The sequence below is a fragment of the Trachypithecus francoisi genome, unplaced genomic scaffold, assembly GCF_009764315.1.
Source record: "Trachypithecus francoisi isolate TF-2019V2 unplaced genomic scaffold, Tfra_2.0 Contig00652, whole genome shotgun sequence".
Taxonomy (NCBI): Eukaryota; Metazoa; Chordata; class Mammalia; order Primates; family Cercopithecidae; genus Trachypithecus; species Trachypithecus francoisi.
In genome coordinates, this window is record NW_022680797.1 from 7,382 (window position 1) to 72,819 (window position 65,438).

Here is a 65,438-nt window from a genome sequence, read left to right on the forward strand (position 1 = left end):
TAAGGGATGTGGAGTTTCCAGGTGATGTGTAGGAGGGCTGCCACTTGTTGGGCTACCTTAGAGATGAATGCTGGACCATTGTCGGATTGAAGAGTGACCAGGAGGCCAAACCTAGGAATAATATGTTCAGTGAGTATGGAGGCAACAATGTTAGCGGTTTCTCCTGTGGTAGGATAGGCCTCGATCCACCTTGAAAAGGTGTCCACAAGGGTTAAGAGGTATTTGAATTTTTTATGTCTTGACATATGTGTGAAATCAATTTGCCAATCTTCACCTGGTTGGTGTCCTCTGAGTTGATGGCTGGGATAGGGATTACGCAATGCGCCTTGAGGATTTGCCTTTAGGCAGGTAGAGCACTGCTGGTTGATTGTAAGTAAGTGTTTTTGTAGTGTTGGACAGTGGAGGAGGGGATTTAGGAAATCATATAAGGCTTTGGGTCCTATATGTAAAGAATTATGTATGTTTGTTAGAATGGTATGGAGTTGTGTTTCAGGAATAACTAGTTTGTTATCAATATATATCCAGTCACCTGTAGTTAGTTTGGCTGTTGGATTTTGTAATAGCTTAGCCTTTTCTTCCTGAGTGTAATTAGGGGCATACTGGGGGAAGAGAAAACAGGCAGAAGGAGGCTTAGGGGTGGAAAATCCGGCGGCTGACTTGGCAGTGACATCAGCGAAATTGTTGCCAGCTGCTACCGGGTTAGATGAAGTTTGGTGGCCTTTACAATGTATAATGGCTACCTTGGAAGGTGCCGACAGTGCATCTAGTAGTTTGAGTATTTGGTTTTTGTTAATAATAGGGGTACCGCCGGTGGTTAAAAACCCTCTCTCTTTCCAGATGACTGAATGGGTGTGTGCGATTAGAAAAGCATATTTAGAATCTGTGTATATGTTTACTGTTTTTCCTTTTGATAGTAGGAGTGCCTTGGTTAGTGCAGTGAGTTCTGCCTGCTGTGATGTGGTCCCTTGTGGTAGGGGTTTTGCCTCTAAAACTGTGGAAGAGGTAACTACTGCATATCCTGCCTGTCTGTTTCCTTGAGGGTTGATAAAGGAGCTGCCATCCACAAATAGGGTTAGTTGTGCATTCTGAAGGGGCTGGTCATGCAAGTGTAGGTGGCTGGGGGGTTGAGCCTCCAGAACCTCAGGACAAGAATGTTTAGTATGGGGTGGTTTAAGAGAGTCTGGCAGTAAAGTGGCTGGATTTAGAGAGGAGCAAACTTCTAAAGTAACAGTGGGGTCTTCTATGAATAAGAGATGGAAAAGTTGGAGCCAGGATGGAGTTAAGTGGCTAATACTTTTATGAGAGATGAGATCCTGAAGACGGTGTGTGGAGAGGACTGTTAGATTACTGCCTCTAATGAGCTTTTTTGCTTCCTGGGTCAGGCAGGCTGCCGCTGCTAACGCACGCAAACAGGGTTGCCAGCCTTGTACAGTTGGGTCTAGCTGTTTGGATAGATAGGCCACAGGACGGTGGGTGATACCGACAGGCTGGGCTAAGAGACCAACTGCCACTTTCTGCCTTTCATCTGTAAAGAGTTGGAAGGGACGCTGGAAATCAGGCAGTGAGAGAGTGGGTTGTGAGAGAAGGCAAGCTTTTAAGCGGGTGAAATGAGTCGAGATTAACTTGGGGTTGGACAAAGGCCCATGTGGGGTTTCTTTAACTGCGGCGTATAAAGGTTTGGCTAGGATTCCAAAATTGGGGATCCAATGTCTGAAGAAACCTATTAGACCTAGGAAGGATTGAATTTCTTTTGCATCTTGAGGGGGAAGAAGGTTACGTATTAGGGCCATGCGGTCGGTAGTTAGTGACCGGGTTGTTGGGGTGATTTCAATTCCTAAGTATATGACGGTTTGGCAAGAAATTTGGGCCTTGTGTTTAGATACCCTATAACCTAATGAGCCTAAATGGTTGAGGAGAGTTGCAGTGTCTAGAAGAGAGTCTTGTTTGGTAGGGCTACAGATTAGGAGATCATCTACATACTGCAGAACTTTGCTATTAGTGAGAGGGCAGGAGGCAAGGTCTTTCGCTAAGGCCTGACCAAAGAAATGGGGACTGTCCCGGAACCCTTGTGGGAGGACTGTCCACGTCAGTTGAGTGGAGGTATGTGTGTCTGGGTCCTCACATGTGAAAGCAAAAAGGAACTTGCAGTCCGTGTGTAGGCGTGTGGTAAAGAAAGCATCCTTAAGGTCTAGCACAGTAAAATAAGTAGAATTGGTGGGGATATGGGACAGAAGGGTGTAAGGGTTGGGAACTACAGGGTGCGTGGGACGGGTGGCTTCATTGACTAGCCGAAGATCCTGTACTAACCTATCCGTTCCATCTGCCTTTTTAACTGGAAGTATTGGAGTGTTACAGGGGGAATGTGTGGGGACAAGAATATGTTGGCTAAGTAGTCGCATGATAATTGGCTTTAAACCTTGTAGATGTGTCGGAGAGAGAGAGAATTGGGGGCGGTTTGGGAAACGAGTGGGATCTTTGAGCTTGACGAGAACTGGTGGGTGGTGGGCAGCTATGACCGGGGTGGAAGTGTCCCACACTTGAGGGTGTACAGAAATAGGGAAGATGGGGGTGGGGGTGACATAGGAGGAGCGTGTGCGCTTGCACAAAGCATGAGCAACAGGTCATGAGGGGGTTGAAGGGGAGTGGATGGGTTGGTGGGAATGTATATAGAGGCCTTTAAGGTGCTCAGGATGTCTCGGCCTAGTAAGGGGGTAGGGCATGAGGGTATAATGAGGAATGAGTGCGCAAAGTAGTTGTTGGCCAGGCAGCAATTAAGGAGTGGAGTTTTTTGTGGGGTGGCTGGCTTTCCGTCTACTCCTACTACAGAGATATTGGATGGAAGGCTAGGTCCAGAGAAGGCTAGGCCCCGCTATCTATTAAAAAATTGTCTTACCCGCTACCAGGAGAGTTACCCGCGGCTCGGCGAGGGTGATGGGGATCCCCGAGTCTCGGCACCTTCAGTTGTAGTTGTCGTCCAGATGTAGGAGCTGGAAGGAGCTCCCAGGATCCTGGGAAAGTGGGTCACGTGGAGACGCAGCACCTGTTCTCAGGGTGGGGCAATCAGACTTCCAGTGTCCTCCCTGCTGGCAAGCAGGGCAGGGGGCTGCTGGTGGACGAGGGTTAGGACATTCACTGGCCCCATGTCCTGACGCCTTGCACTTATAGCAAGGCTGCGTTGGGACTCGGGGACCCTGCGGACACCTGTTGGCATAGTGTCCTGCCTTGCCGCACTTATAGCAGGCTCCTTTCGTGGCCTTGGAGTCTGTGGGGTGTGTGCTCTCTGGTCTGGGGTTACAACTGGGCTGTAAAGCCGCTGCTAGGAGCTGGGCCTTCTGTTTGAGGCATGCCTGTCGCACTGCCTCAGCCATCTCCCCTCTGGGGTTATAGACCTTAAAGGCTAATTTAACCAGGTCTTGTATTGGTGCCTGAGGACCATCCTCTACCTTTTGAAGTTTTTACGAATGTCCGGAGCTGACTGAGAAACGAAATAAGACGCCAAAATGGTGGCCCTGTGGGGGAGGCTGGATCTAAACGGGTATATTGGGTTAGAACCTCAGTCAGCCTATTTAAGAATGCAGCTGGATTTTCTTCTGGATTTTGAATAATTTCTTTTTATTTGTTAAAATTTACAGTTTTGTTTGAGGCTGCTTGCATACCAGCCAACAAACACTGAACCATTATGTCTCGCCTACAGCGCCCAGGCTGGTTTGCTTGGTAGTTCCAGTCTGGGTCTGCCGAGGGGACTGCTTGCTCCCTAGTGGGATGGCAGTGTCAGTTAAATGTAGTTGGTTGGCGTGCTGCCTGGCGGCTGCTAGGATGCGCTCTTGCTCCTCAGGGTTTAGGGTGGAAGTTAGGATAACCTGGAGGTCATGCCAAGTTAAGTCATAGGCCTGACAAAGGTATCTAAATTCCTTTATGTAAATGATGGGATTAGCTGAGAAATCCCCTAAACGCTTCTCAATTTTGGAAAGATCGGCCAATGAAAAAGGGACATGTACTCTGACTACCCCCTCCGCCCCAGCCACCTCTCGCAAAGGCGCTAACACTGTAGGAGGGTGTGGGGCAGGAGTGGAGGCATCAGCAGGGCACTTAGAGCGGGTGTGTGCAGAGACAGGAGACTCAAGACAGCCAGTTGGGGGCCCCAAAGGAGGCACGGGACTGAGTGGGTTACTAGTAGGTAAGGAAGAGGAAGGAGAAGTCTGGACGGAGGGAGAAGAAGTATAGGGCGGAAGTGAGGGAAACCCTAGATCCTCCGGCTGAACAGAAAGGAATGAAGACTCCTCTTTTTCGGGTTCCTGTGAGCCGGCGTCCTTGGCTAGCATAACTTGGGCCGAAGAGCACTGGCTACACAGGTCGGGACGAGAGCGTAAGGCCCAAAAGCCTTGTATGTAATTAATTTCAGACCACTTGCCTGGCCACTGGCAGAAATTGCTGAGGTCGATCATGCCACAGTGGAAAGGAAAATTAACCACTTCCTCCTAAGGTCTTGTTCGACCTGTAAGGTTTTTAAATTGGCTAGGAGGCACCCTAAGGGGGTGCTCTTTGGAAATTTGGACTGGGGGTTTCCCATTTGTTTCCTCTTTACCGACACAATGGACACAACGGAAATGGAAGTGGAACTCTGCCTGGCTTCAAAGCGTCCTTTGGAACCAGCAGAGACAGACTGGAGGCTCATGGAGCCAAAGTGGAGATTACCTTCAGGCAGACGTCTCCGTCCTGAACGGGTCTCCCGAGCCACATGGTGGCTCAAAATGTACCTCGGACTTGCACAGGATTTTGGCCGAGGGAGGTAAAGAGGAGACAAGGGCACTTACCCCAGAGAGGCCGTGAGAGTGAGGGAAGCGGGTCTCAGGTCCTGGTCCGTCTGCCGTGTGGGAGCAGGAGGAGGTTCCTCAACCCTTAGAGGCCTGAGGAGGGGTCTCCTCCTGGGTTTCGGCACCAAGCGATTTGTTTTTCTAAGACCACCAGAGCGGACACAAAAGAACCAGCGAGTAGGCAAGTGTAGGAGCAAAACTGCAAGTTTATTTTGGTCACCTAAGGTGTGGGGAAGAGGTCTGTCGGCCTCCGGCAAAGAAGGCCGACAGAGTCCCCCGGTGGGGCTCTCGGATGGAGTTCCTGCAGTCCTGACATCCCGACAGGAGTGGAGGACTGAGGAAGGCCGCGCGTGGCGTCCGTCTGGAGCGGCTTTTCTAGGAGTAGGAGGGCAATAGGTGGGGCATGGGCGTGTCGGGGGGTGTTCCGCAGGTGCAACCAGGTAAATCTTGGTCTCTTCCGGTTGACATCACCTGGCGCATGCCTAGCTGGTCTGCACCTTCCTGGGTCGCCGGCTGCATTTTCGCGTGCCCGGGAAAAGTTGGGGGATGAAGAACCCGGAAGTGCACCATCTTGCCTCCGTTCATCCAAACAGGCGACAGAGCGAGACTCCGTCTCAAAAAAAAAAAAAAGTGAGATAGAAATAATTTTTTAAAACTTACTTTTCAAAATTTGCAAAACTATGTAAGTGTAAAAGAAATTTACATTTTGTCCCTGGATTGATATAAGACAAAACATTGTGTGGGAAAGCTAGAGTTGAGGACGAATGAGATTCTGAGAATAAAAATCCCTGGTACATAGCCAAAATTTCAGGGTCAACTTCAGATTTTCAAGGGCCATAAAATAGGTAACCTGAAGCTACCCTCTCCAACAGATAAAAGGAACCAGGTAATATCTGTGTTCCAGGGAGAAAATACAGAAAATTGGCTGAGTTCTATCACTGACAAAACTTAGTGGGAAGGAGGGATCTGGAAGGTGGGAGGGAGGAGGGATCCCCGGCTTGGAGGGTGGGGAAGGGCTGTGCTTCAGCCTCCCCATCCCACTGCCCCTACCCCTCTCGCTGTCCCTCCCCATCCCACTGCCCCTACCCCTCTCGCTGCCCCTCCCCCTCCCACTGCCCCTCCCCCTCCCGCTGCCCCTTCCCAACAAAGGAGCCCTTTGTGATGTGAAGGCCCCAGCTCTGTGATGCAGGCCTGGGCCCCAGTCCCTAGTCTCCACGGGGATGCCCAGAGCTCAGTTGCTTGAAAGCAACTCATCTATTCACATGGAGAATCTTCCCTTTCCTCTAAAACTACTTAGTGCCTCATCGCTAAACGCCCCCAGCTCCACACCATGGGTGTTGGATATCTTCCTCACCTTGGTGTTTGCCTTGGGGTGGTTCTTCCTATTACTCCCCTACTTCTCTTACCTCCATTGTGATGACCCACCCTCACCATCGCCGGGGAAGAGAAAGGTAAGGAGCCCTCAGTCCGGACCCACAGAGCTTGATTTTCCTTTCTTTTTATTATTAGTTCCACTTTTCCAAATCCAGTGGAGAGACTTCTGCCATTGGAAGTCTCAGGAGAGACCAGAACATCATCTTTCCAGGGAGAGGCAGGGCAGCCAGGGTTGGTAGGGGTAGATCATGTACTGGGATTTCCATCCCAAACTCTGAGTCCGTTTGTGGGGGAGCGCAGGAGGCCTCAAAACAAAATCAAACCTGTGGGCTCAGCGCCAGGACCGGTCATGAGACGGGGGAGGTCTCTGTCCGAGGCCAGACCCTGATCCCTGGCTCATCAGCTCCTGGGGCAGGTGGCTCGGGGCCCAGTCTCCTCTGTATGGGGTGATCTGGGGGCTGTGCTGAGCCCCCGAGGGCCTCCCACCGGGGCCTGGCGTCTCCTCTGGTTTCCTGGGAAGCAAAATGCTACCTGACAGCTCAGCAGTGCCTGCGGGCCTGAGCCTGGGTGTTCCTCGAGCAGAGGAACAGGGATTGATGGTCTCATATTGAAAATCCCTTGTGTGTGTGTGTGTGTGTGTGTGTGTGTGTGTTTTGAGACTTAGTCTTGCTCTGCCGCACAGGCTGCAGTGAAATGGAGCGATACCGGCTCACTGCAACCCCTGCTTCCCGAGTTCAAGCTATTCTCCTGTCTTAGCCTCCTGAGTAGCTGGGGATTACAGGCACCCGCCAAGACGCCAGGCTAATTTTTGTATTTTTAGTAGAGACGAGGTTTCGCCATGGCCAGGCTGGTCTCAAACTCCTGACCTCGGGTGATCCACCCGCCTCGGCTTCCCAAAGTGCTCGGATTACAGGCGTGAGCCACCGCGCCCAGCCCCCCTTCCTGTTTTTCTAAGAAGAAAAGCAGTTTGTCATCCATTTAAACATGAGTGGGAGGAAGCACACAGAGCTCCCTGAACGAGACAGAGCCATGTGGTTCGTGAGGGCACCGTGCGGCGGCTGGGCTGGGGGCGGAGATTGAGAGCCGGTCCTAGCTCCTCTCTCTTTCTTGTCTCCCAGTGTCATCTTGTCTCCCCGCATCATCTTGTCTCCCCGTGTCATCTTGTCTCCCAGTGTCCAGTAGGGCGGAGAGGGAGGCCCAGAGGCAGGATGAAAAACCACAGTCTGAGAGGTAAGGTTCTGCCAGGGCACACCAGAGTTAATTTGATGGCACACCAGTTAATTTGATCTCGTCTGCCCCAGAGGGAACTGACTCCCAAGAAGTCAGTTGAAGAAGCCTGAGGCGGGGGCTCATAGGAAGGAAATCAGAACCCCCAGTCCTTCTCAGATTCCGTGCCGGAATGAAGCCTTGGTGGGCCAGGGACTGGGCCTTACCCAGCAGTGGGCAGTGTGTGTAGTGGGGAGAACAATGCCTGCCTGGATGGGAGGGTGGTGAGGGGGCCTCCTGGTTCCTGGGAACAGCTGTTCAACTCCGCTAAGGCTGATTCCTCTTTGAGACCACCCCAGTCCTTTCTCCCCACAGGGCAGTTGTGAGGACTGTGGGGGTGGGAGGGTCCATGTATGGAAGCCCTTTGTGAATGACAAAGCCCTGCCCGCCATGCCTTGCTATTACCCTTGGGGCCATGTGGCTCTGGACACAGATGTGCGGGTTCCAGGGTCTAATTCCCCATGGTCTTCCCTAAAGAAACATGTACTCATCCTCCTGTGAGATCCCAAGCCCCTCCTGCACTGCCCTCACCCGGTCTCCTGATTTCTAGCTTGTAGAGCTTGCCCAAGAGGCCTGGAGGAGACTTGGGACCTGTTTTCACAACTGCAGAGGTGAGGCACTTCCCATTCCCTTCATCCTTCCTACCAGGGCTGGGATGTGACCCCAGGGCCATAGGCAGCCTGGAGCTGACCTGGGATGGGGAGACCAGGGGGACAGAGGATGGGAGTAAAACCCTGGGGCAAGGGGTAGCAGGAAAATTGGGCAGTCAGGATGTGGGGTGGTGGAGGGGCTGTGACCCGAGCTCCCACTCTGTCCCTGGCCCTACCTGCTCCTGGCTGCAGCTAGTGCCTCCTGTCTCCTGCAGCCTCCTGGGGCCACATCCTGACAAAGGTGACTTTGGTCAGCTCTCCGGTCCAGACCCCCCAGGTGAGGTGGGCAAAAGAGCACCTGATGGAGCCTCCGGGTCCTCTCATGAGCCTGTGGAAGATGCTGCTCCCATGCTTTCCCCGTTAGCTTCCCCGGATTCTTGAACCAAGCATCCTCAGGATCTGGCCTCCGCCCCATCACCAGGCCCAATGACCACCTCAGTCTCCTCCCTAAGTGCCTCCCAGGCACCAGAACCTTCCCTTCCCCTAGAACGCCCCTCACCCAAGCCACCTGCACTTTTCCCTCACCCACCACACACCCCTGATTGTCTGTCTCCTCCAAAAGCTTTCCCTGCTCCTCCCCTGTGGGACTCCACTCTGATAATTCCATCTCACTGTGACCCAGTGGCACTTCCACTGGGCACCGTCCCTCAAAGCTTGTCTCCATGTAAGGATTTGGTGGCTTCCGTCCCAGCCATCTCAGGCCTTGGCGGCTCAAACAGTCAAGTTTCTGCCTTCTCCTGATGGCAGGAGACTACCAGAACCTGGTGCATCTTCAACTCGTCAGTCCAGCAAGATCATCTTTCCCGCCACCCACCAGAGACCTGTCAGATGGAAGCTGGTAGCCCAGTTTTACTCAACTCTAATGGCCAGAATGTCATGGGTATACAAGTCATAGAAAGAGCCAAGGTCAACATTTCGGAGGAAAAAGAAAACGGTGGATCATTTCCAAAACAAATGAGCCCAGAAAAGCACTTGAATTCTTTGGGGAATTTGGTTTAATCACTGGGTGCTGAGCAGGACCCCACAACCCCAAAACCCTTCTGGAACATGGGCGAGAACTCCAAACAGCTGCCCAGTCCTCAGAAACTCTCAGATCCTAGGATCTTGCAGGAAAGTTTTCAGAAGAATTATAGCCAGCTTTTCTGGGGCCTCCCCTCTCTGCACAGCGAATCCTTGGTGGCTAATGCCTGGGTCACTGAAAGGTCTTACACTTTACAGTCTCCTCCTTTCTTGTTCAATGGAATTTCCAATGTCTGCCCAATTCAAAGGGAGACTACAATGTCCCCACTGCTTTTCCAGGCCCAGCCCCTGCCCCATCTGGGGCCCGAGTCCCAACCCTTTATTTCATCCAGACCCCAATTCCGGTCCATACCTATGGCTCAGGCCGAGGCTCAGGCCCATCTTCAGTCCTCTTTCCCAGTCCTATCTCCTGCTTTTCCATCCCCGATTAATAACTCTGGAGTAGCTTGCCCTGCATCACAGAATAAACTGCAAGCTCTCTGCCTACCTGAAACTCAGCACCCTGAATGGCCTTTGTTGAGGAAACAACTAGAAGATGGGTTGGCTTTACCCTCTAGGGTCCAAAAATCTCAGGATGTGTTTAGTGTCTCCACTCCTAACCTTCCCCAGGAAAGCTTGCCATCCATTCTGCCTGAGAACTTTCCAATCAGTCCTGAACTCTGGAGACAACTGGAGCAACACATTCAAAAGTGGTTCATTCAACACCAGGGCAACCTGGGAAGGATCCAAGAGTCTCTGGATACAGCTTCAGGACGAATCGTCAGGGACAAGTCAGGCCAAGGGCAAACCCAGGCCCTGGCAGTCCTCCACATCCACAGGTGAAAGCAGCAAGGAGGCACAGAAGGTGAAGTTCCAGCTGGAGAGGGACCTGTGCCCACATATGGGGCAAATTCTGGGGCAGACCCCGCAAAATCTATCCAGGGGCATGGAAAGCTTCCCAGGGAAGGTTCTGGGGGCGACCTCTGAGGAGTCGGAAAGGGACTTGAGGAAGCCCTTGAGGAGTGACTCGGGAAGTGATTTATTAAGACGCACAGAGAGGAATCGTATAGAAAACGTCCTGAAAGCCCACGTGGGCAGGAATTTGGGCCAGATGAATGAGGGCTTGCTCCCTGTGAGTGTGCGTCGATCCTGGCTTGCTGTCAACCAGGCTTTTCCCGTGTCCAACACCCACGTGAAAACCAGCAATCTAACACCCCTGAAAAGTGGAAAAGCCTGTGTGAACACAGCCCAGGTGCTTCCCTTCCTTGAGCCGTGTACTCAGCAGGTGCTGGGAGCCCATATTGGGAGGTTATGGGCCAAACACAGGTGGGGTCTACCCCTCAGGGTCCTCAAACCCATTCATTGCTTTAAACTGGAAAAGGTTTCGTCCTTGTCCCTTACACAGCTTGCCGGTCCCTCCTCAGCCACCTGTGAATCTGGGGCTGGCTCAAAAGTTGAGGTGGCCACGTTCCTTAGAGAGCCACCAACGGCAAGTCTGAGAAAGCAGGTGCTGACCAAAGCATCTGACGTGCCAGAGAGTCTTCTGGCCTCTTCCCCTGTATGTAAGCAGTTCCAGAGGGCCCCGCCAGGGATCCCATCTTGGAATGATCATGGGTCCTTGAAGCCTCCTCCAGCTGCACAGGAGGGCAGGTGGCCATCTAAGCCTCTCACATACAGCCTCACAGGCAGCACCCAGCAGAGCAGGAGCTTAGGAGCACAGTCTTCAAGGGCTGTAGAGACCAGGGAGGCAGTGCCACAACCCAGAGTCCCCTCGGGAACCCGTATGCTGGCAAACCTCCAAGCCACAAGGGAGGATGTGTGTGGTTTCGAGGCTCCAGGGACCAGCAAAAGTTCTCTACTCCCTAAAATGTCTGTCTCCCAAGATCCAAGACAGCTGTGTCTTATGGAGGAGGTTATTAGTGAATTTGAGCCTGGAATGGCCATGAAGTCAGAGACCCAGCCTCAAGTTTGTGCTGCTGTTGTGCTCCTTCCAGATGGGCAAGCACCTGTTCTGCCCCTTGCTGCAGAGAATTTGGCTCCTTAAGTGCCCCAGGGCCATCTCCAGAGCATGCCTGCTGGGAACATGCAGGCTTCCCAGGAGCTATGTGACCTCATGGCAGCCAGAAAGAGCAACCTGGGGCACAGGGAGCCCAAGAACCCAAACTGTCAAGTCTCATGCAAGAGACAAAGTCTGGTATTTCCCCCTACTCACAAGAGTGAGAACTCTAGGAAGCCCAACTTAGAAAGACATGAAGAAAGGCTTGAAGGATTGAGGACTCCTCAACTTACCCTGGTCAGAAAAACAGAAGACACTCATCAGGATGAAGGTGTCCGGCCATTGCCATCAAAGAAACAGCCTCCTTCAATAAGCCACTTTGGAGAACACATCAAGCAATTTTTTCAGCGGGTTTTCTCAAAGAAAAAAAGCAAGCCAGCACCAGTCACTGCTGAGAACCAAAAAACAGGAAAAAACAGGTCCTGTGTGTACAGCAGCAGTGCTGAAGCTCAGGGGCTCATGACAGCAGTCGGACAGATGCTGGAGGAGAAAATGTCACTTTGCCATGCACGCCAGGCCTCGAAGGTAAATCAGCACAAACAGGAGTTTCAAGCTCCAGTCTGTGGGTTTCCCTGCAACCACTGGCACCCCTTCTACTCAGAACACAGCAGAATGCTGAGCTATGCCGCCAGCAGTCAATGAGCCACTCTCAAGAGCCAGAGTTGTCCCAACACAGAGAGACAAATCAGAGATCAACAGCCCCTGAAAAGTGTCCGGTGCAACAATGAGCAATGGGGCCTGCAACATCCCCAGCTCTTGCTCCCCAAGAAAGCTGTATCCCCAGTCAGTCCCCCTCAGCACTGGCCGAAGACACCCGGTGCCTCCAGCTACCATCACCACTGTCCCAGGCACTGTCTTCTTCGGGGAGGTATCTAATTTGGTCAGTCACAAATTCTTTTTTAGCCTTCCTTAGAGAAAAACAAGTCCCCAAGAAAAAATTCACTCTTGTAGAGAAAAAACATTTTCTCTCATGTTAGTACACGCAGAACATTTAATATTCCACAATATATATGGTTTTTTTATTCACGAGAGGGTGATGGCTTTGATTTGTGCCATGCTTGGTGTGGGCTTGGTTTCTAGAAGCAACAGGACATGGATGGGTGCTGACAGTGATGCTGCAAGCCCACCTTCATCGTGAGTTCCTTCACTGAACCTTAGTAAGTTTCGGTAACACTGTCTTTACACAAACAACAAAAAATTCTAAAAACAAGATGAGAAAAACCTATGAAGAGCCCACTCTGAAATACCGTTCAACCCATCTTTCCACTACTTACTGTCTACCTCAAAGTTTATGCAGCTCTAGGGAGAAGGTTTGCAGAGATGTCACAGGGCTGAACATCGCCATGCAGGCTCCAGGAAGTGCCACAGCCCAGTAGCTTCATGTGTCACAAAATAGTGGAAGTTTGGGTGGGAGAGTGCTGGGCCCTGAGTTCAGAAGTGGGAGAAGCCTTGACCCTGGGTATCCTGGTGGAGAATAGATAATGCCTGCCCCTGGGAAGCCCCTTCTCTCCCTGACACAGGCTGGGATGGAGATGGGCCCTCTTAGCTCAGCCAATGTGTGAAGCACAGAGTCCCCATCCCACTGCCTCTCCCTTTCTCGCACTCTGGAGTGGCGGTGGGGACAGACCTTCCAGCTCTGTGCATGTGTAGCTGGGGGGTGGGGAGCCAGGGGGGTAGCCTTCATGGAGGCTGCTGAGGGCCCTGAACTCCCGTGCTCCAAATGAGTGAATGACCCTGCTCCTGGGTCACCTGCCTTTGTCTATCTCACCTATGTGTCTCTCAGCTTCAAAGTAGTTCTGGGTGAATGGAGCAGGGTATGCCTGTGTGTGCAGAGGCTTCTGATGGTGGGACTCTGTAGAGCTACAGGGGATGCAGACAGAGAACTGAAAAGGGGGTGAAGTGTGTGTGAGGGAGCCATAAGTGGTGCCGTGACCCAGGAGACTCTGACATTCCAACCCCTTCGAGAGGCCTAGAGGGGCCTAGTGGCTCATCCTGGCCCCACCCCAGGGTCCGGCCCTGCTCCAGCTCCCAGATCACAGACCTAGAAAACCCACATTTACCCCCAACACAGAGGGCCATATTAGCGAGATGGCAAAGTGGCAAAGTGAATAAGGAAGACGAATTTCTTAACATCTTTGATAAGCTTGCACAAATAACCTACTGAACTTTTTTTTGAGACGGAATTTTGCTCTTTTGCTCAGGCTGGAGTGAAGTAGCGTGATCTCGGCTCACTGCAACCTCCGGCCCCTGGGTTCAAGTGATTCTTCTGCCTCAGCCTCCCAAGTAGCTGAGATAATAGGCACCCACCACCACACCCGACTAATTTTTGTATTTTTGTAATTTTGTCCCGCTTTTCCAGGGTCAGCCAGGAGGGAGATTCCATCCTCCCCTCCTTATGTGTCTCCTGGGCTGAAACTTGCGGTGGACTGGGACAGGGATGGTGCTTCCCTCAGGCCCATTTAGGGAGGGGACTGGCTCCCAGCCTGGCACAGATCCTCAGCTTTGCCTTGGTTGCCTTAGAGTGAGATGGGTCAGTCAGTGCCCTGAAGGTAAAGGTAAGAGACTGTCCATGCTGTGTGGGAGGCTGGTCTAGGGATGGAGGACTTAACAGGTCCCCCCAGTCTGTCAGGCCTGGACAGCAGTGTCCTGTCAAAATCTCTGAGCAGGATCTCCCAGGTCCATCCAAATACCTGCTTTGTCCACTTTCGACTGGGCCTATGGGCACCACTGGGCATCCCAGCTGTCCACAAGGCCCTTGATAATGTGCATTGCACCTGACATCTCCCAGCAGTGCTCAGTAGCCCCTGCTGACCAGGTCCCTGCTGACCAGATCCTGCACATCAGGTCCTCCCTGACCACATCCTCACTGATTAGAACCCCATGACCAGCCCGACTAACCAGGGCCCCAGTGACCAGGACTTTACTGACCAGGGACTCACTGACAAAGCCTCACTGACCCAGTAATCAGGTCCTTTCTGACGAGGCCTCACTGACCAGGTTCTTACTGACCAAGTCCTTACTGACAAGACCTCACTGACCAGGTCCTTACTGACAAGGCCTCACTAATCAGGTTCCACCGATCATGACCCCATTGCCTGGCCCCACAGATGAGGCCCCACTGACCAGGCCTCCAGGGAACAGGCTACCACTGACCAGACCCCTACTAACCAGGCCTGAGGTGACCAGATGCCCCTGACTGTGACCCTAGTGAGTAGGACCCACTGAATAGGCAACCACTGCTCAGATCCCCGCTGACCAGGTCACCCCATAAACCAGTGCTACAAAAGCCACCACTGACCACGCTCTCTCTGAACAGGCCACCACTGATTAGGTTCCACTGACCAGGCTGCCCTGACCAGGGCCCCACTGACAAGAACCTCACTGATGAGGACATGCCCTGCTGACTAGGTCCCATGTGACCAGCCTCCACGGAATAGCACCCCTTGACCTGGTCACCAGTGACCCAGCCCATGCTGACTAGGTCTCCAATGACAAAGTCCCACAGCCCAGTTTTACACTGAGCAGACACCAAACAAGTGGCTGCCACTAGGTCCCCACTCACCAAGACCCCATTACTAGATCCCCCTAATGAGACCCTCTCTAAGCAGACCCCTGCTGACCACGCCCCCAATAAACAGGCCTCACTGTCCAAGTCCCAACTGACTAGTCCACTGACCAGGCCCACTCTGATCAGAGGCCTTCTAACCACACCAGAAGGCCAAGCGGCAATGAGATATTTCATCCGGCAGGAGTAGGAGCAAGACAGAGAGAGGAAGGAGGTACCACATCCTGTTATACAATCAGATCCCATGAGAACTCACTAGCAGGAGATCAGCATCAAGAAGATTAGCCACTGGTGAAGGAACCACCACCCACACCACTGCCCACTGTTTCCAGGCAGAAGCCTCCTGCAGAGGCAGAGCCTCTTGGGAAACTTCCACTATGGCAGTGCAGAAGGAAAATAATGGGCTTGGAGGCCCTGAAAGAACACATTCCTCCATATATCACAGCCTTGAGCCCGACACATCACATCCCCCCATATGCCTCCACTTCCTGGGCCCGACACAAACACATTCCTCCATACATCACAGCCTTGAGCCCGACACATCACATCCCCCCCATATGCCTCCACTTCCTGGGCCCAACACAAACACATTCCTCCATATATCTCAACTTTAGAAGAAAAACAACACCTGGAGAAGCTCCGATAAGGTTACAACCGTTTGTAAAAGCGCAGGAACCAATAAGAAGGCTGCTAAAAGTATAACTTAAAATGTAAACCAATTGTAATGCTGTAACCTAGAGAAATGCCTTGTTCCTCTGTAACCTGACAAGTCCTGTTTACCTCGAGCTATAAAAAGCAAGCGCACGCATTGTTCGGGGCCCTCTTGTATGTCGTAGAACGGAGGGACCAAGTTCGAACTTGCATTAAAGATCCTTGCCGCTTGGCTTTGACTCTGGTGGTCTTCTTCAGGGAATAAACGGTCTGGGCATAACAGCCCCACACAGGAGGCCACCATCCTCCAGACCCCAGATTCATAAGCCCACCAACAGCTCACACCCTCAGTATAGAAAACCTACAGACACTCAATTCCAGCCCAGCCCATAAGAGCAGACATGGGGGCTAAAGCCTGAAAAGCCACAGTGCACTACCCTAGTAGAGGTTTTCCATGAGCCTCTGCCTCTGCAGCAGGTTACTCCTCCTTCCTACCACCCACCACCCTCCCACCACCCTACTGCCAACCTACTCCCCACCCTACCCACCCCTTTTCCTTCCTACCCCAACCCCCTCCTGCCATGATTAAATCACCTCCCACCAGGTCCCACCTCGAACATTAAGGATTACAAGTTTTGGTAAAGAAACACAGTCAAACCATATTATTTGACCCTGATACCCCAGAATCTCATGTCCTTCTCACAGAGCAAACTACATTCAGGCCTTTTCAAAAGTTCCAAAAGTCTTAACTCATTCCAGCATTAACGCAAATGTAAAAAGTTCAACATCTCATCTGAGACAAGTCCCTTTTGCTTATGAGTCCCTGAATTAAAAAGGATGTTCTTTTCTTTCAGGGTGTAATGATGGTACAGGCATTCGGTAAACTTTCTCAATCCAAAGGGAAGAAATGTCCCAGGAAAAAAACACAAATAGGACCACAGGCCAAATGCAAGTCCAAAACCCAGGAAGCCAGTATCCATTCAATCTCAGAGCTCCAAAATCATGAAGAGAACTCACTGTCATAAGCGCAGCAATAAGGAGGTGGTGTTTAATCATTTGTGCAGGATCCATCCCCCACCACCACTTTTCACCCCTCACCCCCACCATAATCCCCTCATTCTCCCTACCCCCCACCTTCCAACCCCCACTCTCCACCATGATTAAATCACCCTCCTCCAGGCCCCACCTTTAACATTCCCCATTACAATTCCACATGAGTTTTGGTAGGGACACAGAGCTAAATTTTATTATTCTGTCTCTGGCTCCCAAATCTCATGTCCTTCTCACATTGCAAAATACAATGCCTTCCCTACAGCCCCCTCAAATCTTGTATCATTCCAGCACTTATACAAATGTCCAAAGCTTAAAGTCTTATCTGACACAAGGCTACAGTCCCTTAGGCCCATGAGCCTCTGAACTATAAAGCAAATTACTTCCAAGGTACAGTGCTAGTGCAGGCAATGGGCAAGCTTTCTCAGCTGAAAGGAAGAATTTTGCCAGAAAGAACAAAACACAGGACTTACAGGTCCCATGAAACTCCAAACCGAGGAGGATAGCCATTCAATCCTACAGCTCCCAAATCATCCTTTTTGAAACCTTGTCCCACATCCAGGGCACAGGGATGTGAAGGCTGGGCTCTGAAGGCCTTGGGCAGCTCTGCCCCTGTGGCTTTGCAGGGTTTATGCCCCATGGCTGCCCTCATGGGCTGGGTGGGTGTTGAGTGCCTATAGCTTTTCCTGACTGATGGTACAAGCTGCTGGTGGGTCTATGAATCTGGGGTCTGCATGATGGTGGCCTCCAGTGTGGGGGCTCCAAACCCATATTTTCCTTCTGCACTGCCCTAGTAGAGATTTCTTATGAGGTTCTGCCTTTTTGGGATGCTTTTGTCTGGTCACCCAAGCATTTCCATACATCTTCCAAAATCTATAGAGAGGCTCCCAAGTCTCTAGTCTCATAATCCATCCACCCAGTGACTTAACACTATGAGGAAGTTACCAAGGCTTCTAGCCTGCACCCTCTGAAGCAGTGACCCAAGATGCATCTGTGCATTTTCAGCCATGGCTGGAGCTGGAGCTGCAGGGCTGCAGGCAGCAGTGTCCTGAGGCTGCACATAGAGGGGAGTCATAGGACTGGCCCAGGAAACCATTCTTCTTCCTAGGCCCAGGGCCTGTGACAGCAAGGGCTGCTGCAAAGGTCTCTGAAATGTCTTCAAGGGCTTTTCCTATTGTCTTGGCTATTAGCACTGGGCTTCTTTTTATGCAAATTTCTGAAGCCTTCCTGAATTTTCTCCCTGAAAATCAGCTTTTCTTTTTGACCACTTGACCAGGCTGCAAATTTTCCAAACTTTTGAGTTCTGTTTTTCATTTAATATAAGAGTTGGGACTTGTTACAATGTAAGTCCCATCCAGAGGTCATTTTCTCAGTCACACATTAGAGCACAGGCTGTTTGATGCAGACAGGACATCTCTTAAGCTTTGCTTCCTAGAAATTCATTCCACCAGATATGCACTAAGTCAAAACCCTCAAGGTTAAAGTTTCACAGATCTCCAGGGCAGGGTCACGGTGCAGTCACATTCTTTGCTACAGCAAAATGAAAGTAACCTTGGTTTCTGTTCCCAGTGAGTTCCTCATTTTTATCTGAGACCTTCTAAGTCTGGCTTTCACTGACCATTTTCTTGTCAGCCTTCTGATCACAAGTATTTAACAATTCTTTACAAAGATCCAAACTTTTCCTCATTTTCCTGTCTTCAAAGCCCTTCAAACTCTCCCGATCTCTGCCTGCTACCCACTTCTGAACCTACTTCTACATTATCAGCTATCTTTGTCACAGCCTGGCAATGTGATAAAGGAAGACAAGTCCATTTTCAGGGGGAAAATTCAAGAAGGCCTCAGATACTTGAATGAAAAGAAGCTGAGTGCTGATTGCCAAGACATTAAGGAAAAGGCCTTGAAGACATTTCATACATCCACTTCCCAGTACTAATTTTCTCTATGATCATAAAGAAAACAGGTTTAATGGCTCAGAATTCTTCAGGCTGTAAGGAGACATAGTGGCTTCTGAATCTGGGAGGACCCAGGAAGCTGCCCAATCTTACCAGAATGTCAGGGGGCAATAAGATGATTCATGTGGCAGGATTAGGAGCAAGACAGAGAGAGGAAAGAGGAGCCATGCCCTATTATACAAGCAGATCTCATGAGAACTCACAAGGTCAGCATCAAAAAGATGGTGCTTACCAGGTCAGGAGATCAAGACCATCCTGGCTAACACGGTGAAACCCCGTCTCTACTAAAAATACAAAAAATTAGCCGGACGTGGTGGCAGGCACCTGTAGTCCCAGCTACTCAGGAGGCTGAGGCAGGAGAATGGTGTGAACCCGGGAGGTGGAGGTGCAGTGAGCTGAGATCACGCCACCGCACTCCAGTCTGGGAGACGCAGCGAGACTCCGTCTCAAAAAAAAAAAAAAAAGATGGTGCTTAACCACTGGTGAAGGATTCGCCCCCAACCCCAACTCCCACTGTTTCCAGGCAGAAGCCTGATGCAGAGGCAGAGCCTCTGGAAAACCTCTACTAGGGAAGTATGGAAGGAAAGTATGGGCTTGGAGCCCCCACACAGATGACCACCAACCTCCAGACCACAGATTCATAGACCCACCAACAGCTCCCATCCTCAGTGTGGAAAAGCTATAGGTAGTCAGCATCAGCCCATCCATGAGAGCAGCCACAGGGGCTAAACCATGCAAAGCCACAGGTGCACTGCCCTAGTAGAGGTTTTCCATGAACCACTGCCTCTGCAGCAGGCTACTCCCCCTTCCTACTACCCGCCACCCTCCCACCACCCTACTGCCAACCCATTCCTCCCCAGCTTACCCACCCTTTTCCCTTCCACTCCAACCCCCTCCCATCCATTATGAAATCACCCCCCCAGGCCCCACCTTCAACATTTGGGATTACAATTCCACGTGAGTTTCACAGGGATACACAGCCAAACCATATTATTCTGACCCTGATACCCCAGAATCTCATGTTTTTCTCACAGAGCAAAATAGAATCACGCCTTTTCAAAATTTTCCAAAAGTCTTAACTCATTCCAAATGTAAGAAGTTCAAAGTCTCATCTGAGACAAGGCTACATTCTCTTCTGCCTATGAGTCCCTGAATTCAAAAGGGATTTCTTTTCTTTCAAGGTACAGTGATGGTACAGGCATTGGGTAAGCTTTCTCAATCCAAAGGGAAGAAATTTCCCAGAAAAATAACACAAATGCAAGTCCAAAATCCAGCAGGACAGTATTCACTCAATATTAAAGCTCCATAATCATCAAGAGAACTCACTATCATGTAGACAGCATTAAGGAGATAGTGTTTAACCTTTTGAAAAGGATCCATCCCCTATTCTCATCTTTCAACCCCACCCCCAAAATAATCTTCACCCACACCCTTACCTCCAAAATCCATGCTTCACTATGATTAAATCACCTTCCACCAGGTCCCCACTTTCACATTCCCCATTACAATTCCACATAAGTATCAGTAGGGACACAGAACCAAATCATATTATTCTGACCCTGGTTCCCCCAAATCTCATATCCTTGTCACACTGCAAAATACAACGATGCCTTCTTTACAGTCTCCCAAAGTCTTAACTCTTTCCAGCATTTACTGAAGTGTCCAAAGCCCAAAGTCTCATCTGAGACAAGGCTGTAGTCCCTTCTGCCCCCGAGCCTCTGAAATACAAAGTAAGTTAACTACTTTTAAAGTACAATGATTGTACGGACATTGGGTAAAAAAAAAAAAAAAAAAAAAACTTTTTCTAGCCAAAAGAAAAAACTTTGCCAGAAAAAAGCATAAAACACAGATCAGACTTACAGACCCCATGCAAGTCAAACACCCAGCAGGCCAGTCATTCCATTGTACAGCTCCAAATCATCTCTTTTCAATCTAAATCCCACATCCAGAGCACAGGGGTGTGATGGCTGGGCTCCCAAGGCCTTGGGCAGCTCTGCACTTGTGGCTTTGCAGCGTCTTTCCCCACAGCTGCCCTCATCGGCTGGGGTAGTGTTGAGTACCTGTAGCTTTTCCACACCAAGGGTGCAAGCTGTTGGTAGGTCTATGAATCTGGGGTTTGCAGAATGGTGCCTCCATGTGTGGGGGTTCCAATCCTGTATGTTCCTTCTGTACTGCCCTAGTAAAGGTGTCCCATGAGGGTCTGTCTCTTGGAAAAGCTTCTGCCTTGAAACCCAGGTTTTTCTGTACATGCTCTGGAGTCTAGAGAAAGGTTCCCAAGGTCCTAGTCTTTTGCTCTGTGCACCTGTTGGCTTAACACTATGTAGAAGCCACCAAGGCTTGCAGCTCGCACCCCTGAAGCAGTGACCCAAGCCGTACCTGTGTATCTTTCAGTCATGGCTGGAGCGGGAGCTACAGGGATGCAGGCAGCAGTGTGCTGTGACTGAGACCAGCAGTGGGGCCTTGCGGTTGGCCCAGGAAAACATTTTTCTGTCCTAGGCTTCAGGACCTGTGACAGCAAGGGCTGCTGCAAAGGTCTCTGAAATGCTTTCAAGGCCTTTTTCCCATTGTCTTGGCTATTAGCACTGCACTCCATTTTATACAAGTTTCTGAAGCTTTCTTGAATTTTCCCACTGAAAATCAGCTTTTCTTTTTGACCACTGGGCCAGGTTGCAAATTTCCCAAACTTTTAAGCTGTGCTTCTCTTTTAAATATGTTTCTACTTGAGGTTATTTATTTGGTCACACAGAAGACCATGGGCTGTTGGACACAGACAGGACACCTGCTGAGCTTTGCTGCCAAAAGTTCATGCAACCAGACACACCCTACATCATCACCCTCAAGTTCAAAGTTTCACAGGTCTCCAAGTTAGGGGCATCATGCAGCGATGTTTTTTGCTAAGGCAAAACAAATGTAACCTTGGCTCCTGTTTTCAGTAAATTCCTCATTTTCATCTGAGACCTTGTAAGCCTGGCCTTCACTGTCCATCCTTCTGTCACCCTTTTAATTATAACTATTTAACAAGTCTCAACGATGGTCAAAACTTTCCTTCATCTTCCTGTCTTCTTCCAAGGCCTCCAAACTTTCCAACCTCTGGCTGTTACCCTCTTCTGAACCTGCTTTTACATTTTCATCCATCCTTGTTGCAGTCTGTCAATGTGGTGAAAAGAAGAAATGTCCATTTTCAGGGGAAAAATTCACAAAGGGATTGGATATTTGCATGAAAAGAAGCTGAGTGCTGATTGCCAAGACAATAAGGAAAGGCCTTTAGGCATTTCACAGCTCCACTTCAGAGCACTAATTTTCTGTAAGATCATAAAGAAAAGAGCTTGAACTGGCTCATGGTTCTGCAGGTTTTAAAGGAATCATAGAGGCTTCGGCTTCTGGGAGGAATCAGGAAACCTCCCAATCATACCAGAAGACCAAGCGGCAACAGGATGTTTCATATGGTAGAAGTAGGAGCAAGACAGAGAGAGGAAAGAGGTGCCACACTCTGTTATACAACTAGATCTGCTGATAATTCACTATGACAAAATCAGCATCAAGAAGATGACACTTAATCATTTGTGAAAGATCTGTCCCCACCAACACCCCCACCCCACCACGGTTTCCAGGTAGAAGCCAGTTGCAGAGGCAGAGCCTCTTGGACAACCTCTACTAGGGCAGTGCAGAAGGAAAATATGGGCTTGGAGCCCCCACACAGGAGGCCACCATCCTCCAGACCCCACATTCATAGACCTACCAACAGCTTGCACCCTCAGTATGGAAAAGCTACAGGCACTCAAGACCAGCCCAGCCCATGAGAGCTGCCATGGGAGCTAAACCCTGAAAAGTCATAGGTACACTGCCCTAGTAGAGGTTTTCCATGAGGCTCTGCCTGTGCAGGAAGCTACTCCCATGTCCTACTACCCACCACCATCTCACCACTTTACTGCCAACCTACTCCTCCCCACCCTACCCACTTCTTTTTCCTTCTACTCCCAACCCCCTCCCATCCATGATTCAATCACCTCCCACAACCCCACCTCCAATATTCAGGAATACAATTTCCCATGAACTTTTGTAGGGAAACACTGCCAAACCATATTATTCTGACCCTGACATCCCTGAATCTCATGTCCTTCTCACAGAGTAAAATACAAACAAGCCTTTTCAAAAGTTTCCAAAAGTCTTAACTCATTCCAACAGTAACTCAAAAGTAAAAAGTTTAAAGTCTCATCCAACATGAGGCTGAAGTCCCTTCTGCCTATGAGTCCCTGAATGTAAAAGGGAGTGCTTCTCTTTCAAGATACAATGATGGTACAGGCATTGGGTAAGCTTTCTCAGTCCAATGGGAAGAACGTTTCCAGAAAAATAACACACTTGGGACACAGGCCCAACGCAAGCCCAAAAGCCAGGAGAGTATGCATTCATCACGAGGACTGACTTTCACATAGACAGCATTAAAGAGATACTGTTTAACCGTATGTAAAAGATCTGCCCCCCAGCCCCATCTTTCACCCCCACCCCCAACGTAAACCCCCCAAACTCACCGCGTCCTCACTTCTAATTTTCACTGTCCACCATGATTAAACCACCTTTTACCAAGCACCACTTTTAACATTCCCCATCACAATTCTGCATGAGTTTTGGTTGAGATGCAGAACCAAATCATATTGTTCTGCCTCTGGCCTTCCAAATCTCATGTCACTCTCACTTTGCAAAATACAATGATGCCTTCTCTACAGTCCCCCAAAGTCTTAACTCATTCCAGAATTTACTCAGATGTCCGAAGCCCAAAGTCTCATCTGAGACAAGGCTGCAGTCCCTTCTGCCCCTGAGCCTCTGAAATACAAAGCAAGTTAATTACTTGCATGGTACGATGTTTGTACAGGCATTGGGTAAGCATTCCCAGCCAAAAAGAAGAAATTTGCTAGAAAGAAGTGCAAAACACAGACGGGACTTACAGATGCCATGCAAGTCAAAAACCCAACAGGCCAGTCATTCCATCCTACAGATCCAAATCATTTTTTTTGAATCTACGTCCCACATCCAGAGCAGAGGGTGCTTTGATGGCTGGTCTCCCAGAGTCTTGGGCAGCTCAGTGCCTGTGGCATGGTAGGGTCTTTCCCCAAAGTTGCCCTCATGGGCTGAGCTGGTGTTGAGTGCCAGCAGCTTTTCAACACTAAGGGTGCAGGCTGTTGGTGGGTCTATGAATCTGGGGCCTGGAGAATGGTGGCTCCCTGTGTGGGGGCTCCCACCCTGTATGTTCCTTCTGTATTGTCCTAGTAGAGGTTTACCATGAGGCTCTGCCTGTTGGAAAAGCTTCTGCCTTGAAACCCAGGACTTTCCCTACATACTCTGAGTCTAGATGAAGACTCCGAAGTTTCTCATCTTGTGCTTATGCACCTGCTGGCTTAACACTACGTGGAAGCCACCAAGGCTTGGAGCTTGCACCCCTGAAGCAATGACCCAAGCTGTACCTGTGCATCTTCCAGCCATGGCTGGAGCGGGAGCTACAGGGATGCAGGCAGCAGTATCCTGAGGCTGCACACAGAAGGGGACAATGGGGCTGGGCCAGGAACCATTACGGCCTAGAAAACCATTCTTCTGTCCTAGGCTTCAGGGCCTATGACAGCAAGGGCTGCTGCAAAGGTCTCTGAAATGCCTTCAAGGCCTTTTCCCCATTATCTTGGCTATTAGCACTGGACTCCATTTTATACAAATTTCTGAAGCTGTCTTGAATTTTCTCACTGAAAATCAGCTTTTCTTTTTGACCACTTGGCCAGGTTGCAAATTTCCCAAACTTTTAAGCTCTGCTTCTCTTTTAAATATAAATTTCTACTTGAGGTTATTTCTTTGGTCACACAGAAGACCAGGACACAGACAGGACACCTGTTGAGCTTTGCTGCCAAAGGTCATTCCGCCAGACACACCCAAAACCATCACCCTCAAGTTCAAAGTTTCACAGGTCTCCAAGTTAGGGGCATCATGCAGCGATGTTCTTTGCTAAGGCAAAACAAATGTAACCTTGGCTCCTGTTCCCAGTAAACTCCTCGTTTTCATCTGAGACCTTAAAGCTTGGCCTTCACTGTTCATCCTTCTGTCACCCTTTTAATTATAACTATTTAACAAGTCTCTACAATGGTCCAAACTTTCCCTCATCTTTCTGTCATCTTCCAAGCTCTCCAAACTTTCCAACCTCTGGCCGTTATACACTTCTCCAGCTGCTTCTACATTTTCAGCTCTCTTTGTTGCAGCTGCTCAATGTCGTAAAAGAAGTCCATTTTCAGGGGGGAAATTCATGCAGGCTACAGATATTTGCATGAAAAGAAACTGAGTGCTGATTGCCAAGAAAAGAAGGAAAAGATCTTGAAGGCATTTCACAGCTCCACTTCAGAACACTAATTTTCTGTATGATCATAAAAAAAGAGGTTGAACTGGCTCATGGTTCTGCAGGCTTTAAAGGAATCTAGAGGCTTCTGCTCCTGGGAGGAATCAGGAAGCCTCCCAATCATACCAGAAGACCAAGCGGCAGTGGGATATTTTATATGGCAGAAGTAGGAGCAAGACAGAGAGAGGAGAAGGTGCCACACTGTTATACAACCAGATCTCATGACAACTCAGTATCACAAGGTCAGCATCAAGAAGATGGTGCTTAACCGTTGGTGAAAGATCCACCCCCACCACATAACCACCCCCCACTGATTCTAGGCAGAAGCCTGTTGCAGAGGCAGAGCCTCTTGGAAAACTTTACGAGGGCAGTGCAGAAGGAAAATATGGACTTGGAGCCCCCATGTCAGGGGGTCACCATCCTCCAGACCCCAGATTCATAGACCCACCACCAGCTCACATTCTCCGTGTGGAAAAGCTACAGGCACTCAAGATCAACTCAGCCCATGAGAGCAGCCATGGGGCTAAAGCCTGCAAAGCCAACAGGTGCACTGCCCTAGTACAGGTTGTCCTTGAGGCTGTGCCTCTGAAGCAGGCTACTCCCCCTTCCTACTGCCCACCACCCTCCCACCACCCTACTGCCAGCCTGCACCTCCCCACCCTACACACGTTTTTCCTTCTACCCCCACCAGCCTCCCGTTTATGATAAATCACCTCCCACCAGGCCCCACCTCCAACATTCAGAAACACAATTCCCCATAAGTTTTTGTAGGTAGACACAGCCAAACCATATTATTCTAATTCTGACACCCCCAAATCTCATGTCCTTCTCACAGAGGAAAATACAAACATGTCTTTTGAAAAGTTTCCAAAAGTCTTAACTCATTCCAGCAGTAAATCAGATGTAATAAGTTCAAGTCTCATCCAACACGAGGCTGCAGTTCCCTTCTGCTTACAAGTCCCTGAATGTAAAAGGAAGTTCTTTTCCTTCAATTTACAGTGATGGTACAGGCACTGCGTAAGCTTTCTCAATCCAAAGGGAAGATTTTCCCAGAAAAATAACACAACTGGGACACAGGCCCAATGCAAGCCCAAAAGCCAGCAGGAAAGTGTTCATTTATCACGAGAACTCACTATCACACAGACAGCATTAAGGAGATAGTGTTTAATCATTTGTGAAGGATCTGCCCGTCTCCATGTTTCACAACCACCCCCACCATGAACCCCCATTCTTCCCACACCCACATTTCCAACCCCCACTGTCCACCATGATTAAATCACCTTCCACCAAGCCCCACCTTTAACATTCCCCCATTACAATTACACATGAGGTTTGGTAGGGGACACAGAGCCAGATCATACTATTCTGTCCCTGGCCCCCGAAATCTCATGTCCTTCTCACACTGCAAAATACAATGATGTCTTCTCTACAGTCCCCCAAAGTCTTAACTCATTCCAGCATTTACTCAAATGTCTAAAGCCCAAAGTCTCATCTGAGACAAGGCTGCAGGCCCTTCTGGCCCTGAGCCTCTGAAATACAAAACAAAGTAACTACTTCCAAGGTACAATGCTTGTACAGGCATTGGGTAACCATCCCCAGCCAAAAAGAAGAAATTGCCAGAAAGCAGCACAAAACACAGATAGGACTTACAGACTCCATGCAAGTCAAAAATCCAGCAGACCAGTCATTCCATCCTACAGCTCCAAATCATCATTTTTTGAATCTACGTCCCACATCCAGAGCACAGTGTGGTGTGACGGCTGGGTTCCCAAGGTCTTGGGCAGCTCTGCACCTGTGGCATGGCAGGGTCTTTCCCCACAGCTGCCCTCATGGGCTGGGCTGCTGTTGAGTGCCAGTAGCTTTTCAACACTAAGGGTGCAAGCTGTTGGTGGGTCTATGAATCTGGGGTCTGGAAAATGGTGCCTCCCTGTGTGGGGGCTCCCACCCTCTATGCTTGTTCTGCAATGCCCGAGTAGAGGTTTACCATGAGGCTCTGCCTCTTGGAAAAGGTTCTGCCTGGACACACAGGCTTTCCCATACATCCTCTAGAGTCTAGACAAAGGCTCCAAAGCCTCTAGTTTTGTGCTGTGTGTACCTGCTGGCTTAACACTATGTGGAAGCCACCGAGGCTTGGAGCTTGCACCCCTGACGCAGTGACCCTGAGATAGAAAGCCCCTAAGGGAAAAATTCTAAACATACATACATGTGACCACCCCCCAGGCTTACACAAATAACTTATCTGGAAAACTCCCAGCCGTTTGAGGTTGCGAAAAAGGCGGGAACCAGCCAGAAACTGCCGAATGTTCAACTTTAAATGTTAACCAATAATAAGCTTGTAACTACTGTTTCTCTGTGACTTGTTTGTACCTCGCTACAAAAGAAACCCTAAAACAGCAGCCAGGGCCTCTCTCTTTACCTGCCATTGTATAAAGCGGAGAGGTCCGGGTTCGAACTCATAATAAAGCGACCCCGGCTATTTGGCTTTGACTCTGGACTCTGGTGGTCACTTACTGGGGTCTCGCAACTTCGGGCACAACAACCCAAGCTATACCTGTGCATCTTTCAGTCAGGGCTGGAGCTGGGGGTGCAGGCAGCAGTGTCCTGAGGCTGCACACAGCATTGGGGCCGTGGGGCTGGCCCAAAAAACATTCTTTTTTCCTAAGTCCCAGGGCTAGTGAAAACAAGGACTGCTTGTTTTACAAAAGTCTCTGAAATGCCTTCAAGGCCTTTTTCCCAATGCCTTGAATTATTAGCACTGGGCTCCTTTTTTATGGAAATACCCAAAGCCTTCTTGAATTTTTCCCCTGAACATCAGCTTTTCTTTTTGACCACTTGGCTAGGTTGTAAATTTTACAAAGGATTAAGCTCTGCTTCTCATTTAAATGTAAGTTCCAACTTAAGGTCTATTTCTTTGGTCACACATAATACCCACAAGGCTGTTCAACGCCGGCAGGTCAACTCTTGAGCTTTGCTGCTTAGAAGTTCATTCCACCAGATACACCCTAAATCTTCAACCTCAAGTTCAAAGTTTCAGAGCTCTCCAGAGCAAGGACACTGTGCAGACAAATTCTTTGCTAAGGCAAAACAAAAAAACCTTCGCTCCTGTTCCCACTAAGTTCCTCATTTTCATCTGAGACCTTCTAAGCCTGGCATTCACTGTCCATCCTTCTGTCAGCCTTTTAATCACAACTATTTAACAAGTCATTACAATGGTCCAAACTTTCCCTCACCTTCCTGTCGTCTTCCAAGCTCTCCAAACTCTCTAACCTCTGACCATTACCCAATTCTGAAGCTGCTTCTACATTTTCAGCTATCTTTGTCACAGCCTGGCAATGTGGTAAAAGGAGAAAAGTCCATTATTGGGGGAACTTCAAGAAGGTTTTAGATATTTGCATTAAAAAAGCCCAGCGCTAACAACCAAGAGATTGGGGAAGGCCTTGAAGGCATTTCATAGCTTCACTTTGCAGCATTTTCTGTTTGTACAGAAAGAAAAGAGGTTTAATTGACTTACAATTCTGCAGGCTGTAAGGAAAGCATAGTGGTTTCTGCTTTTAGGAGGACTCCGGAAGCCTCCCATTTATACCAGAAGGCCCAGTGGCAATGAAATGTTTCATATTCCAGGAGTAGAAGCAAGACAGAGAGAGGAAAGAGGTGCCACATCCTCTTACACAACAAGATCTCCTGAGAACTCAGTATCAGGAGATCAGCATCAAGAAGGTGGTGCTTAACTATTGGTGAAGGATCCACCCAATACCCCTCATCCACCCCCCACTGTTTCCAAACAGAAGCCTAAGGCAGAGGCAGAGCCTCTTGGAAAACCTCTACTAGGGCAGTACAGAAGGAAAATAAGGGCCTGGAGCCCCCACATAGGATACCACCATCCTCCAGACTCCAGAGTCATAGACCCACCAACAGCTCCCACACTCAGTGTGGAAAAAGCTACAGGCACTCAACACCAGCCCAGCCCATGAAAACAGCCATGGGGGCTAAAGCCTGCAAAGCCACAGGTGCACTGCCCTAGTAGAGGTTTTCCATGAGCCCCTACTTCTGTAGCAGGTTACTCCCCATTCCTACTACCCACCGCCCTTGCACCACTGTACTGCCAGCCTACTCCTCCCCACCTTACCCACCTCTTCTTACTTCCAACCCCACCCCTCTCAAGTACATGAATAAATCACCTTCTACCAGGCCCCACCTGCTACATTTGGAATTACAATTTCCCATGTGTTTTGGTAGGGACACAGAGCCAAACCATATTATTCTGACCTTGAGTCCCCGAATATCATATCCTTCTCACTGAGTAAAATACATTCATGCCTTTTCAAAAGGTGCCAAAAGTCAACTCATTCCAGCATTAACACAAATGTAAAAGGTTCAGCATCTCATCTGAGAAAAGGCTACAGTCCCTTTTGCCTGTGAGTCCCTGAATTTAAAAGGGAGTTCTTTTCTTTCAAGGTACAACGATGGTACAGGCATTGGATAAGTTTTGTCAATCCAAAGGGAAGAGATTTGTCAGGAAAACAACACAAATGGGATCACAGGCCCCGTGCAAGTTCAAAACCCAGCAGGATGGTATCCGTTTAATCTTACAGCTCCAGAATCATCACGAGAACTCACCATCATGAGGAAAGCATTAAGGAGATGGTATTTAACCATTTGTGAGAGATCCTCCCTCAATACCCACCTTTCACCCCTCACCCCTACCATAATCCCCCCATTCTCCCCAGTTCCCACCTTCCAACACCCACTGCCCTCCATGATTAAATCACCTTCCACCTGTCCCACTTCTAACGTTTCCGATTACAATTCCACCTACGTTTCTGTAGGCACACACAGCCAAATCTTATTCTGTCCCTGCCTCCCCCAATCTCATATCCTTCTCAATTTGCAAAATACAATAATGCCTTACCTACAGTCCCCCAAGGTCTTAACTCATTCCAGCATTTACTCAGATGTCCGAAGCCCAAAGTTGTATCTGAGACAAGGCTGTCTCTTCTGCCCCTGAGCCTCTGAAACACAAACAAGTTAACTACTTCCAAGGTACAATGATTGTCCAGGCATTGAGTAAGAATTCGCAGCCAAAAGGAACATTTTTGCCAGAGAGAACAAAACAAAAATGGGACTTACAGGTCCCATTAAAGTCCAAAACCCAGCAGGCCAGTTATTCAAACCCACAGCTCCAAAGTCACCCTTTTTAAATCCTTGTCCCACATCCAGGGCACAAGGGTGTGAGGGCTGGACTCCCAAGGCCTTGGGAAGCTCTGCACCTGTGGCTTTGCAGTGTTCAGCCCCCGCAGCTGCCCTCATGGGCTGTGCTGTTGTTGAGTGTCTGTAGTTTTTACCCATAAAGGGTACAAAAAACTTGGTGGGTCTCTGAATCTGGGGTCTGCATGATGGTGGCCTCCAGTGTGGGGGCTCTAGCACCATATTTTCCTTCTGCACTGCTCTAGTAGAGGTTTCTCATGAGGCTCTGCCTTTTTGGCAGCCTTCTGACTGGACACCCAGGCACTTTCATACATCTTCTGAAATCTATGTGGAGGATCTCAAGCCTCTGGACTAGTGCTCTGTGCACCCACTGGCTTAACACTATGTGGAAGCCACCAAGGCTCATAGCTTGCACCCTCTGAAGCAGTGACCCAAGCTGTACCTGTGCATCTTTGAGACAAGGCCAGAGCAGGAGCTGGAGCTGCAGGGAGCTACAGTGCTGCCTGCATCCCTGCTGCACACAGCAGCAGGACCATGAGGCTGGCCCAGGAAACCATTCTTTTCTCCTAGGTCCCAGGGCCTGTGACAGCAAGGGCTGCTACAAACATCTCTGAAATGCCTCCAAGGCTTTCTCCCCCATTGTTTTGGCTATTAGCACTGGCCTTCATTTTATGCAAATTTTTGAAGCCATCATGAATTTTCCCTCTGAGAATCAGCTTTTGTTTTGACCACTTGGCCAGGCTGCAAATGTTCCAAACTTTTGAACTCTGCTTGTCATTTAAATATAAGTTCCAACTTGAGGTCATTTCCTCCGTCACACAAAAGAGCACAGGCTGTTTGACACAGGACACCTCTTGAGATTTGCTGCCTAGAAGTTCATTCCACCAGATACACACTGAATCATCACCCTCAAGTTCCAAGTTTCACAGATCTCTAGGGCAAGGTCACCCTGCAGTCACATTCTTTGCTACAGCAAAACAAAAGTAACATCGCCTGTAAGCCTGGCCTTCACTGTCCCTCCTTCTGTCAGCATTTTAATCACAACGATTTAACAAGTCTCTATAATGGTCCAAACTTTCCCTCATCTTCCTGTCTTCTTTCAAGTCCTCCAAACTCTCCAACCTCTGGCTGTTAGCCACTTTGAAACTGCTTTTACATTTTCAGCTATCTTTTTCATAGCCTGGCAATGTAGAAGGAAAAAAAAGTCAATTTTCAGGGGCAAACTTCAAGAAGGCTTCAGATCTTTTCATTAAAAAGACCTGTGCTAATAGCCAATACAATGGGGAAAAGGGAAAAGTCATTGAAGGTATTTCATAGCTTCACTTTGCAGTACTAAATTTCTGTATGATCACAACGAAAAGGGGCTCACGGTTCTGTAGGCTGTAAAGAAAGCATAGTAACTTCTGCTTCTGGGAGGACTCAGGAAGCCTCTCAATTATATCAGAAGGACAAGCAGCAATAAAATGTTGCATATGGCAGGAGTAGGAGCAACACAGAGAGGAAAGAGGTGTCACACCCTGTTATACAACCAGATCTCATGAGAACTCAGTATCACAAGGTCAGCATCAAGAAGATGGTGCTTAACAACTGGTGATGGATCTACCCTGCAACACACCTCCACCCCCTACTGTTTCCAGGCAGAAGCCTGATGCAGAGGCAGAGCCTCTTGGAAAACCTCTACTAGGGCAGTGCAGAAGGAAAATATGGGCTTGGAGCCCCTATGCAGGAGGCCTCCATCCTCCAGACCCCAGATTCATAGACCAACCAACAGCCCACACCCTCAATATGGAAAAGCTACAGGTACTCAACACCAGCCCAGCCCATGAGAGCAGCCATGGGGCTAAAGCCTGCAAAGCCACAGGTGCACTGCCTTAGTAGTTTTTCATGAGCCTCTGCCTCTGCAGCAGGCTACTCCCCCCTCCTACTACCCACCACCCTCCCACCACCCTATGGCCAGTCTACTCCTCCCCACCCTCCCCACCCCTTTTTCCTTATTCCCCCACCCTCCTCCCATCCATGATTAAATCACCTCCCACCAGCCTTCACCTCCAAAATTTGGGATTACAGTTCCACATGAGTTTTTGTAGGGAAACACAGCCAAACCATATTATTCCGACCTTGACCCTTCCAAATCTCATGTCCTTCTCACAGGGTAAAATACAATCATGCCTTTTCAAAAGTTTCCAAAAGCCTTAACTCATTCTAGCATTAACTCAAATATAAAAAGTTCAAAGTCTCATCCAAGACAAGGCTACAGTCTCTTCTGCCTATGAGCCCCTGAAGTTAAAACAGAGTGCTTTTCTTTAAAGGTACAATGATGATACAGGTATTGGGTAAGCCTTCTCAATCCAAAGGGAAGAAATTTCCCAGAAAAATATCACAAATGGGACCACAGGCCCAATGCACATCCAAAACCCAGCAGAACAATATTCATTCAAACTAATAGCTACAAAACCATGAAGAGAACTATCAGAAGGACAGCATTAAGGAAATGGTGTTTAACTATTTGTGAAGGATCTGCCCCCAACCCCTGCCGTTCCCCCCCAATCCCACCATAACTCCCCCCAATTCTCCCCACCACCCCTACCTTCCAACCTCCACTCTCCACCATGATCAAATCACCTTCCACCAGCCCCCACCTTTAACATCTCCCATTACAATTCCACATCAGTGGGACACTGGGCCAAATCATATTATTCTGTCCCTGCCCCCACCAATCTCATGTCTTTCTCACAATGCAAAATACAATGATGCCTTCCCTACAGTCCCCCAAATCTTAACTCATTCCAGCATTTACTCAAATGTGTAAAGCCCAAAGTTTCATCTGAGACAAAGATATAGTCCCTTCTGCCCATGAGCCTCTGAATTATAAAACAAGTTAACTATTTCCAAGGTACAATGATTGTACAGGCAACAGGTAAGCATTCCCAGCCAATAGAAGATAAATTGTCAGAAAGAAAAGCAAAACACCGATGGGATTCACAGGATACATGAACCTCCAAAACCCAGCAGGCCAGTCATTTAATCCTACAGCTCCAAAATCATCCTTTTGGAATCCTTGTCCCACATCCATGGCACAGGGGTGTGAGGGCTGGGCTCCCAAGGCTTTGGGCAGATCTCTACCTGTGGGTTTGCAGTGATCAGCCCCTGTGGCTGCCCTCATGGACAGGGCTGGTGTTGAGTGCCTGTAGCTTTTCCACACTGAGGGGGCAAGCTGTTGGTGGGTCTATGAATCTGGGGTTTGAAGGATGGTGCTCCCTGTGTGAGGGCTTCAACCTGATATGTCCCTTCTTTCTTGCCCTAGTAAAGGTTTCCCATGAGGCTCTGCCTCTTGGAAAGGCTTCTCCCTGGACACCCAGGCTTTTCTGTACATCCTCTGGACTACAGACGGAGGCTCCCAAGCCTCTAGTCTCTTGCTCTGTGCACCTCCTGGCTTAACACTACGTGGAAGCCATCAAGGCTTGGAGCCACTGCTGAAGTAGTGACCCAAGCTGTACCTGTGTATCTTTCAGCCATGGCTGGAGCTGGAGCTGCAGGGATGCAGGCAGCAGTGTCCTGAGGATGCACACAGCAGCGAGGCCACAGGAGCTGGCCCAGGAAACCATTCTCTCCTAGGCCCCAGGGCCTGTGACAGCAAGGGCTGTTGCAAAGGTCTCTGAAATGCCATCAAGGCCTTTTCCCCATAGTCTTGGCTATTTGCACTAGGCTCTTTTTTACGCAAATATTCTTAAGTGTTCTTGAATTTTCCCCCTGAAAATCAGCTTTTCTTTGTGACCACTTGGCTAGGCTGCAAATTCTTCAAATTTTTGAGCTCCACTTCCCATTTAAATAGAAGTTGCAACTTGAGGTCATTTCTTAGGTTGCACATAAGAACACAGGCTGTTGAACGTAGAGGACACCTCTTGAGCTATGCTGCCAAGATGTTCATTCCACCAGATACATCCTAAATCATCACCCCCATGTTTGTAGTTACACAGATCTCCAGGCTAAGGCCAATCAAATGTAACCTTGGCTCCTGTTCACAGGAAATTCCTCATTTTCATCTGAGACCTTTTAAGTCTGGCCTTCGCTGTCCATCCTTCTGTCAGCCTTCTCATCACAAGTATTTAACAATTCTTTTCAGTGGTCCAAACTTTTCCTCATCTTGCTGTCTTCTACACGTTCCCAACTCTCCCGACCTCTGTCTTTTACCCACTTCTGAACCTGCTTCTACATTCTCAGTTATCTTTGTCACAGCTTGGTAATGTAGTAAAAGAAGAAAAGTCCATTTCCAGGGGAAAATTCACAAAGGCTTTCAGATATTTTCATGAAAAGAACGTGGGTGCTGGTTGCCAAGACAGTGGGGAAAAGGCCTTGAAGGCATTTCATAGCTCCACTTCACAGCACTAACTTTCTGTATAATCATAAAGAAAAGAGGTTTAGGCTGGGCGCGGTGGCTCAAGCCTGTAATCCCAGCACTTTGGGAGGCCGAGATGGGCGGATCACGAGGTCAGGAGATTGAGACCATCCTGGCTAACACGGTGAAACCCCGTCTCTACTAAAAATACAAAAAACTAGCCGGGCGAGGTGGCGGGCGCCTGTAGTCCCAGCTACTCCGGAGGAGAATGGCGTAAACCCGGGAGGCGGAGCTTGCAGTGAGCCAGCCCAGGCGACAGAGCGAGACTCCGTCTCCAAAAAAAAAAAAAAAAAAAAAAAGAGGTTTAATTGGCTCACGGTTCTGCAGGCTGTAAAGGAAGCATAGTGGCTTCTGCTTCTAGGAGGACTCACGAAGCCTCCCAATCATACCAGAAGGCAAGGGGCACAGAGATGCTTCATATGGCAGGAGTAGGGGCAAGACTGAGAGAGGAAAGAGGTGCCACACCCTATTATACAACCAGATCTCATGAGAACTCCATATCACAAGGTCAGCATCAATAAGATGGTGCATAACCACTGGTGAAGGATCCGCCCCTCCCCACCTCCACCTCCACCTCCCACTGTTTCCAGGCAGAAGCCTGCTGCACAGGCACAGTCAGATTCATAGACCCAACAACAGCTTGCACCCTCAGTGTGGAAAAGCTGCAGGCACTCAACACTAGCCCAGTCCATGAGAGCAGCCGCGGGGGCTAAAACTTGCAAAGCCACAGGTGCACTGCCCTAGTAGAGGTTGTCCATGAGGCTGTGCCTCTGCAGTAGGTGACTCCCTACTCCCACTACACCCCACCCTTCCACCACCCTGCAGCCAGCCTACTCCTCCTCACCCTACTCACCCCTTTTTCCTTCCACCCGACCCGCCTCCCATCCATGATTAAATCACTCTCACCAGGCCCTCTTCCTTCTGTCATTCTCCAATCCCTCCAAACCCTCTCAGTCTTTGTTTGTTACCCACTTGGAACCTGCTTCTCCTTTTTCAGGTATCTCTAGAGTGGGGATGGCTATGTAGTAATAACACAAAACCTGATTTAAGGGGGGAAAATTCAAGAAGACTTCAGAAACTTGCATATACAGAAGCCCTGTGCAAATTAGCCAAGACAAATGGAAAAAGGCCTTCAAGACATTTCACAGCTCCTCTCTGCAGTTCTAATTTTCTGTATTATCGTAAATAAAAGAGGTTTAACTGACTCGGGATTCTGCAGGCTGTGAAGGAAGCATAGTGTCTTTCGATTCAGGGAGGAGTCAGAAAGCCTCCTAATTATACCAGAAGGCCAAGGGACAATGAGCTGTCTCCCATGGCAGGAGTAGGAGCAAGACAGAGTGAGGAAAGAGGTTCCACAGCCTGTTGAACAACCAGATAACATGAGAACTCACTATCAGGACAGCATCAAGGGGATGGTCCTGCATCGTTCGTGAAGGATCTACCCGCACCATTTTATGACTAAATCTTTTTCCACTTAGGCCCCACCTCTAACATTAGGGAGTATAATTCCACATGAGTTTTGAAAGGGACATAGAGACAAACCATATTATTCTGTCCCTGACCCTACGAACTTCATGTCCTTCTCACATTGCAAAATACAATCATGCCTTGCCAGCATGAGTCTTAACTCATTTCAGCATTAACTCATTTCAGCATGAACTCAAAGTTACAAAGTCCAAAGTCTCATCTAAGTTAAGGCTCCAGTCTCTTTTTTCCTATGAGCCTCTGATATAAAAAGCAAGTTCACTGCTTCTAAGGTACAATGATGGTACAGGCATTGTGTAAGCTTTCCATATCCAAAAGGAAGACATTTCCCAGAAAGCTTCTTATTTCTATCTGAGGCCTCCTCAGCCTAGCCTTCACTGTCCATGTTTCTGTTAGGATTTTTGTCACAACCATTGAACCAGTCTCTAAGATGGTCCAAACATTTTCTCATCTATCTGTCTTCTTTTGAGCCCTCCAAACTCCTACAATGTCTGTCCATTACCTAGTTCCAAAGCTGCTTCCACATTTTCAGGTATCTTTATAGCAATGCTCCAGTCCTCATTTGCCATTTTCTGTATGATTCATTTTGAAAAAGAGGTTTAATTGGGTTATGGTTCTGCAGGGTGGACAGGAAGCACACTGGCTTCTGCTTCTGGGAGGCCTCAGAAATCTTTCAATCTTCGTGCAAGGCGAAGAAAGAGAATTGCCTCACATGGCAAGAGCAAAACATGCAGAGTAGGGAGGTGACACAGAGTTTTCAATGACCAGGTCTCATGAGAAGTCACTCATGATTGTGAGGACAGTAGCAAGAGGATGCTGCTAAACCATTCATGAGAAATTTGCCTTCAGGATTCAATCACCTTAGACCAGGATCTACCTTCAACATTAGGAAATATAATTCAACATGAGATTTGGTGGGGACACATATTTGAATTGCATCATCAGTCTTTGAGTATAAAGACATCCACAGCAGGCTTTATACAGCCAGCTTCTTTGAGACTCTTCACACGGTTTGAAGTCTACAGCATATACACTAAAATATTCATACTTTAAAAGGCAATAAAGTAAGTGGTATCTTTCTTCCAAAAGTTACACTGGTAGTGTAGGCATTCATAGCCTGATTTAGTTCATGTTTGCTACTCTTTCTATTCTATCACCATATTAACTGTTTCCTACACAATTCTATATTCAGCTGAGTTTCAACTGAGAACAAAAGCATCCTTGTCCTACCACCAATAGCTGGCACTAGCTCTTTTTTAGTGTTACTATTCTGCTGTAGAAAGTATCCTTGAACTGGAAACAGTCCACAAAGGAGTATCTAGTCATTTAACACTATCAATTCCTGGGTGACTTTTTGAAAAAATAGTATCTCTTGTTGCAAGAAATGCTGCATCTGTGAGTCCATGTTTCTCACTCAAATTGGATGAAAATGGTGAATTTCAGCCACAGTGTCCCAAGAAATCCTGTTCCTGTGATTCTGATGTCATCAGCCTCTGCACCTCTGTCTTCCCTTCTGCCTCGCATTGCCTGCTTTTCGTGACATTGGTAAAAGCTTCCTTGTGTATGTGGATGATGTCTAGGATGTTGGCCTGGTGTCCCTGAGACAGCCCCAACAGGTCCATGACTGGGTCCAGGTCCTGCCTGGGTTGATTGGCAAAGAGCTCACTGATGGTGTGGAAGGCATCTCTGGTGAAATGACGGCCTGTTCCAGCTCCAAGACCTGGCCGAGGCTGAAGAACTGGCTGCCTTCTGATGCTCCTTCTTAAAGCCTGTCACCGTCATCTGCTTGCATGTCAACTCACTGGCTGTGAAGTTGAGCCGAGTGTCCTGCTGTCCATCTTTTTGGTGAATCACTCGAAGCTGTCAATTTTGCTCTCCCACTCCTAAAGGTTGAGGGTCATCCTGGGGGTGGGCTCAGGGTCAGGAAGAAGCTGGAATTCACCATCTCATCCTTCTCAGCCTTCCTCTTGCCCTGTCTCCAGGCTGTCTCTTCAGCACTGCTGGGGCACATCAGGAAGTGATGGAAGATGTGGCACTGTGCCCGCAGCCAGAAGCTGGCCGTGTGGTTCATCCACCAGATTGGGCCCTTTCTGTACTTGAGCATAGAGTTGTCCTCAAGATGGCCTGTGGTCTGCCTCTTGGCACCCAAGAAGCCCACAGTGCTGTAGGAGCCCTGAAGCATGGACTGGGGCCCCAAGGGCAGCGCACACCCTGCTCCTGAGCCTGCTGCTCATTTTCTCTATGTGGCTCCATTTGTAGCACAGTTGTTGCACTGAGGCCTGTGCATGCCAGGCAAGGCCAAGGTGGCTCAAAGAGCAACCAGCCACCTCTGCAAGGGTGTGCCAGGTTGGTGGACCAGCCACCAACCTCACTCGCTGCCAGTCAGGGTAAATCAGTAATTCTGCCCTGGAGGTAGGGCCCCAGTGCCATCTGCTTTTCCTCAGGCCTCCGCTCCATCAGCCATCAGGGGACAGCTACTCAGTCTGTGGAAACCTGGCCACCCCTGCTTCCTTGAGTGGGTGAGGTTGGTGGCTGGTCTACCTGCTCCAGACACACCCTTGCAGAGGTGGCTGGTTGCTCTTTGAGTCAGCTTGGCCTTGCCTGGCATGCGCAGGCCCTGGGTATTAACAAGCTGCGCTGAGTGAGCTTGTCCTATCTTGTGCCAAATTCTAAGTCTGGCCAGGGCCACAGAAGGCTGAGTCCCCTGGGTGGTAATCCTGGCTGCTGCTGGGGGCCCACAGTGCCTCTCCCGTCCCAGGGCCCAGGATGAGGCCCGACTGGGTCAAGACCCTTTAGATATGGATCTTGTTCCCCAGGAGGGGGCCTCTGTCCCACAGGTTGGGTGAGAAGATGTATGGCATGCTGCTGGCTGCTAGGGTTGTTGGGAGGCCACGTTTACCCTTCCCTCCAGGGACATCAAAGTTTCCAGCTTCCCCTTTGAGAATGACGTCCCAAGGGCCAGGTGCCATCTGGGGCTGCAGGGCAGCTGTTCGCATGCTGCCCTGGCTTCTTCCATGTTTGCTCATCACTACCCACCAAGGGGGGTCAGATGCAGGCACCATGCAGGGCGGTTGTCTCTGGACCTGTGTCTTGGTATCATGAAGCCAGACTGGACCTGGTGACAGCGCCCTGATGGGGTTGTCCTGGTGGTCCTGGGGTGTCCAGAGCAGATGCAGAATGGAATTGCTGTGAGGATGAATGAGATGACTCTCAGCACAGAACAGGCACCTGGTGAATGCTCAGGGATTACCCTCTGCAGCTGCCCAGAGGCCAAAACCACACACCTGATAGCGACTGTCCCTAAGCCAGGAAGAAGAGAAGAGAGCAGGTTCCACTCACCTGAGTCTGATTAGTCAGCTGTGTTGAGATGTGCCTCTCACCTAGAAAACAGTCCTTCACGCAGAGCCACTCACAGACTCTGCTGTGTGTCTCTTACTGTTCCACAACACAGAGGCGATGGGGACTCAGCAACAGCGACATCGTGGGATGACACAATCCACCACAACGGGAGCCTGCTTGGGTCAACAGGGCCCAGAGTCAGTGTCCTCTATCCCCTGAACTGACATGTGTGCATGCATTGTGTTTGTGCATGCGTGTGGTGTGTGTACATATGGGTGGGTGTGTGTCTTGCTTCTCTGGCCAGGCCTAGCTGCTCCACTCACAGGTGCACCCACGTCCTCATCACTGTCACCACCAGGGCCCAGGGCCAGGATTAGAGCCTCCACAAGTGCTCCCCAATCTCTACCCTCCCCACTGAGGGTTGTCCTGGGGATGCAGACAGAGGAAGGGCACCGGGCAGAGCAGAGAGGGCTGGCACCCTCTCTAGGTGGAACCCAGGTCGTGTGTAAAGTTGTAGTTCTGCCAAGCAGTGTGGATTCAACACATCTTCTCACATTCTCTTTCCAGCAAACCTCCAGGGTGCCCTAACTCAGCTTCCCTACAGATGGAGGCAAGAAGGCTCCACAGACAAACCCCCTGCCTGAGGTCACACAGTGGCCAACTGGCCAGGTTCCTACTGACCAGGTGCCCCCAACAAGGTCCCCACTGATGAGGCCCCTAATGACCACTCCTCCATTGACCAGGTCCCACTGACCAAGTCCCCACTGACCACATCTCCCTAACCAGGCCCCCATTAATAGGCCTCATGGACCAGACCCCACTGACCAATTTCCCACTGATCTGGTCCCCATTGACTGGGTTCCCACTGACAAGACCATAATTTACCAGGTTGCCGCTCACCCCAACCCCACTGAACAGTTCTCCATGGATCAGTGCCCAGCTGACCAAGCCCTCTCTGACCAGCCCCTCACTAACCAGGCTGCAAGCCACTAAAGCCCCACACTGACCAGGCCCCTAATATACTGAGAAGACCCCACCAACCAGTTTTTTATAGTTTATGTTCCAACCGATCAGGCCCCACTAATAAGGCCACCACTAACCAGGTCCCCATTGACTAGGCTTCCAATGACTAGGTCACCAGGTCCCCACTGGTGAGGCCTTCACTGAGGAGGCCACTGCTCACCAGGTCCCTGCTGATCAGGTCCCAACTGACCAGGTCCTGATGACCAGGTCATCTCTTACCATGGTCCACTGCTGAGGCCCCTGAGCAGTGGTGCTCAAAGTCTCATTACAATGCCCCCATCAGCCCACAGACTCTCCCTCCCTGCATGTGTGCCCAGAGGTCAGGCCTTGGGGGTTTTCTTGGGCCCCAAGGCCTCTCCTCCAAGACACAGGGAGGGACAGTCAGCCTCAGGCTCCAGGTACCCAGCTTCACACTTGCTCCCCCAAGGCCCTCTGGGCCCATCTCAAAGGACACAGTGAGGTGGCCTGGCACTGCCTGGACATGCCATGTAGCCTATTCCTGAGTGTCAGAGTGGGAAGAAGGAAGGGACATTTGGCAGACAAGACACCCTGTTCTTCTGGGTCTCCCAGGCCCTTCCCAGAGAGCCCCGATCTAGAGACACAGCACGGAGGTTGCAGAGAGACTAATCCAGAACCCTTGAGGCTGAGCCAGAGACCACACGAGGATTGTCCCCAGACAGCTAGAAGGCCCTTTGCTAGTTTCTTGGTATCTCAGTGGATGCAGCAGTGGTTCTTCTGTTGGGGACTAGTGTGTGCTGGGGAGGGCTCACCTGTTTCCTCGGTGGCTCCAACTCTGCTTCTAAGAAAAATCACTCATTCCGGCCCTGGGGCAGAGAAAATACAAGATTAGCTTAGAACATTTTATGCCAGAAAGTAAAAGTGCTGACAGAGTAACAGGGACAAATAAAAAAGACATAAAGTCAGCTTGAAATGTCTACCACTGGCCTAATCTTGGGGAACTGGAGCACAAGAATCATGAGCTTTCCCTTCTCCTTATTTATTGTTTTTGTTTGTTTTTGAGATAGAGTCTCGCTCTGTTGCCCAGGCTGGAGTGCAGTGGCGCAATCTCGGCTCATTGCAAGCTCCACCTCCCGGGTTCACGCCATTCTCCTGCCTCAGCCTCCCGAGTAGCTGGGACTATAGGCGTCCGCCACCATGCCTGACTAATTTTTGTATTTTTAGTAGAGATGGGGTTTCACTTTGTTAGCCAGGATGGTCTCGATCTCCTGACCTCGTGATCGCCTGGCTTGGCCTCCCAAAGTGCTGGGATCACGGTCGTAAGCCACTGCACCCGGTCTTATTTATTGGTGTTATTTCTCCATGTAGAACAAAGAAGAGAACAAGAAAATCATCTGGCAACCATCATAGTAATACTTGTTCAAACACAAGTCACCCACGAAATGCTAAATCTAATGGGTTTTGAGGAGTAACCAGATATTTACAGAGCCTCAAAGTATTTCCACACAAGAAATGGTTGAACTACACATTGAAAATCATAACATTAGTATGGACAAACCTGGTAGGTACTCTTTAAGTCTCCTACTATATAGAGTAATAAAAACCGTAAAATACAAATAAGCCTTTGATGACCTTTACTAAAGTGTCAATGATGACTTGGTTGTTTTGCTGTTTAAACAGCTGACATTTGGGCAATTTGAGTATGCCAAACTCAGTAATACTGGTGTTCATTTGCAAGATCCACTTAAAACTTAAGAAGGCTAAAAAATGTCATTTAAAATAGCATATAAATTTTCTTCATACATATGACACAGAAATATTCTAGTACATGAAAAATTTAGTAAAGATTGTGATGTTATATATTTTATGAGAAACAATTAAAATTTCATGTAAATAGCCCAGTAATAAAGTTTTATTATCTTTTAAATCATACAACTTTTCCTTAAGATTTTCTGGTTAAATACTCTCTTCATCAGATGTGGCTTACCAGTGGATTCTAGAGAAGAAAGTAGATGGGAGCAAGTGCCCAACACAGCAAAAGCTGGAAAGAAAAAGAAAGAATTATGTTCTTTACCTAAAACATTTCAGTTAACTAAGTGTGAGTTTAACATGTACAGCGTTGAGAACATTATCAGAGTTAATAAAAATGAGAAATATGTATGTACAATTACAATCCAAAATTACTATTCAATAATCTACACATAGCATAAATTCTAACTGTGGTTAAATATCACAGCTTTTTCATTCTTCATTCATGTACTCAACAGCCACGTTCTAAGGTACTGAAACTAACACTGGAATTACAAGATGAAGATGGCATGGTCCACCTCTCAACAGTCATATGCTATAACCTAAAAAACAGACAGGCAGGCAATGTCCATATAGAGTCACAGATACCATGACAGGTATACAGCAGGGCACTACTGGAACACACAGAAAGGACATCTATCCCACTTTTGTGTCAATATCATGGGCTTTCTGGTGGAGGAGATACATAGGTTGATGCCTGAAGGACAAGGAAAAGCTTGCCAGATAGAGGGAAAAGGCAAAGGCAAAGAGCCTGATGTGAGAAAGAGCCCTGCAGAGTCCTACTCCGTCCACTTTGCTACAGCATAGTGCTGTAGCAAAGGGCAGGTGCTACAGCAAAGGGCAGAGTGCAGTAAGTGGTGAGAGACAAGGCTGAGTAACTTGACAAGAATTACATTGACATGGGTGTTTTTATTTCATGGTGAAAATTTTGGAACTTTTCTTGAGAACAGATGTAAGTCAATGACACAGTAAACGACAGGAGATTTAAAATATCATCTGTCAAGCGACTGCTTATGAACGGTTATTGCTCAGTTAAGTATTTCTAAATGAGTCTGAGGTCTGTTGGCCTTCAGTCTCTACCAAAACCCTGAGAACCTGACGATGCCTTTGTTTTCTGAGAATCATTTCAGTGTGCTGGCTGACAGTTCCATGAGGATGGCAAAAGTGAAGAAATTGTAGAGTCAGTGAAAAAGAGATGGATACACTTCTTGGGAATTTTTTAAGCTATGGAACATGATGAATTAATGGTGCATAAGTATACGCTTCACTGTGAAAGTTTTAGTTTTCACATCTTTCATTAGATGTGTGTGTAAGAAAAAGATACTGAACATAGTATCTAGTAACCCAACAATGAAAAGGAATGCCATTTGCTATTTACACTTTATTACTAAAATAAACCTAAATTTAATTAATAAATTTTGGCAACATACTTTTCTTTGTTTCTCTAATTATTTGTTCTACACAGTCCGACTCCACCTAAAATAAGTAAAAAAAAATAATATTTAAATTAAACAAGAGACATTATCGTGAGAATAATAAATCACTTACAAAATGTGGCCTTTAGTATTTTTAGTGACTAGACATAACATGAAGTCTGCTTAAATAGAAAAACAATCACATAAGTAAAATTTCTACTTATTTTAAGTTTAGATAATAGGGGATGTATCTGTGTAATGCTGTTTAGAGTAATCTGAGAAAAATAGATAATATTGGTCTGTTGGATATACATAATTTTAGAAAGGTGGTGTTTTATTAGTACAAAGGTTAAACAATGGCAGGGCATGACAGCCCATGCCTGTAATCCCAGCACTTTGGGAGACAAAGGTGGGCAGATCACAAGGTCAAGAGATCGAGACCATCCTGGCCAACATGGTGAAACCCTATCTCTATTAAAAATACAAAAATTAGGTGGGCATGGTGGTGTGTGCCTATAGTCCCAGCTACTTGGGATGCTGAGGCAGGAAAATCGTTTGAACCCAGGAGGCGGAGGTTGCAGTGAGCCGAGATCGTGCCACTGCACTCCAGCCTAGTGACAGAGCGAGACTCCATCCCAAAAAAGAAAGAAAAAAAAAGTTAAACAATTAAAGTCATATTTTGCAATGAATGCATTGCTTTGAAATTCCTAACAAAACTCTGTCCTTTATAAAAGTTCAATCCAATTTTTTACTTCAATAAATTTTTTCTTAAAAAAAATTTATATTCTTATAGAAAAAAATTTTTATAGTAAATTTTTCTTGCTTTGTTTTTTTTTTCTAGTTTGTATTCTAAATTAAAGTGGTACCTGTGTAAGTTTCTTCCAAAGGTATATTGAGGGATGCTGAGGTTTGGAGTACAATGGAACCCATCACACAGGTAGTGAGCATAGGACCCAAGAAGTAGTTTTTCAACCCTGGCCCACTCTGTCCCTCCCCGTTCTTATTTCCCAGTGTCTACTGTCCCCATGTTCATGCCAATGTGCACCTAATGTGTAGCTCCCACATATGAGTGAAAACAAGATATTTGGTTTCTGTTTCTGCCTTAGTTTCCTCAGGATAGTGGATTCCAGCTGTATCCATGTTGCTGCAAAGGACGTGACTTTGTTCTTTTCATGACTGCATAGTATTCCATGGTGTATATGGAATTTTCCAATCCACCTTGGATTTTCAATCACCCAATCCTTGGGTGCACCTGGATTGACTCCATGTCTTTCTATTGTGAACAGTGCTACAATGAACATACAGGTGCATGCATCTTTTTGTTACAATGATTTATTTTCCTTCAGGTAAACCCCTGGTATAGTAATGGGGTTGCTGTGTGTGGGATTACATGTGCCTGCCACCACGCCTGGCTAATTTTTGTAGTTTTAGTACAGACACGGTTTCATCATGTTGGCCAGGCTGGTCTCAAACTCCTGGCTTCAGGTGATCCGTCTGCCTCAGCCTCCCAAAATGCTGGGATTACAGGCGTGAGCCACCGCACCTGGCCAAGCACAAATCTTTTAACAGAAGAATGGAAATGAGTCTTTCAGTGTTTTGTTTATTTAATTCATAAAATGCACTTATTTTGGATTATATTAAATAATAAATACCTATGTGTGGTTAAGTGTTTGGTTGCCAGTCATTCACTTGTGATTATGGGTGGGAAGAGTTAAGATGGTGCAAAGAAACTTTAAAAGTGGTATGGGCTGGGCATGGTGGCTCACCCTGTAATCCCAGCACTTTGGAGGCTGAGGTGGGTGGATCACAAGGTCAGGAGTTCGAGATCAGCCTGGCCAATATGGTGAAATCCCATCTCTACTAAAAATACAAAAATTAGCTAGGTGTGGTGGTGGGCACCTGTAGTCCCAGCTACTCGGGAGGCTGAGGCAGGAGAGTCACTTGAACCCAGGAGGCAAAGGTTGCAATGAGCTGAGATCATGCCACTACACTCTAGCCTAGGCAACAGAGCAAGATTCCGTCTCAAAAAAAAAAAAAAAAAAAGTGATGTGAACCACAGACAAACTACAATCAAGTAGAGTAAGACAAAAGCATTTCAAAGTATTGAAAGAGATCAAATGAAGAGACTAAGAGGCAGAAATGAAGTCCACAGGCAAACAGCCCGGGCGGCGCCCTGACAGCCCGGGCGGCGCCCTGAGCCTAGTTAAAGATCGACCCCGGACCTAACCGATTAAGGTTATCTATAGACTCCAGACATTGTAAGGACAAACGTTGTGAAAGTCTCTGTCCTGCTCTAATTACCAGTGTCTGCCACATATCTTAGTCCTGGGCCCAGTACAAACAATCCTCTATTTTGTCCCAACTTCCTGAGCCCCATATGCCTGCCCAACACAAACACATTAAGAAAAACAACACCTGGGGAAGCTCCAATAAGGTTACAACCGTTTGTAAAAGAGCAGGAACCGATAAGAAGGCTGCTAAAAGCATAACTTCACATTAACATGTAAACCAATTGTAATGCTGTCGCCTAGAGAAATGCCTTGTTCCTCTGTAACCTGACAAGTCCTGTTTACCTCGAGCTATAAATAGCAAGCGCACCCATTGTTTGGGGCCTCTTGTATGTTGTGGAACGGAGGGAGCAAGTTCGAACTTGCATTAAAGATCCTTGCCGCTTGGCTTTGACTCTGGACTCTGGTGGTCTTCTTCGGGGAACAAACGGTCTGGGCATAACAGTATACCGTCAGTTATTAGGCAATAACATGCAATTTCTGAAACCTAACTTAAATGCAGCTTTTAAAGAAATTTTATTTTATTTTTATTTATTTATTTATTTATTTATTTTTTTTGAGACGGAGTCTCGCTCTGTCTCCCGGGCTGGAGTGCAGTGGCCGGATCTCAGCTCACTGCAAGCTCCGCCTCCTGGGTTTACGCCATTCTCCTGCCTCAGCCTCCGAGTAGCTGGGACTACAGGCGCCTGCCACCTCGCCCGGCTAGTTTTTTCTATTTTTTAGTAGAGACGGGGTTTCACCGTGTTAGCCAGGATGGTCTGGATCTCCTGACCTCGTGATCCGCCCGTCTCGGCCTCCCAAAGTGCTGGGATTACAGGCTTGAGCCACCGCGCCCGGCCTTAAAGAAATTTTAAATGTGTCAGTTTAGTCACATTTATTGAATAAACTTAGCAAATGGGTATCTCTTGAAAATGAGAGCTCCAGTGAATTAAAAAATGTAAAGTTCCCATTTCCTTTCTGTGTTAACACAGCTAATTATAATCTTTACTTAACATGCATAAGTCAGCAGAACAACTCAGTATTTCACCAAATTATAAACAAGAATTATATTAAAGAAATGAAACCCAAAAGAGAAACAGTCATATAACTAACCTCAGTTAAGGAGTTCTCGCAGTTATTTGAAGTCTGTGGGTTTGAAGTAGGAATTCTTACGGGCGTTTTGGAAGTATCTTTTCTGTTGAGTCCTATACTATTAAGATTTTCAATACAAGGTAACTCTGGGTCTGGCCTTGTAGGAAGAGTGCTGAGAAAATATTTCATCCGCTCTTTCTCCATAAGGAGCTTGGTGCTGATCACTGCTATTTTCTTATTCAATCTGTAAAGACAGCAAAGACAAATGCTTAGTATTTCATTTTTCCTTGAATGATTCTTAACGACTTGCATTTTTAAAAAGTTGCCCTAAGAGTAACCAAATTACCCATTAAACAGCATTTCCACAAGAAGATGTGTGACAGCCTACCTCTTGTAAGCAATTTTAATTTTAAAATCATTCTAAATAAGTATATGTGCTTCTAAAGTGATTTCTACTGAACAAGAAGTTCAAAGTCGACAGGGAAGAGAAATGGCTATCAGTGATGTACAGTTCAACAGGTAACCTAGCTGCCTTCTAAAATAGCTCTACTTGTCAGGTTCTACAGATTCCTTTAGAAATACTTGTATTTGAAGGGTAACTATATGGGAAAACGAATATGTTAATTTGCTTGACTATAAGAACGACTTCACTATAAATAATTATATCAAAACATCATGTTGTACTCCTTAAATAATGTAGATTAAGAAAACTAAAATGAACAAAAATAATCTAGAAATACTTGTGTTTAGTAAACCAGTTTCAGGTTTCACCCTTGTACATTTCACCCATGATCTAAGAACAATTAAGTATTTGGCACTGAGGAATAACTCAGAGCAACAACTCCTGGGGGAGAACCAGATTGTTTGGTTGGTGATCAAAGAGAACTAAAGCATCTCTGAAGGCAATTAGCCCCCAGCACTGTGACCAAGGCACTGGAGGTGGGGCTTGTTCTTTCTGACAGAAACTATCCTTGAAGAACATTTTAAAGGTAAGATGATTTACTAACACTGTTTTCCAAAATTACATTATCAGATTAGCAGTCACTTCCTACTGATCTCCTGAAGCCATCTCACTAAAAATTATACTTTCAAAACAAATTAATGAGCTTAATTCATTTTCTGTTAGTGTGTTTTGACTTACTTCGTTAAATTTTTTGACATGGAATTGTTAGCTTTCAATGCTACTGCAAAGACTTCCTTATATTCTTCTAATTCGGTTGTAACTTCTTCATAAGCAGTTTTCATGTTGGAGAATTTACATTCCACATCTGTAAGTGTGAGTTCCTTCTTATTTAGTGCAGCCGTATTATCCTTGTTTAACTGCTCTAATTGTTTTTCATATTTTGCTTGTTCCTAAAACAAATGAAAAGAATACATTTTTAAAACAATTATAACCTAATTACCATATGTTTGCTGCCTTTCATTTTGAGTCAGTGATTCAAAGAGCAATTTTGAATATGTTAAAAAGAGGCTGAAGCTTAAAATATTTATCAGCAATATCAACAAAACTAATAACTGAATTCAGAATTAAGTCTGATTTGTAAAAATTTGAAATCATAATTATGTTAGTATTAATGTAATGTGGTCCTATAAAAATAGAATCCATTTATAATTTTAAAAAGTAAACAATGAACAACGTAGCTTAAGACCAATCCAAAAGTATCACATAATTTCTAAATCACAGTTTTATCTTATGCCAGCTGGTCTTAATCATCAAATGACTCTATAGTGAGAATCATTACTCTGAAATACTGATTTTGCTATAATAATAATGGAAATTAAAATATTTAAAAGAAAAAAAAGATGCCACTTATTTTCTAGAACTCTACAAAGCAAATTGCTGTAAGAGAGGCAGAGGAAACACAATATATACATATCCAAAATATAATTTGCAGTGAAACAAATGAAAGCACATTACAGATAAACTTACCTGACTTTAAAAACTAACCTGTAAATGGATTTCTTCTAATTTTTCTATTGTCTGCATTGTCCTTTCATCTAGCTCTGATTTATATTCTTGTACTTTACCAAGTTCTACCATATTGTTTTCCATATGTGTCTTAAGAGTTAATACTTCTTCTTCCAATATCTTTTTATCCTCCTCAAGTTTTTCACATTTCTCTTGTATTTTTCTCATAGATAAAAACTCCTGTTGAAGAACTTGATTGTCTTTAGCCAAATTGACACATTTTGAAGATACAGCTTCCTTCTCGGCCGTAAGATCATCAAACTGCATGAATAAAATAATAGAGCTTGATAGTGAAGCAGGCTGCGAATAATCTAATACAAAACCAGTAACAAAGTTTGAAATGCATGTACTTGCAATAACATGTTATCAATAATGTAGCACAGTCTTCAAATGTGAACCCTTAAATTACTCAGAATTTTAAGAACAAAGTTAAAGCTACCATGAGTCACAAAAATACACGCTCTACTATCATCATCTTTGCCACAGAACGCCTGCACTTGATCTTTTTATTTTTCCGACGATTCGTTTTTGTTCCTCCTGAAATGGCACTGAGTGTTCTCTCAGTGAAAAGTGTCCAACCCCTTCCTCACGGCCACTCCCCAAAATTTGTCAAAAAAAGTTTCAGAGCTGTCACATTGAGTTATTTAGGCCAAAGTCAATAAATTGCTCTCAGAATAAGACTTCGAAAATAATATGATACTCTAGGCTAGGCCTGGTGGCTCATACCTGTAATCCCAGCACTTTAGGAGGCTGTGGCAGAAAGATCACTGGAGGCCATTTGAGATCAGCCAGAGCAACATAGTGAGACACTCATCTCTACAAAAAATTTTTTAAAAATTAGCCAGGCATGGTGGCTCAGGCCTGTAGACCCAGCTAGTTGGGAGACTGAGGCAAAAGGATGGCTTGTACCCAGAGTTCAGGGCTGCAGTGAATTATGACCACATCCCTGCACTTCTGCCTGGATGACAAAGATCATATCTCAAAAAACCACAAAATAACGAATCCTGTAAAGAAGGATTCTGATGCCATAAGCCTTTCCCTAAACTGCAAATGTTTCATGCTAATTTGAATTGCATTTTAAGAGGTAATGATTCTTGGGGTAAAGGTCATAGAATACAGCACCTAGAAATAAATCCACATATTTACAGCCAACTGATTTTGGACTAAGGTGCCAAGAACATACATTGGGGAAAGGACATCCTCTTCAAATGAAAGGCACTGGGAAAACTATCCATATGGAGAATGACACTAGCTTCCTATCTAACACCATATAGCAAAATAAACTCAGAATCGAATGACGACTGAAATGTAAGGCCCAAAATTATCAAACTACTATGAGTAAACACAGGGAAAATGCTTCAGGACATTAGTCTGCACAAGGATTTGTATGGGCAAGACATCAGAAGCCCAGGTAAAAAACAAACGATAGACAAACAGTACTACAACTGAGTGAACAGAAAACCTGTAGAATGGAAGAAAATATTTTCAAGCTATTCATCTAATAAAAGGTAAATATCCAAAATATACAAGGAACTCAAACACCCTCACAGTATAAAAAATAATCTGAGTTCAAAACTGCACAAAAGATCTGATTAGCTTTTTTTTTTAAGAAAAAAAGAAATACAAATGGCCAATAAATACATTTAAAAATGTTCAGTATCACTAATCATCAGGGAAATACAAATCAAACCTACAATGTGATATACTCTTGCTCCATTTCAAATAAATGGCTATCATAGAAAAGGCAAAAAATAACAAATGCTGGTGAGGTTTCAGAGAACAGTAAACTCTTACATGCTGTTGGTGGGAAGGTAAATTAGTGAAGCCACTTAGAAAACAACATGAGGTTTTCTCAAAAAACTAATAATGGAACTGTCGAGGGATCCAGCAACCCCACTACCGGGTATTCAGGCAATAGAAAAAAACCAATAGATCACAAAGATACCTGTCCTCATATGTTCATTGTAGCACTATTCACAACAACTGATGTAAAAAATCAACCTACGTGTCTATCAACAAATGAATGGACCAAAAATCGTGGTACCCATACACAATGGAACACTATTCACCATATAAAAAATGAAATCCTCTTATTTGTGGCCATTTGGATCAGTCTGGAGGATATTATGTTAAGTGCAGACACAGAAAGATATATACCGTACATTCGCACTCACGTGTGGAAGCTAAAGAAAAATTGAGGCGGGGCATGGTGGCTCACACCTGTAATCCCAGCACTTTGGGAGGCTGAGGCAGGTGGATCATGAGGTCAGGAAATCGAGACCATCCTGGCTAACATGGTGAAACCCCGTCTCTACTAAAAATACAAAAAATTAGCTGGGCGTGGTGGCGGGGGCCTGTAGTCCCAGCTACTCAGGAGACTGAGGCAGGAGAATGGTGCGAACCCAGGAGGTGGAGTTTGCAGTGAGCTGTGATCGCACCACTGCACTCCAGCCCAGGCAACAGAACAAAACTCCATCTCAAAAAAAAAGAAAAGCATAACTGAGGGCTGGGCAACATGGCTGATGCCTGTAATTTCCTAGCACTTTGAAAGACCAAGGCAGGAGAATCACTGGAGACCAAAAGCTCCAGAGCAGGCTGAGTAACACAGAGAGACATCTCTACAAAGTGAAAAATCAGACAAGTGCAATGGTGCATGTCCACAATCCTAGCTAGTCAGGAGGCTGAGGTGGGAGGATCACATGAGCCCAAGAGTTTGAGGCTGCATTGAGCTATGATCAAATCACTATCTCTAGTCTGGGTGACTACAGTTGCCCGGATACCAGACTTCACTAGCAAGACCTCGTCTCTTAACAATAAAAAAGCTCACAGAGGTAGGGGATGGGAGTCTGGTTAATGGATACAGAATTACAGTTAGATAAGAGGAATGAGTTCTGGTGTTCTGTGGTATTGTAGGCAAATATGGTTAACTATGATTTATTGTATATTTTTAAAAAGCTAGAAGATTTTGAATGTTCACAATTCAAAGAAATGAGAAATGGTTGAAGTAGTAAATATGCTAGTTGGCTTGATCATTACGCACTATATTCGTGTATGAAAATGTCCCTCTATAGCCCAAAATTATGTATATACATGTTAATTAAAACAAAAGAGAAGCTATATTTATCCCATCAAAAGAATAGAATATGGGCCACCCTTACTGACTTCCTTCTAATGAATAGAATGCAGTAAAAGGGATATCATGTGGCTTCCCTATCTCAGACTGCTTTCCCTTCAAACTCAGCCCCCAGATTGTGAGAGAGATCAGGCCACAGAGACAGCCTGGGAGTGCCAGTGTCAGTGTTCATGCTGCCTGCCCCAAGCAAGGTTCCAGCCAATGGCCAGCATCAACCATCAAACACACGGGTGAGCAAAGCTTCAGATGATGCCATTTCCCTAAGTGATCAGCTGTTTCTAGGGAAGCTGAGGGGAGCAAAGGCAAGCTGTCCTGGCCAAGCTTTTTCCAAACCACAGGTTCATGAACTAAATAAATGTTTTTCTTTTAAGCTAAAAACCTCTGGGTAATTGTTAGAAAAATAAGTTTTAAAAAGAGACAACAAGAAACATATAGCAGAAAAGACTCTCCTTTAAAGTAGAATCTAATAAATGTTGAGATTAATTTATTGATGACAAACATTATTGAGAAGCAGCAGATAACCAGAAGAGAGACATAAGCTGCTGAAGAGGAACTTTTCCTAAAACTCCCTTCAATTATGAACTCTGATAACAAGGCAAGCGTGTCTCCTTACAATTTCCCCTCAACTCATGAAATAAAACTGCGAAGCAAGAAGACATATGATTTGAAAAACAACTAGAAATACTTGGTTACATAACCAAAATCAGATATTTACGTGATTTCAATTAACGAAAGTTCTAAAAGAAGAAGCTTTGATCTGGGCACGGTGGCTCACACCTGTAATCCCAGCTTGGGAGGCCAAGGCGGGTGGATCACGAGGTCAGGAGATCAAAACCATCCCGGCTAACAGGGTCAAACCCCATCTCTACTAAAAATACAAAAAATTAGCCGGGCATGGTGGCAGACCCCTGTAGTCCCAGCTACTCGGGAGGCTGAGGCAGGAGAATGGCGCAAACCCAGGAGGTGGAGCTTGCAGTGAGCTGAGATTGCACCACTGCACTCCAGCCTGGGCGACAGAGCGAGGCTCCATCTAAAAAAAAAAAAAAAGAAAAAAGAAAAAAGAGAAGAAGCTTTGAGTATTTATTAATCAATCTAGTATTCAATTTTCATTTTCCTTTTTCTCAATGAGGAGGAAATAAGGAGAACATTATGGAATGATTTTTAGACTTCACAGAAGTAATATAAACATAGTGAGGTTTGAGTGTTAAGACATCAAATGCAACTTCTCCTTTACTTTACTCCAACCTTGTCTGTATGGAGAAGTTAAGACGATCCCATCTCTATGTTACACCACAATGCTTCTCTATAACACACAACTTGGCTCTGAAATTTTGAAATTCAAAATACCAATCTACCATTTGTCTCTGATAAATTGCTGAATATTACCTGATTTTTAACTGCTGCGCTCCTAAAACTTTTCTTGGAATGAGTTAAACTTTTTATTCCAAGAATCCTCTAGTGAGCTAGAAAGCAGAGCTGTGCATCTCTGTTTCAGTCAAAGGAGGTCAATATAGAAACTGTGTTTTCTGAGAATGCAAGATCTGCACCAAGAAAAGGATTAGCCACAGTGCTACTCAAGAGAACCAGCTACCACGTGGCAAGAGGATCTGCGAACTGGAAGATGATGACTTCACTTGATTTCCACTGAGGAAAGCTGGCCGCTCAGACTTAAACTTCTCCTTCCTGGATGGTAAACATCTATGGATGATTCTATGAATTATAATGAGTTAGTAAAACATAATGCACTAAACAGTAGACTATGTCAGCAGATCCTGTGACCAAAATGTACTGAAAACGAAACTATAGAGGGAGGCACTGGATAAGAGACTAAAGGTTTAAATGGAGAAAAAAAAGAAAGTGTATCTTGTAAGCCTGATTTGCCATCATGTCTTAGAGTAAGTAAGGTATAAGGTGGCCACAGACTCCTTTGAGACACAAAAGGTGAAGTTAAAGATATTCCACTACATTTAATTTTTATTATGACAGAAGACAACTGGTAATATGCAACATGATTGAAAAAAACCTTTTCATTAAATTTGATTTGGTCCTAGTATAAGAATAGACATAAACAAACTAAGAATTGATAATCTAAAAATAAGCCTCCACATTTACAACTGATTTTATACAAGGTTAACAAAAAAAACAGAATGGGAAAAGAATAGTCTTTTCAACAAATGGTGTTGGAACAACTGGGTATGCATGTGCAAAAAAATATATATAAAGTTAGACTCTCACCTAATACCATATTTAAAAATTAATTCAAAATAAAACAGTTAACTGTAACAGCTAAAACTGTAAAACTGTCAGAAAAAAACATTGGTATAAATCTTTGTGACTGCATTTGGCAGTGTTTTCTTAGCCTTGACTCCAAAGCAAAAATGGAGTCAATGGACTTCAAAATTGAAAACTGCTGTGCCTGTGAAGACAGTATCAAGAAGTGAAAAGGTAAGACACTGAGTAGAAGAAAGTATTTGAAAAGCATATATCTGATAAGGGACTTACATATATAAGATATAGAAAGAACCCTTGCAATTCATAAATAATAAGATAACCCAATTTAAAAAACGGGCAAAGATTTTGAATAGATATTTCTGCAAAGAAGATATAAAGATGGATAATAAGCACATTAATAGAGGCTTAATGTAATTAGTCATTAGGAAAATGTAAATCACAACCACCTTGTGGTATCACTTCACACCACAGGATGAAATCTTTGTTCAATAAAAAAGAGAAAATAAGCGTTAGGAAAAATGTAAAGAAATTAAAACCCTTATCCAATGCTGCTGGGAATGTAAAGTGGTGCAGTCACTTTGGAAAACTGGCAGCTCCTCAAAAGGTTAAGCATGAAGTTACCATCTGACCCAGAAATTCCAGTCATTAATTATATACTCCAGAAAAATAAAAACATATGCAAGCACAAAAACTTATACAGCAGCATTATTAATAAGAGTCAAAAAGTGGAAAGAACCCAAAGGTCCACCACCTCATGAACGGATACATAAAATGTTTGATTTATCCATACAGTGGAATATTACTCAGCAATAAGAAGAAATTAAGTACTGATACTGACAGAAGTGGGAGACAGCAAAATGCCTAGGCAGATACAGCACAGTCCCCGGAGAATCTCCAACCGGGCCCACAAGTGTCTACACCAGACAAAACATTTGGTGCAGATAAGGGAACCTGCACAGGGTTTTGCCTGGACATGCCAGCAGTGGACCAGAGGCCCACATGCACTGGGGGGTTGGGGTGGAGCCACCAGGAAGTCACGCCTTATGCGGAGGAGGAGCCTGGCCTCTTCAGCTCATGTGTGCTGGTCCTGGTATTCAATTGTGAGGTGGAAATCTGATTGCAGGACCCCTCTCTTTGCTGACAGCTTCCCTTTCACTTAATAAATTCTGTCCTCCTCACCCTTCAATGTGTCCATGTGCCTAATTTTTCCTGGTCATGAGAGAAGAACCCAGATTTAGCTGTACTAAGGAGCAAAACCCCTGCATCAATACCTGCTATAGCACAGATGCATCATGAAAAATTATGCTGAGTGAAATAAGCCAGTCACAGTAGACCACTTGCTTTTTATTTCAGAGGCTTATAGGCAAATCTATACAAAGAAGGTGGGTTGTTCCCTAGGGCTGAGGGAGGAAGGGAAAACCAGAAGATGGCTAAATGATGTGGGGTTTGTTTTTAAGGTGATGAAAATGTTCTAAAATTGATGTAATGATGATTGCATAACTCTCTGAAAATACTAAAAGTCAATGACTTGTATATTTTAAATGAGTGAATTGCATGGTGTGTTAATTATTTCTCAATAAACCTGTTGCACCCCGAAATTTATTTGATACTAGTGATCTGGAGACATGGGCTGCTTGGTTTCAGATCACTGGCCAGGGTTCAAGACATAAGAGAATCAACAGCATGTCTTTTGTATAGAATATATATATATATATTTTTAAAGTATCCTTTTTATTAGCATCAAGTCTGTAAAATTAAATGAAAAATCTTTCACCGCTTAATGCACTAAGAGATTTATATTGAGGAGCAAGACCTTGTATTCTTTTGCCCCAGTTTCTATCTAAAGGGTCTGGGAATCACACCCTTCAAACTATCAAATCTCATCAGATAGGTTTTATTAACTCTTATGATGTGGCTTACTTTCTAACGTGATTCTGGTACAGCATCACAGAGAGAAGAAGCTGAAAAAAATCAAAGTATTTTACCCCCATATATATATATATTTGACATATTTTGAAATGGCTGTTGCAGGACCAAGAAATTGAAATGGCCGTACAAAGCTGTCTTCTGTGGGGGAAATTGCATCTGTAAGAAGTCTTCATTAATGTAGAACAATCTCTCCCCTTCTAGGTCTTCCCAGATCTAGGGAAGATTAACTAAGAGCCTGATGCATTTAAAGTGTGAAAAGATATTTTTACCCTCTGTTTTCTCTGAGGGCTGCCAGCTATGAGGCTTTGTCTACATAATAAGAACCTTAACCTCCGTAACCACCTTATCTTAATTAAGGCCTTCCTTTCTACCTATTTCCAGTTTTAGACAACACATTTTCTTTACCAATTGTCACCTAAAGAATCCCCAAAACCCACCTATGACTTGTGAGCCCCTCCTTTTTGATGTCCCACTTTTAGGCTGAGCCAATGTCTGCCTTCCTCATACTGATTTATGATTTCCCTACACCTTCTGTCTGCTGGAAATGTATAAAACCAAACTGTAATCTGACTGTCTCATGAAACATTCTCAAGAGCTCTTGAGATTCAGTAATCCAGGGCCACCGTCACCATATTGGCTCAGAATCAACCTCCTTAAAGATATTTTGGCTGAATTTGGGTTTATCCATCATTAATATTTCCCCAAATTACATAATTTTAATCCCCAAACTGATTTAAAATTACCTTATGTTGGAATATAAATTATCCTATTATAAAGATACATGTATTTGTATGTTCATTGCAGCACTATTCACAATAGCAAAGCCATGGAATCAACCCAGATGTCCATCAATGATAGACACAATAAAAAAAAATGTGGCATATATACATCATGGAATACTATGGAGCCATACAAAATGAATGAGATCATGCTCCTTGCAGGGACATGGATGAACTTGAAGCTGTTATCCTCAGCAAACTAACTCAGGAACAAAAAACCAAACACTGCATCTTCTCACTTACAAGTAGGAGCTGAATGATGAGAACACATGCACTTGGGATGGGGAACAACAAACACCTGAGCCTGTTTGGGTCAGGAGGGAGAGGATCAAGATTAATAGCTAACACCTGCGGGGATTAATCCATAGGTGATGGATTGATAGGTGCAGCAAACCATCACGGCACATGTTTACCTATGTAACAAACCTGCACGTCTTGCATATGTAATCTAGACCTTAAGATAAAATAATTATTTTTTAATTACCTTCTGTTTTAGCTTCTTAAACAGAATATCCATTTTCAGTTGATCTGTATTTAAGTCTCCATGGCAACTGAAGTCTTCATTTCCAAATACATTTAACATATTTATTGTCATTTCTAGGCATTTCTTATATCTGCAGAAATGTACAGAAGTAGTAAGTCAAGTATTTGTAAGAATAAATATTTAATCATTGTTTAAACAGATATTATGTTATGGCATATCAAAGAAACAAATCTATAAACTATGATCCTCTCAGTTTCAACTGAACATAGTTTGAAAACATTCTATATGAAATTATAATCTTAGATAAATAATATGAACAACAATTTTATGGCATATAAAGTGATAAGATAGCCATATAGTTTTTTTTTTTTTTTTTGAGATGGAATTTCACTCTTGTTGCTCAGGCTGAAGTGTGATGGCGTGATGATGGCTCACTGCAACTTCTGCTTCCTGGGTTCAAGTGATTCTCTTGTCTCAGCCTCCCAAGTAGCTGGGATTACAGGCATGTGCCACCATGCCTGGCTAATTTTGTATTTTTAGTAGAGATGAGGTTCACCATTTTGGTCAGGCTGGTTTTGAACTCCTGACCTCAAATGATCTACCTGCCTTGGCCTCCCAAATTGCTGGGATTACAGGCATGAGCCACCACACCTGGCCTAACCATACAGTTTTTTATAAATAAACTATTCACATCCCTTTTGGTATGCTAAGATAAAATAACCTATTAGTAAATATATGCCATAACCCAGAGATGAGTAACCAAGATAAAAAAAAAAGTAAAACACATACATGTTTGAAAAAGACACAAAAATACATTTTGATATCCGTTGACCACAGTCTATAACAAGGAAAAAAAGTACACACAAAAAGCATCAAGAAGGTCATTCAATGTAGAGAAAGAGAAGTAAGGAAACATCTTTAATATCTGAGTTGAGGAGAAAAAGAAAACAGGCAGTTTCAGAAAAAAGGAAAGGTGGAGACAGATATGTGATGATTTAAAGACTTTGAAGAAGAGATCTAGAGATCTTTACTGTCATAATCCAACAAAATGAAAGAGACACAAAACCATGTAGAGAAAGACAATGACAGAAAAATGTTGAATAGAATCAGAGAACCAACTTAAGTGCTCAGTAAATAAATAGAAAACTAGCTGCGTTCAGGACTTCAAAGACACATTCCATTTTTCTTTTTAAATCTGTGATCAAAACATGAATGCTCATTTTACTCTTTTTCTTTAGGTTATACATATATTTATACATATAGATAATTTATTTCTGTAAAACAAAAGTTTAAAAAGATGTATACTTCATGTATACAGTGGAGGTACCCGTGTAAAATGAGTACATTTCCATGATATGTTTTATATCTAAAAGCAAAAGAAAGCAGCAGAAACAAAATACAAGCTATATATCAAGACAACTTTTGATGTTAAAAGAATGACACAAATAGGTCTTAAAAAAATTTGAATGCAGCAGAGAAGAACACTGTAAAAGGAAGAAAAGATGACCAAATACAGCAAAAATATCTTCAGAAATAAAAATTCAAGCTAGGTAATGAAAAGTGCACTTGACATCACATGCCCAAAGCATTGTCATTATTATTTTCAAAACCATTAAAGAATACATTGCCAAGCACAATGGCTCATGCCTCACTTTGGGAGGCCGAGGCAGGTGGATCATGAGGTTAGGAGTTCGAGACCAGTGTGACCAACATGGTGAAACACTGTCTCTACTAAAAATATAAAAATTCCCCGGGCAGGGTGGTGCACTCCTGTAATCACAGCTACTCAGGAGGCTGAGGCAAGAGAATCACTTGAACCCAGGAGGTGGAGGTTGCAGTGAGCCGAGATCATGTCATTGCACTCCAGCCTGGGTGACAGAGCCAGACTCTGTCTCAAAAAATAAATAAATAAATAAATAAGTGTAATGTTTTGGCATTCAAAAAAATTTTGAGATTGCATTGTTTCTTTTTTTTTCACATATTTTTATTTTTTTTATTTTTATTTTTTTATTTTTTTGAGGCGGAGTCTCGCTCTGTCGCCCGGACTGGAGTGCAGTGGCCAGATCTCAGCTCAGTGCAAGCTCCGCCTCCCGGGTTCCCGCCATTCTCCTGCCTCAGCCTCCCAAGTAGCTGGGACTACAGGCGCCCGCCACCTCGCCCGGCTAGTTTTTTGTATTTTTTAGTAGAGACGGGGTTTCACCGTGTTAGCCAGGATGGTCTCGATCTCCTGACCTCGTGATCCGCCCGTCTTGGCCTCCCAAAGTGCTGGGATTACAGGCTTGAGCCACCGCGCCCGGCCTTTTTTCACATATTTTTAAGATGAATGTTTTCATCCCAACCTCGCCATAGCAGCTTAGCTGACTTCTGCCCCGTTTCTCCCCTTCCATTGGACTCTGTGACACACGGTCTCATCCAGAGATCTATTTTTTCATCAGTTATTGTGTTTTTATACTGAAATTTGATTTTTTAATAATTCCAACAAAAAAGTGCAAGGGTCATGGACTCCTGCTCACATGCCTATAAAGTTGCGTTGTGAGTTTCTGAAATACATTTTAAAATAGAATTCGTTTAATTAAGAAAATGCAGACATAAAATGAATTTGTATCTAGGTTTTAGTCAAGTAAAGTTACAATTTTCAATTAATAAATGGCTAAAATGTTCTACAATATGAAAACCATACCCAGTTGTCTCTTCTTCTAATTTATGATTTTTCTTTCTTATTTGATCCACATTATAGTCCAGTGATGATATTAACTCAAAAAGTTTTCTGAATTCTTCGTGTTTTTCTTCAGGCTTGAAAACAAAGGGTTTAAAATTATTTTTGCAAAATCTAGAGACCCTCTTCTATCTTAAAAATATTATTTCTCGGCCGGGCGCGGTGGCTGAAGCCTGTAATCCCAGCACTTTGGGAGGCCAAGACGGGCAGATCACGAGGTCAGGAGATCGAGACCATCCTGGCTAACACGGTGAAACCCCGTCTCTACTAAAAAATACAAAAACTAGCTGGGCGAGGTGGCGGGCGCCTGTAGTCTCAGCTACTCAGGAGGCTGAGGCAGGAGAATGGCATAAGCCCAGGAGGCGGAGCTTGCAGTGAGCTGAGATCCGGCCACTGCACTCCAGCCTGGGCAAGAGAGCCAGATTCCGTCTCAAAAAAAAAAAAAAAAAATATTTCTCATAAGTTGATGAATAATATGTATTTAGGCAGGTATATAAAGTGCATTTTATAAACCTGATGCCAATAAGGACAGATTTCAAAAATAGTCATTTTCTTAAAACAGCTAAAAATGATTCACACTTGCATCATTATTTTTTCTGAAATGTAAACTGCCAAAAATGTTTGTTAAAAATGAGAATTTTTACACATAAAATACTAAGGGTTAGTAAAGAAAAAATAAAGGTAGCTATATTTACATTTTAGTTTTTAAAGATGCTCTAGAAACACTGTCATTAATAGTTTAAGATATTCCAAGTTAAATTACATCTTATTAAGTTGATTTTTAGAAAACTCTTACTAGTTCCCATTACATTTTTCATCCTCATCTGTCTTCAGGCTGAGCTAAATACTGTCATTCTCTGTAAGTATTCACCTGTAAGTTTTAGTCTTTCCATGTCTCTTCACCATTTCTCTTTAAACAAAGTTTATTTTTTCTATAAAAAACAAATAATAACTTTTGTCTAGTTTATGTGGCTTTTCTATTATCCTGTTTCTCCCCTTCCATTGGACTCTATGACACATGGTCTCATCCAGAGATCTACTTTTCATCACTTTGTATACTGAAACATGAGATAAACCAGTGTACAGCTCTTTAGAGCAAAACCTGGATAACAGACATCTGGGTTGCTTGGCAAAGGTCATGTGTAATCCTGAGTTATGAACCTGTCACAATTTAATTAATTGTTCTGCTCTGTATCCGTGCTTTCACACCACTCTAACTGTAAGCCTGCTTCAAGCTAGCCCACCCCCTTTTTGAAGTATGCATAAAAAAAGTCAAGTGCTGTCTTTGTTCTGGGGCCAGTTTGTCAAAAGTTGAGTCCATTGGACCTGAATACACTCAATAAAGATATCCTCCTGTATACACCTCAAGGTCTGTCTCTGGTCCTCCTGATTCCACAACAGCACAATCTCCACTCACTGCAACCTTCACCTCTCAGGTTCAAGTGATTATCCTGTCTTAGCCTCCCGAGTAGCTGGGATTACAGGTGCCCACCACCTCACCCAGCTAATTGTTTGTATTTTTAGTAGAGATGGGGTTTCACTATGTTGGCCAGGCAGGTCTTGAACTCCTGACCTCATGATCCACCCACCTCAGTCTCTCAAAGTGCTGGGATTACAGGCATAAGCCACCATGCCCGGCTGCTACTCCTCTTTTTAAATTCTCTCAGAACTCCTAAAATCTCCAAAGGTTAACCTAGATTCCCTAATAGATATTTCCAACTCTGACCTTTTTACTGAGGCTTCTTCCTTCTAGTACACATATTATAGACAATATTCTCAACCACACACTCATACATGGCTACTTGGTGCAGATTACTTTTGTAGATAGTGAATCTTGTCTATTTTATGTTGATTCTTATTGATGTTACTTTGAATATAGTGTTATTTTCTAACCTTGAAGGGGGGCTGTCTCACCCTTAGGATATTGACCAGTATACTTTGTCCTTTTTCCTTCTTTTCTTTTTTTTCCCTTTTTCTTTGGATATTGACCAGTATACTTTATCCTTCCTTCCTTCCTTTCTTTTCTTTCTCTTTCTTTTTCTTTCCTTTCTTTCACTCTTCTCCTTCCTTCCTTCCTTCTCTCTCTCTTTCTTTCTTTCATATCTGTCTCTTTCTTTCTTCTTTTTTTGACCACTATACTTTGTCCTTTTTTTCTTTTTCTTTCTTTTGTGTTGAGATGGAGTCACAACCTCTTATCCAGGCTGGAGTGCAGTGGTGTCACGTCGGCTCACTGCAACTTCCATCTCCTGGGTTCAAGTGACTCTCCTGCCTCAGCCTCCCAAGTAGCTGGGACTACAGTTGCACACCACCACGCCAAGCTAATTTTTGTATTTTCAGTAGAGACAGGGGTTTGCCATGTAGGCCAGGCTGTTCTTGTACTTCTGGCCTCAGGTAATCCACCTACCTCAGCCTCCCAAAGTGTTGGGATTACAGGCATGAGCCATGGCACCCAGCCCTTTTTTCTTGTATAATGAAAACTTTCCCATGAGAATCAGATTATCAATTGTTTGCCTCTGTTTCCTTCTAAAAAATTTCCTTTTCCATAGAGATATGGCATGATGAACATCTTGTTCTACACTTTCTTTCTGGGGACACTCAACTATGTCACTGGGAAGCTGCAGTCAAGTAGAGATCTCCCTTCTTCCTAATTGAGATTCTTCATCTCAAAATGGTGTCCACCAAATGTCTTATCCAGGTAGTCTCTTGCTCAGGAACTCATGAAATAAGAACCTTCTGGAGAAGTTAGAAGCTATTGACTGAGATGGTTTAAAGCTCTCCCTTATTATATGTTTGACTCCCAAGGCAGACATCACAGTGGCTAATAATTCTATGCCTGATGTCTAAATCAACTCTATGGGAATCTATAAAAAACATTTTATTTATGAGACAGAGTCTCGCTCTGCTACCCAGGCTGGAGTGCGATGGCTTGATCACCGCTCACTGCAGCCTTGATATACTGAGCTCAAGCAATCCTCCCACCACAGCCTCCCAATGTAGCTGGGATTATAGGCATGCATCACCATGCCTCATCTGTTAAAAAGATTTTTTTTGGGGGCCGGGCGCGGTGGCTCAAGCCTGTAATCCCAGCACTTTGGGAGGCCAAGACGGGCGGATCACGAGGTCAGGAGATCGAGACCATCCTGGCTAACACGGTGAAACCCCGTCTCTACTAAAAATACAAAAACTAGCCGGGCGAGGTGGCGGGCGCCTGTAGTCCCAGCTACTCGGGAGGCTGAGGCAGGAGAATGGCGTGAACCCGGGAGGCGGAGCTTGCAGTGAGCTGAGATCCGGCCACTGCACTCCAGCCTGGGCGGCAGAGCGAGACTCCGCCTCAAAAAAAAAAAAAAAAAAATTTTTTTTGGTAGAGTCAGGGTCTCACTTATATTGCTCTGGCTGGTCTCAAATTCCTGGGCTCAAGCACTGTTCTTGCCTTAGCCTCCCAAAGTGCTAGAATTACTGGTATGAACCACCTCACCAACCAGGTGTTCCATGCAATGGTTTGAGAAGCAGTTCTACACAGAAACCAGAAGGCCTGGGTCTGAATCCCAGCTCTACCAGATACTAGCTGTGTGACCTTGAGAAAATTAATTTTCTGTGTCTCTGGTTCTTTATCTATGAAATGGAGAGAATAATACCATCTACTTCACTGGGATGTTGGGAAGATTAAACCGGGGACTGACATGAAGCACTTAGAAGAGTACGTGGTGCACGGTGAGCTACAGATAAGGTTTGCTTAGAAGCACTTAGAAGCGTCCATGTACATAGTGAGCTACAGATAATATTTGCTATTAGCATGGTAATTTTTACTGTTTTATATCTTGACAATTGTACACGTTAGGCAGGAGGCATTCCAATGGGAGTGGTCTCCTAGAGCTGCACTGAATCATTCTTCACACCACTGAAAGTGGCAGCAAACGGGGAGCGCATAATTTATAGCTTACTTTTCTCTCCATATGACTCAGTGGGCAACAGTCATGTACGTACTACAATGTAAACAGCACCTCCTGGATGGAGTAGTACATAACCGACATGACCAGCAGAGACAGGCTGAGCCACAGAGCTGAAAACCCTGGACTCTATTGCTAAATCAAGGCTTCTGAATCAATTCCCTCCCAGAAGCTGTTGCTGTGGCACTGCTTTCACGAGTACTCTGCTAAGTGCTCGGATTAAGGGGCTGCGGTATCATTCATCAGACAAGCTGCAGCCAGAACTGTTCAGCTGACAAACTGGTAACCATCCAGAAATACAGTTTTGGCTACATAGTGACGGAAGGCAAATTTAGATTCTTTTTTCATACTGAGAAAAACACGAGCATTTGATTGAACAATTATTCTCCTCTATTAGACTAATTGGTTTTAATTTCATATTTAATTGCTAAAAATACACTTAGAATAAAAGACTTACTGTGTTAATGTCTCAAAGAAGAAATAATTGGTATGGTATATTTTGTTCTATGCTAAAAGCTGCCAAGCTAAAAAATTTTCAATTTATACAAGGATAGGTGACATGCATGTCAGATATTATTTTCCCTTTAAGCAAATTTATGATGAGACAAAATTATCTTCCATCAAAAATAAAAGCCATGTCAAATTACGGGCTAAGTTGTTCTGCAGACTGGGCAACAAGTGCTGAGATGTAAGGTCAGTGAGAGTCAGAATAGTCAGAGAAAGCTTCCTGAAGAGGAAATTGCCTGCCAGGTCTGAATGAATGAGGCTAGATGAGCAGGAACTGAGAAGGCAGGAAGGACAGCATGGGTAAAACTGGGGCTGACATCTGCCCAATTAACGCTGAGGATAAAGTCCAATGGCAGAGAAATAAAAACATACATCCATACAATAACCTGTAAATGAATGTTCACAACAGCTGTTTTCATAATAGCCAAAAAGTGGAAACAACCTAAAGGTCCATCAGCTGATGAATGAATGGAAAACTGGTGTAGCCATGAAATAGACTATTATTAGACAACAAGAAGGAAGAAACTACTGATATGTGTTACAACATGGATAAAATTCTGAAAACATTCTGCTAAGTGAAAGAGCCAGTCAGAAAGGACTTCATATTGTATGACTCTGTGTATATAAAATATGCAGACCATATACATCTATGGAGACAAAAGTGGACGGTGGTTGCCTACAACTAGGTGGAGAGACATGGGGTAGGGGTAGGTGGAGAGGGGTTGCAGTCATGACTAAGAGATGTGGGGTTGCTTTTCAGAGTGGTGAAAATGTTCTAGCATTGATTGTGCTGATGATTACACAATGCTATGAATATACTAACAGACACTGAGTTGTACATTTTAAATGGTTGAACTGTCTGACATGTGAATTATCTCTCAGTGAAATTGTTTTAAAAATCTCATGGTAGGATCAAGATAATTTTCTCAGCTCTCTATTTTGGATGTACATGCTCTATCAGATCTGAATATTTTTATGCCATTAAACAGTATATTTTATTTTATTT

General features: G+C 45.4%; 2 protein-coding genes across 6 annotated transcripts; one reads left to right on the forward strand and one right to left on the reverse strand.

The window, feature by feature from the left end:
- The first annotated feature begins 6,020 nt into the window (after nt 1-6,020).
- Nucleotides 6,021-12,104, forward strand: LOC117087414 (spermatogenesis-associated protein 31A6-like). Its single transcript, XM_033217554.1, is given in 5 exon segments — nt 6,021-6,265; nt 7,361-7,418; nt 8,005-8,065; nt 8,320-9,864; nt 9,866-12,104. Coding segments are annotated over 5 exon segments (4,065 nt in total). The 5' UTR covers nt 6,021-6,034; the 3' UTR covers nt 12,036-12,104.
- Nucleotides 12,105-13,499: 1,395 nt separating this feature from the next.
- On the reverse strand, nt 13,500-60,081 carry LOC117087424 (ankyrin repeat domain-containing protein 18B-like). 5 transcript variants are annotated; one of them, XM_033217564.1, is made up of 11 exons: nt 59,602-59,884; nt 57,263-57,392; nt 48,685-48,966; nt 47,878-48,089; nt 46,758-46,980; nt 43,393-43,438; nt 42,141-42,194; nt 40,966-41,019; nt 39,173-39,345; nt 38,201-39,019; nt 13,500-14,757 (listed from the first exon to the last, which is right to left on the reverse strand). In XM_033217564.1, the coding sequence occupies exons 1-8, from the start codon at nt 59,607-59,609 to the stop codon at nt 41,009-41,011; spliced, it is 966 nt and encodes a 321-aa protein (XP_033073455.1). In that variant the 5' UTR covers nt 59,610-59,884; the 3' UTR covers nt 13,500-14,757; nt 38,201-39,019; nt 39,173-39,345; nt 40,966-41,008. The 5 variants fall into 5 exon arrangements, with proteins under 5 accessions (XP_033073455.1, XP_033073466.1, XP_033073495.1 ...); XM_033217575.1 differs by having other exon boundaries at nt 39,173-39,348; XM_033217604.1 differs by lacking the exons at nt 43,393-43,438; nt 59,602-59,884 and adding an exon at nt 59,943-60,081.
- Nucleotides 60,082-65,438: the final 5,357 nt, after the last annotated feature.

Coding starts and splice junctions, on each gene's coding strand:
- LOC117087424 (XM_033217564.1), bottom strand. Junction 46,981..47,877: donor ATGTCAAAAAATTTAACGAA/GTAAGTCAAAAC, acceptor CTGTCTTTACAG/ATTGAATAAGAAAATAGCAG. Junction 42,195..43,392: donor AATTAGAGAAACAAAGAAAA/GTATGTTGCCAA, acceptor TTTTCTTTCCAG/CTTTTGCTGTGTTGGGCACT.